A 72,089-nucleotide genomic window follows, 5' to 3' on the forward strand; every position below is an offset into this window, starting at 1 on the left:
CGAAAGGATCAACGTTCTACACTGTTCTAAAGCACACTTCGCTATTTTGCAGTTGATTAGTGTTGGTTACATTATTGATTTGGGCGAGACGATACAGCTCTAGTTGTTTAAATTATTAACCTACTTGGTTTACTGCACTGCTAGATTTCATAAGAGCAATAACCATCTTTCCTGTTTTACGGTGTAACTTTGAACCTTTATTTCTGGACTGACAAAGCCTTGATAGGTTAATCCTGGTAGTTTCGTATGCTTGTAGAGACTTTTGACGCAGGGCCAGTTACCGAGATTGACAGAGCGAAGTTTCCATAGTTGTTGAAGTCAGGGTACGGGATGGAATGGAAGACGTTTTTTCCATCTTCCATCCTGAGATTTTCTTCCATGCCACAAATAAACCTAAAAACCATAGGCTAAATGTAAGCTAAAAATTTAACAGCAGTATTTTCTTAAGGATTACGTACCCTTGGTGTTAGAACTAGAAGCGTAGATTGATTCAATAAAATAATACAGAAAGAAACAACACGTAGCAAAGTTAAAGAAACTGTAGTAGCCTAGTAGTAGTTTACTTTGGAGAAGATAAAAAAGTAACGAAAATACTTGAGAAGCAACACTACTTTTGTTCAGGTTGCAAATACTTTCAAACGTTTACTTTTGAGACATTTTTGTTTTGTTTCCTTCTGTTTTCTATCAACTTTTGCTTTGTAGTTGTTCGTTTCGAAATATACAAAAATCTATTTCGTTTAGCTGCCTTCTCGAAACAAAACCCACGAGAATCTCCAAACATAGAACACAAGTGTCGTATAATGGAATGCTGTCAAACGTCAAGAAGTTTCCTCCTCTTGGGAGAAGTGTGAATCGATTATTGCTTTCTGATTGGTCAATTCTACCTAACGACAGTAGGTTTGACAAATACGCGTCAGGCAACAGTCCCGTTGATGTAATACGAACCGAAAATCGAATTATTTCAGCAAGCAACGTCATATTTTGCATGTCTTGATAAAGCGTTAGAAAGTTAATGATGGAATGATGGAAGATTGTCTTCCATCCCATCATCAAGATCTTCCATTCCTTTCCATCCTTGACATTTTCCATCTTCCATCCCAAAGTTCGTATTCCATTCCATTCCATCTTCCATTCTATTTTCCATTCCATCTTCCATCCCATCCCATCACATCACATGACATCCCATCCCATCCCATCCCATCCAACCATCCATCCATCCATCCCATCCCATCCCATTCCTTGGTTGAAGTGCTGTTGCCGGGGAATTATTCCATCCATTAAGTGCCGCTGAATGGAGAGCAGTCTTTGAAATGCGTTGCTCAAGCGAGTACCCTGAGAGTCGAACCAGCGCCGTTTGATCTTGAAGCTTCTTTGTTCAAGAAGTCAAGCGCTATTCAACTGAGCTATAGGGGCGGACGATGCCTAAATGTTCTGCCTAAACTTCATATCTGTCCTCTCCTGATATTGAAATAATGTTCTATATTTCAAAATATTAGTTTACGTCATGCTTAGTCTAGAGAGAAACTACAAAGAAAATTTTAAGGGAGAACAGCTACTGTTGAGAGGCAAGATTTTAATACTGTATTTGATTTTTTGTTTGTTTTATTATCTTTATCCTGCATTTGCGGGAAAGCGGACTTGAGCGCTATGCATCGGTGTATACGCCTTCCGACGTACACCTGACCCACGCTGCAGCCGACTGCAATGTCTGTTTCCGGTTTACTCTACTTATGACTTAAGTTTGGTAGCCTACTACCCATTACTCGAAATCGATCACTGGGTAGAGGCAATTATCGTAAAGTTTCTTGCCCAGAGAAACAACAGCAAGTGCGGGTGGCTGGAGTCGAACATGCAAGCTCTCGACTGCGAGCCCAACACGCTAATCACTCGGCCACTGCTGCCACTTTAAAATAAAGAGTTTGTTTATAAATATATTTTCTGAATGCAGTCAAATATTTATGAAAAATAATTCAACATCTAATACACACTTACACAGTCATTAAAATTTTGTAATAGCATTATTTAATCCAATTTTTTGGGGGGCGAGATACAATTTCACGGGGACGATTGCTTCTCCAACCTCATTGTGGTTACGTTTCTGAACGAAACCTAAGGCATCAAGAGTTGTGTCCTCCACGATGAACGCTCTTAATAACGCACCATGGCCGACAAATCGAGCAATTGTATATCAATTTTTTTTATTGTTTTGTTATTTTGTACTGTAATATATTTTTATTTCAGATACGCTACCAAGTTTTGAAAGTTTTTTCACGTTTTCTTCAGTTTTTAAATTTCTCAAGGCCTTGTGACTGTGCCATATCCTTATATTTAGTAATAATTTCGGTTTCGAGAACGTTTTAACGCTTGCGTTTTGCAATGGCGTACATTCCAAGTGTTCACTAAACACTCGTTAAAATCAAAGCAACTTTTTATATTTTGATGATCCAGGTCGTTACTTGGAATTTCAAAGATCATTATGAATTTGTTTTTTACGTTTGACTAACCTCAAGCGTTTATTTCAAGAATTTACAGTGGAGTTTCTTTGTTTTTTTTTACTCTTTAATATTTTAATTTTTTTTCTGTTAGCCTACTATGGATTATGGACTACTAAGGAAACTGAACTGGTGTTTCCTAAACATGAAATTAATGAACAAGCCCATGTTAATTCAGGTAATACCTCCCTTTCAATTGTCTTGACCACTGACCAGTAAGGCGATTCGAAAATCAAATTTCAAGATTTAACCTATCGCTCATGGATTGTAGCAATATGTAGAGCATTCCTGTAAAATATTTTGTAATAAAACGCTCTAACTTTAAACATTGAAGCGTTTAAAGATTAGGTACGGTATTTACAACTTTTGATAAGGCGATTCACCAAACTAGATTGCGTAACGCCTGAATCACGTGATCCAAATAGCGCTGTGTGATTGCGCAGTTCCATGGAAACGTGGTCTGTGACGACACACGACACAAATATTAGAGTTTCTGCAGGTGATTGCTTGGATGTAGCCTAATTTCTGCTCGGTGCTAAAACATTACTGGTATGAATCACGATGACAAATTGTATAAAATGTAGAGTTTGTTACAGATTAATGAAGTACAAGGCCTAGGAATTTCAATATTTGAAAATCAGTGTTAGAAAAAGTTCTGTGTTCTATTGAGTTCTAGTCTACTTCACAGTTTGTATGTACCGTAGTCATAAAATCACAAAACTATAACGGTACCATACTCTTCAACTATCTTTTCAGTTAATAACGCTAAAATAATTGTAGACTGTTGTATCAGTAAGATAATGCCTAAAACTTGTACGAAGACTGTTAGAAGCGCTGAAAGCTCTGTCATTGGACCCTCGAAAGAACTCCCGACTGCAGATCTACCAACGCTACGAGTTGTCCTCGCATTCTGTGGTTTGTTGAAGGTAATATTGAAATTAAACAATTTAGTTCTGGTTTTATCTTTTAGTTCTGGTTTTATCTTTAAGTTCTGGTTTATCTTTTAGAAGTAACATAAATTGTGTACGTCATATACCACAAACAGATTCCTCCTTATTACAATAATTAATAAACCACATTTTTTCCAGGCCATCAAATGCGATTACCACTTCCAACAGTCGCAAGGGAAGTAATGCGATGGGGTACAAGTTAAAGAGAAGCTGCTGCTTTGGTAAATGCTACACTTATTGATGTCGGATTTATTTCACCAGACTACCCTTCAATGATAGTAGACCAAAGCAAGATCCGTAGAGAAGTGGAAAAGGTTTGCAAGAGAGAAACAGAAGTAGGAAAAAGGTGAGAGGAAAAGTTACAGGGTATCTTCTTCGATGGGAAGGAGATTAAAACTGTTCCGGTAGAAAAAGAGGATGGGGTTTTTAGGCAAAACCGAATAAAGCAAGAGCACATAATTTTAGTTGGAGAACCGGGAGGCCAATACATTGGACATGTCACACCTTTTGGGAAAGCTGCAGAGCCCACAGCTGTTGAAATAACAAAACTTTTTAAAGGAGGAATACCTCATCGACAACTGGTTGGTTGTAGGAGCAGACTCCACTGCTGTTAATACTGGGAAAAAATAATAGAATAATTGCCAGGTGTGAACGACACATTGGCCACCGTCTCCAATGGAATATATCCATGTTGCATACCAATGAGCTCCCATTGCGACATTAATTCCAAAATCTTGATAGAGCAACTTCTGGAAGTGCTTCCTTCAAAGGGCCGAACGGAAAAATTCTGCCGCATGTTGAAGACCTTGAATGGGATGCAAAATTTCAGCCAATTGAAGGCCCAAAATTGCAAGTACCACCTGAGATTATCTCTGATCTTTTCACAGATCAAAGATATCTTCTTCTTTCTGTAACATCAATTCAAGGTGGAAACATTTTAGACAGCTTGAAGCATTTGAAACCCGGTCCAATTTCTCATTCACGATGTCTTACACTCGCATGTCGGTTATGTCGTCTTTACATGTCAAAGCATGCTCTACAGGGGACGATTGTTGATGCTCTCCAGAAGTTGGTAGCATTTATTGCCACTAATTATGCTCCACTGTGGTTTGACATAAAAAGCAAGCCATACATTCACCATGCCCCATTTCATGTTCTTCGTGAGGTCCAGCTGCTACATCTTCTTCCTGCGGATAATCGGAAAGTTGTCGCTCCTTATATAAAGTCGTGGCATGCTCACAGTGAGAGCCTCCTTCCAGCAATGGTAAGCAATGACGACCCTGCTGTTCCATCTTTTGCTGTGGGAATTTTGGAAGACATTCGTAAGTGCAACAACACTGGTGATGCTTCCATCCGCACATTCATACCTCCAAAATTAAATTGGAATGCCGACTCACTGTGCTCGTTAATTATTTAGGAGGATATCACACCTACAGAGTCCGTATTAACTTCTCACTTGACCTTGGACGAATTAAGGAATACGAAGTTCGAATGCGCTCATTTCCTTTGTCATACTCAGGCTGTGGAGCGCCTTATCCGGGAAGTGACCAACGCCTGCGGAAGTGTGGCTGGCTACCAACGACGGGATGGCTATATTCGAACTAGACTAGCTTCAAGGAGAGTCACTCCAAAAGCAAATACAAAATCCGACTTTGTTGCAATGACCACGATTTAGTATTTGCTAGTGAGCACGGTTATATCGTTCTGATTGCTTTTTCTGTTGATGTGGTTCAATATTGTAATTTTCTTGGCACATATTTTATAGGTAAACGTTAAAGTCGTACATTTCGAAGTGATTTTTAATTTGTAGTTGTTACTACGTCCATATGCATAAGGTTGTTGTATGTTAGTGTTTACTGCAGTCCTACAGCAAAGCAGATGTTTGACGATTTAAGACGATCGAGATTATACTCTTGATATAGAGTTGAATAAGCCACATTTGTTGCTGACTGAACAACAGCAGGGTTGCCAGAGTGATCGTGAAGGATCGCGCAGAAGATGTTGAACCTGCTTTTGAAGAAAAAGTAACCATTACACTGGTTCTTATTGCAATTTAGCTCATTAGGGTAGCCAAATTTTTCTGTTTTTAGAATTTTGCACAGTTAAATTTTTAGAACAATTAGTTTCTGGCAACTCTGTCCTTGTTACAAACGCCTGATCATAAAATCGCCTCAATGTTTAAAGTTATGCAAAATACAAAAAAATTTGCTTTGAATTAGTGTTAGGAAAGGTTAAAGGTTGCTTGATTGATAGGTTAAATTTTGATTCTTCATAATTTTTGAAATTTCGAATCGCCTTACTGACCAGTGTATTGTCATGCAAGTCTGACAGCTTTAATGCTGTTAAACATATTTTAATCCAGTGTTTCTCAATCCGAGTCTGCGGTCTTAAATGAGTCTACCAAAGACCACCGTCATTCTGGCAGAATAATTTTTCCGCTTTCCGCCTAAAAAAGTTATCCGTGAATAAGTGCGAGGCACAAAATGCGACATGACATAAGTTCGAAAAATCTTAAATAAAACTCTAATCCACAACATGTGTGTTATAGTCGTCATTTTATTTACGTTGAATATATGTAACTCGTGACCAGCGTCACTACATAATCACAGTTCAGCGTTTTCTGGTACAGACGTTGGAATTGATTACCACCGCACTGCGCGTGTAATCAATTGAGCGTTCTGTACCACGTTCCTTAGTTGATTGTTTTTTCTTTCTTGATATATATTGAGTTGTTTTTGTGCACATAAGTCAGTAAGTAACAAGAGGTAAATGGTTTTCTCACTTGGTTGGCTATCGCTACAATTATTATTGTTTATATTATATTAAACGTCTGGAAATACAACAATGTGCCACTTAAATTTTATATGCATTAGATTCAGTATTAAATTACCTTTCCACGGATGTGCACCAATAGGATGGCATTTGGAAGGAACTCTCAGCAGAACGCTTCAAAAATAATAAGATTTTTGCAGAATCGACACCTCTTCAAACATCTTCGAATAAAACTATAATCCGCAATACGTGCCACTTAAATTTTACATGCATCGGATTTAGATGTTTGAAGAGGTGTTATCGTTTCTGCAAAAATCTTATTAATTTAATGTTTATCGTAAATATATCCTCCAGCATCTTTGAAGCGTTCTGCTGGGAGTTCCTTCCAAATGCTATCCTATTGGTGCACATCCCTGGAAAGGTAATTTAATACTGAATCCGATGCATGTAAAATTTAAGTGGCACGTATTGCGGATTATAGTTTTATTCGAAGATGTTTGAAGAGGTGTCATTTCTGCAAAAATCTTATTATTTTAATGTTTATCGTAAATATATCCTCCAGCATCTTTGAAGCGTTCTGCTGGGAGTTCCTTCCAAATGCCATCCTATTGGTGCACATCCGTGGAAAGGTAATTTAATACTGAATCTAATGCATATAAAATTTAAGTGGCACGTATTGGGGATTAGAGTTTTATTTAAGATTTTTCGAACTTATGTCATGTCGCATTTTGTGCCTCGCACTTATTCACGGATAACTTTTTCAGGCGGAAAGCGGAAAAATTTTTCTGCCAGAATGACGGTGGTTACCAAAGGTCTTAAGTGAGCCCACAAACATGTCAACTTTAGCAAATAAAATTTTTCAATCACTTTCTGCACTTTTGCGTAATATTTCTTTAGCTGGTGTTATAATTTCCAAAGCGTAACTTTACAAGCCTTTCAACCAAACGTGAATTCAATGACATCAATTATTATATAATTATTTTCTAAAAGCCGAAATTTTGAAATCTAGGGCGCTTGGCCAAGACAAAAGAAGGCTTTTGTTGCTTGCTTTCAGAGTTAATATCGCAAATAAGAACTTGCTAGGTAGGCTACAGACAATTTTGGCAACCTAATCTTTATTAAATGCGATTGTAGGCCTACTGTCTTTGATAAAATCAAACTATAAAAATCATTGCTACACCAATTATTCATCGTGTATTTAATTACGTTTGGAAGTAAGTCCAAAGTGTTTGAAATTTCAGAATTAAAAATTTTGATGGAGTAATTGTAATGTAATTGAACTTAATTAAAGTAACTTGCGTTCCTCTGGTTACTATAGGTTACTAGGCTACTAGGTCTATTTTTTCTTTTCTATTTTTCTCTCACCTCCTGGTACCTCTCATAACGGTGATCAAGAATTCAACATTGCTTTATAATCAGGAAGTTTTTTTTATGTGTAACAATGTCTTGAGCGCTATTGCGATAATTAATAAGGGAAATTCTATTGCACACGTCTGCCGGGATGCTGATTATCGTGGCAGTTGCTTTAAAGGACATGTCTGGATTTGTTCCAGCGCCCCATCGCCCGGATGTAAAGCTGGCTATATCTTTGGGGTTGTACAATGGGGCATAGTTGTTATTTGATGACCAGTTAGCCAGACATGCACCAGCTGGGATGGTGGTGCGGTAGCCCCAGCCGACGTGCAGACAATTAAAATCACCCGTGTAAATGCAGGAGTGAGGGGTACATTGAGATGGCTATTGGAGACAATGGCTTGAAGGTGGCTTGAAGGTGTTGACGATTTTGTAGCCGTTGAAGTCTGCGCTTAGCCATTCGATCTCTTAGTCTGAAGGGGTTTGTATGACCAGACTCCAGTTCAGCTTCTCGTGAAAAACTGTAGCTAGGCCGTGTGTCCTTCTAGGGATTGATCTACTTAGTGAGTAATTTGGAATCAGTAGCATGTTTGCACTGTAGCAGTGGATCTCCTGAAGAATAATGATGAGGGCCTTTTGTTATTGAGCTATTCATTATACAAGTCGATTTTTCCAGTCATAAGACTTCCAATGTTAAGCTGTAGGATGTTGGGGTATCTGGCTTCTTTCTTCACCGTTACCAGTTTGTGCAGATTGGTACTACAATTTCTAAATATGAAGAAATCAAATGTGGTGTACCCCCAACGCTCAGTTCTTGGTCCATTGTTGTTCATTATTTACATTAATGACCTTAATCACGCTTCAGAATTTGAGACTCGTTTGTTTGCTGATGGCACACTAGTATGCAGGATAAAAGCCCTACTAGATTGCAAAAAAAAAGTGAATTCTAACCTAATGCTACTGATTCAACCTAATGATGATGATGGCGTATGAGCGATCTTTCCAGGCTAGATTGGAGGGCAGGAAATCTTCAGCCACTCAGCAGTCTCGTCGTACAGGACCCTCAGACCATGCGCATCGTGTGGAGGCCGGTGGGTTAGGCAGTGGTGGATGACATGGTCTGCGGTCTGTTCCGTGGCACCACACTCGCATTTTGATGAAGGAGCCAGGCCCCACATGTGCATGTCCAAACGAAAGCGGCCAACGCCAGTTTGCAGGCGGTTAAGCCTGACCCACGCAAGCCTTGCGAGAGACATCCCTGGTGGATGGGGATCGGCGTCGGGTATGAAGCCACGGAGCGTGGAGGTGTGATTTTGCCACTCCGAGTTCCACATGTGGTTCGTCCAGTGTGCTGCACTCAACCCAAGTTCTTCTGCGTTCTTAAGTAGTTGTTGTGCGGCAGGCACAAAGGGGCGTCTTGATTTCAGCCGCTGCTTTATAGGTGGTGGTCGCTTGAATGTTGCATGGAGGAGATGGTCGGGGTCCAAAGCGCGGCGAGCGAGAGAAATCGTGGCTCCTTTACGGCGTAGCTCAGCGGTTTAGATGCCTGCTAGGATGGGTAGGCAGTCCGTTGGAGTGGGACGCAGGCATCCAGTCACAGTACGCAGTGCGACGTTGATGGCGGTATCAATCTGGTGGGTGTGAGAACTACGACACCAGACCGGCGCGCAGTACTCAGCGGTAGAATGAACAAGGGCTAGGGTAGCTGTACGAAGAGTTTTAGCACCAGCTCCCAAGCCGGAACCCGCCAATCGCCTCAAAAGTGCGACGCGTGTTGATAGTTCTTTGCGCAGTGACTTCAAGTGCCGGCGGTACGTGAGTGACCTGTCCAGGGTTATGCCGAGGTATGTAGGTTCGTCACAGTAGGGCAGGCGTTCCCCGTCAATGTTGATGTTTATCTCACGCTGTGCCTCCCGGTTGTTCAGGTGAAAGGCGCCGACACTGTCTTTGACTTGCTGAGCTGTAGCTTCCATTTCTGGAGGTATGCTGATAGTGTTTGCATGTCTTGGCTGAGGTTCCTCTCCACTGACTGCCAGTTTCCTGCTGAGTGCAGGAGTGCCAGGTCGTCTGCGTAAGCATATTTCCTGGAGATGGTTGGTGGGAAAGTCGTAGGTGTATATGTTGAACAGGAGAGGAGCCAAGACTGAGCCCTGTGGGACGCCGTTTTTAAGTCGGCGTAGTCTGCTTCGACGACCGCTACCGGTTGTGAGGGTAAAACTGCGTTTTCGCACAAGTTCCATCATCATATGGACCATGTGTTTGTCAGGGGAGCAGACGGAGTAACTTGCAGGTAAGGCCGCTATGCCATACGGTATCATAGGCAGCCGTGAGATCAACAAACACGGCGTTAGCCTTCTTCTTAGCCGAGAAGCTGTCCTCGATGTCTTGGATCATAAGTGTGACCTGATCTACGGTTGATCGTCCGTGTCGGAAACTAGCTTGTTCACGGGGGAGCTAAGGATCTATTATTGGTTCGACACGGGCGTAGGTGAGTCTCTCAAGGATCTTGAAGGGGATGCAGAACAGTGAGATTGGACGATAGCTCTTCGGGTCCCCTGGGGGCTTCTTCGGCTTAGGAACTGCAACCACAAGGGCTCTTCTCCAGATTCTGGGAATTCTCAGGTGGCGCAAAAAGCAGGAAAGGAAGTCTTTCAACCAGGACTTTAAGGAGGCAGCAGCATGGAGTATCAACTCCGGGCATAGGTGGTCAGGGCCCGGGGCTTTACCTGGCTTTATGTGCTGGAGGGCGGCAGAAAATTCTTCCGGGGTGAACTCACCCGAGATGTTGTCCCCGTCTGGCGTTGTTACCCTCCAGAGGTCCGTCATTTCTTGCAAGACGGATCTATCTGATTCACGGTCTCTCGATTTGTATTTCCCGTTCTCCACAAGTTGTGAGGCGATGGAATTTGCTGAAACGGGACATTGTTGACGAGAGGCACGTGATCTGCCAGTTAGGTTGTTCAGTGTACTCCATGCTATGCGGCTGGAGTGCGTGAAGTCGATTGATTCAAGGGCTTCTGTCCAGCGTTCCTTCCTCTTTGAGTCCAGCCTTGCCAGCAGAGCTGTGGCTGAGCTGTTGGTGTCGTTGCCCTGAAGGGCGTTGAGGAAGTCGGAGTAGAGGCTTTCGCACTCCTTATCCCAGCACGGTATGTAGGTCTTTCGTCGGCCGCGGGAAATGGATTGTTTTACCGCTGATGTTATTGCATCACAAAAGTCCTGGTAGGCTTCTTCCACGTTGTTGGTGTGATGGGATGGGAGATACTTTGTGGTTTCATTGGTGAGGAGGCTATAGTACTCCCAGTTAGCCATTCTGAAGTTCCATCGCTTAACCCTTTGAGGACCGCTGGGACATATGTGTCCCATGCACTTAAGCGATCACCCTGCAGTTAACTTTAAAAAAATTGCCACTGCTGATACCCTAACATAGTATTAGATGTTTATCTTTCAAAATAAATATAAAAATTGGAAACTCTGAATCATTTTTCTTATTTTAGTTTGAAAACAGTGAAAAGTTGAGGTTACAAGTGCATTTTTTTAGTGACTAAATTGAGAAATTTTCATATCATTTAAAAAAAAAATTTTGGTTGCAATGTGGTCTGTAAGACCTCTTTGTTGTTGTATGCCAGTTAGAATTAGGATAAGAGCGAATATTATGGCATGAAAGGATATTTTGTTTGCATGGGACATATGTGTCCCATCGGTCCTCAAGGGTAATTTTTTATGTTTCTTTAGAGACTGTGTATTCGCTATATTCCAGGATTGAAACACAATTGTTAGGCTAACTGAAAGTTCTGCAGACTGTTGAAGATGATAATTTTTTGATTAAAAAACATTAACAGCTAAATTAGGCCTATTCACTATTTTAAGCTGCTAAACTGCAAATAACTAGCATGCATTATCAATGCAAAAAAATATCTCTTACATCCACAAGTTCAATTCTCTGCACACCTTTAATCAGTGCATTTGCCCAAATAGCCCACTAAAGTTTGTACAGTTACATGCTAAAAGTTCTGCCCTTGCACACACTATGTTTTGTCAAAAATAGGCTATCTGTATATTCCAGGGTAGTCTGTTATTATGCAGTTTACAAAGCTGTTCTTATGCTGTTGGCCAATAATGTGCTTATCTTTCATATGATTTAGCCTATTTCAAGTATATTTCAGCTTCATTCAGTACCGTTTCTATATTTTGCGATTTATTTCAGCAATTTATTATACATAATTGCATACACAACAGCTAACTGCTAAAATGCTCGTACAAAAATGTTTCATTTGGATGAAGAATCGATTAGTCAACTTCAGTATTGCGATTGTCTGTGGTGACTTGTAGACGTTAACAACGCATACGCTCTCGATAGTAGTAGCGACCCACTCTATGTCTGAGTCACTATCATCAGAAGAGGACACATGTGACCAATTTGCAGCACTGTGCACAAACGTCGCAACTCCATGGATTTTACTAAGAGTGTAGGAGGCAAGTTGGAAGCCCGTTATCTTCAGGCGCGAAACATCCACACAGTGAGTTTCTTGGAGCAGGATGGCAGTCGGTTGCAAGGGTTCAATCAGGTGTTCTAAAACTGTAGACTTGGCTCTTGAAAAGCCTTCCACATTGAGCTGCAGCAAGGTTATTCCTTCCCTTACGACATTCGTTGATGTCCGCCCTAATAAGGGCGCTTGATCGGGGTCGGAATTAATCGGAGACTGCAACTCCATTTGCATGTTGTTTGCTTCAGATAAGCTTTGCTTTCTCTTTGCTACTTGTCGGTTTGTTGTCATTAGTCGAATCCAGGGCTCACCACGTGGAGGTTGACAACTTGATCCTTTACCATACACTGCAAACCCAACTTACCTTGGAGTAAAACTTGACCGGCAGTTGACCTACAGACCCCACATCGAGTCACTCCGTGCCAAGGTTACCTCGCGAAATAACCTCTTGAGAAGCCTAGCAGGAACAGGATGGGGAGCCCGAGCATCAACCTTGCGTACAAGTGCACTAGCCTTGGTCTACAGCTCAGCCGAATATGCCTCAGCTGTGTGGAACCGCAGCAGACACACAAAAAAGATGGATGTATGCATTAACGACACCTTGCGCATCATCACTGGCTGTCTCCGCCCCACACCTACTGCTTATCTGCCAACTTTGGCTGGCATTGCTCCTGCTCATGTCCGTAGGGAAGAAGCCTCTTACAAACTGGCTCTACATGCGAGACTCGATCCTCAACACCTTCTCCACAGTCACTCCCAAACAAATGGACCAGTCAGACCTCAACGCCTATCATCAAGGCGCCCATTCCATCGATACGCTATACAACTTGTGGATAAGAACTTCAGCTGCATGGAAACATGGGCCCAAGAATGGAACGAGCTGCCACATATCCCTCCCCAGTTTTCAGTTATGCCAGCACTCTCCATCCCTCCTGGAGCAGACCTCTCAAGAAAGGCATGGGTCACATTGAACAGGATCAGATGTGACGTTGGCTGTACTGGAGCTAATCTGTTTAGGTGGGGGTTGCATAATTCGCCGATATGTGTCTGCGGAGCGGTAGAACAAACAATGCAACACATACTCCACGAATGTTCCATCTTACGACCCCCAAGTGGAATCACTGGTATTCGACAACTGGACCCAACTACCGTATCTTGGCTGCACGAGGAGGCATTGCCAATCTAAGCTGCTACAAGTCAAACGAGAGAAGAAGAAGAAGAAGTATTGCGATGATGAAGATGTTTTGGTGCTTGATGAAGAAGATATTGCCTTCTTGGAAGATGATTTTAAAAATGTTGTCAACAATGGTGGTGATTGTCCAATTGAGGTTGTTATTGAACCTCTAGAACAAGTTCAGCTGGTCACACATCTCAAGCTGAACCTCATGTGGTAGACCATTCTTCAATGATGTCAATGAAAGCCAGTCACTGACAAGAGAATGTTCAAGATCCCAATTTGTTGACATGGAAGAAGTCTAGGCCTACTGGTACACCTGTAGGCCTAGACTGTCAATTGTCTAGTCTAGGCCTACTGTGCAAATGTAAAAAGTTGGAAAACAGGACAAACAATAAATGTGAAAAGTGCAATATTTTCCTTTGCAATGTGAATGGCAGGGACTGTTTCAGAATGTACCATCAAGTATAAGTGCATGTTACAATAGCTTTCAATGATACACTGTTAGACCCTAAATGTTCTTCATTACAATGTTCTGTTTTGTTGTTTTGTGAAATTACAAAAATTTGCATACATAGTAGTATGGTACGCATTCTAAAAGTTACTTCTTCTGCAGTAAATGCTGTAGGTGGTAGGCTACTTCAGGTTGGTAGTGGTGGACATCCACTGCAATACCATATAATACAAAGCCTGCATATGAAACAGAAGAATTTGTTTTGTAAAACTTCTGTCTATTGTGTTTTTAGCCATGTTTTTTAGTCACTGTAAGAGCAAAAATTAAAAAACCAATGTTTAAGTATTGCGGATAAAAAATTACCGTTGAGGACCGATGGGACATATATGTCCCATGCGATATCTCCGGCATGTGAAATATTTTTTTAATTTTTTTTTGATAGATGTTTTTTATATGACATATGAAGTGTAAACAAACAAATTCTACCTAAAAAATTTGTCTGGAAAATTAATGGTCCTCAAAGGGTTAACAGGCTTGCTCGGGACAGGCATTATGAGCGTTGGAGCCGTGATAATCGAGGGTCGATGTTGGGACCTGGGGAACTTCTCTAGCACACGTCTGTCCGGTTGGCATCGGGGTCATCACTTGCGAAAGCCAGATCGGGGTTTGTATCAGTGTTCGGAGAAGAAGATCGCTGCACCCTTGGGATCGTGCATTAGGGTGAGGTTATTATTGGCTGACCACGAGGCCAGGCTTTCTTCGTCGATGTTGGTGGTGTTGTAGCCCCAGTCAACGTGGTGGCAATTAAAATCGTCAGCATAGAGGCTGGGTTGGGGGAACACTGGGATGGCTGTTGGTGTTAAGTGTGAGGGTGGTGGCTTATAGATATTGATGATGTGATAACCTGATATGTCTATGCATAGCCACTCTATCTCCGATTGGGCACTGGACTGGTCTATTGGCGTCCAGCTCAGTTGCTCATGGACAAACGTGGCGAGGCCGTGTTTCCTGCTGATGGTTGCGCCTGCGAGTGTGAAGTTGGGTAATATCAACTTATCCACAGATGTGCAGTGGGTCTCCTGGAGGAGAATAACGAGGGCCTGATGTTTTGTGGCCAAATACTCGATGATCCTGAGCTTGCTGGCCGTAATGCTCTCGGTGTTCAGCTGCAGTACGGTGGGTCGTCGGTACTTTTCGACAGAGGATCTGCCGCGCCCTGAGAAGGGCGTTTCCTTATCCACCCTGCGTTGAACCTGGGCCTGGTTTGCTCGAGTGTGACAAGCTTCGCTTCGCATATCTTTTTTTCTTGAAGATATGGTACTGACGGGAGGGACCACGAGAAGGTGCTTGTTCTTCCCCCCGTTCAACCTACCTACCGTTCAACCTAATGATTCACTGGATGCATACAAAAAAGTTAACAATTAATGTAAGCAAAATCAAATACATGGTGTTCGGGTCAAAGTTTGTCGGAGAAAATTCAAATCTAGAAATAATTTTTTAAAATACCAGTTTGCAACGCACAAACACCTACAAATACTTAAGAATAACGTTTGATGAATCGTTACCATGGAAACAGCACATCAATATAATCTCAACAAAACTTTTTCAATGCTGTGGTGCTCTATATAGATCAAGAAAGTGCGTAAATTCCCTGACATTAAGAGCAGTTTACTATGCTCTAGTACAGTGCTACTCAAACGCCGGTACGCGTACCGGTGCCGGTACGCGAGCACTTGGCTGCTGGTACGCAGTCAGTTAGGAGAAATTGTAAATTGAGTAATTTGTTTTATGTTGATCAGAACGTCTATATAATAATTTTTAGGCAACGATAATGTTCAATCTGCTTTCCCAGCTATAGACTGTTTGGTGGCCCGCTACTACGACGACTTCCAGTTACGTCACAAAGAAATGTTATTTCGTAATTGTTATCCATTATCTCAACAAACTATCGTAATGTTCGATGCGAGATGATCAATGATCATCCTTTTTGTGTGTTTGTGCTGTGTCCACGTGCTTGACTATACCTGCAGCCAGGGATATCTAAAGAAAAAAGGCTTTTATTACGTCTTACAATAGAAGGGCTTTTGTTTATCGTAAATAATCTGTGTTTATCGTAAAACGACAATTGGCACTGATAGTAGTTTAATAAATCTTGTTATGATATCTTGCATTGCGCTATTAGCATCAGGCCTGGATGCTCACTGCATGCACATGGTTACTTGTTAATTCAACTACCCATATAGTTGCTTTACATCTAGCCTACTGCAAAGGCTTTGTTAAAAAAAACGTCTTACTGGTAACATTTCAACTGTCTTGGTAAACATGTATTCTTTAAATATGCTTTATGTAACATTTGCTAACTGTCTTTTGTAGCTCATTCTACCAGCTGCACTAAAAAATTTCTACGATTTAAAAAAAAACACATGTTTAAAGCATTACAAACTACCGCCCTGGTAGTGTCATGAGAATAAGGCAATTAAGGCATTGAGAATAAGGCAATTATTAATTAATAAAAGTGTTTTTTACTTGTTTTTTTTTGTGTATTTGATACAAAAGTAATACAGTAATAATAATAATAATTTATTTTCATCAGACAAAGCTGTCCATATCCAAAACAAAACAACAAAATAATACACAAACTGCAAATGCACAAATAACGAACAACAACAACGAAATAACATCAAAAAATAACAAAATAATACACAAACTGCAAATGCACAAAATCTCAATAAATAGGCTAGGCCTATCTACTGTTACAAGTTTACAGACAATGGTACGGTAGCGTTACAAGTTAGAAGAACTGAAAGTATTGAGAACGATAAAAACAATCAGATGACATGGCAGCCATCAAAACTAGATAATAGCATACATAGAATTATTATAATGAAGACGGTAATTTGATATACGATGGCAATCAGACCTCATCAGGGAGGCAACAATAGAGTTAGACGATACTTCGCATCTTCCAACAAAAGAAAAAACATATTTACGAAGTAATGCATCAAATGTTATGATGTTACACAAGACTTGATGTTCACGTACGCTATAGTGTTTAGGCAAATTGTGTATAATTCTAAACGCATTATTGAAGGCAACACGCAGACGATTAATGTCACGTTGATGATAATTTTCCCACAGATGACATGCATACATTGGAGTACAATAAGAACGGAATAGAACATTTTTAATATCACTGAAGCACTTGTAAAATTTTGATTTTAATTTGTTGGCAGAACAGTAGATTGATCGCACTTGTCGATTTATATCCTTGTCGTCACACATTGCCGTGTCAAGGAAAACACCCAAATATTTGACACTGTCTACGAATTTGATCTCACTTCCATTGAGCCGTACAATTGGATTCAAATTTAACTTTAAGCGTTTGGTTTGGAAGTACATAGCAAATGACTTTTTGCAGTTAAAAATGACATCGTTAGAAAGCGCATAATCTTCACACACATTCAAGATACTCTGCAGACCATGAACACTTGGAGAAATACAACAAATATCATCAGCAAACATGAGATGATTAACAAATGTATTACCTAATTTCAATATTTTAACAAAAATGGCAGAAAAGATTAATGCTTTTGAAATGTGGTGTTTCCGTAGAATGCAACGCATTTCATGGCTGGCAAAGAAAACAAATAAAGAAATTCTACACCAAGTGAACCAAACCAGAACTCTGTTAAAAAGTATGAAAACCAGACAATATAAATTTCTCGGCCATGTAATAAGAAAGCAAAAACTGGAGCATCTCTCTTTAACTGGTAAAATTTTTGGAAAGCGGGCACCTGGCAGACAAAGACAAACACATCTGGAACAATTTAACGACAAAACAGAAACAATTATCCATGCAACATATAATAGGAACATTTGGTCTAATTATTCATCTGAGGCCGTCGATGCCTGGTTCAGGCAAGGCAATTGAAGAAGAAGATTACCTATGTAACAGCCTGCCTTGGTTTTGCTTAACACAGTCGATAGATCATCCATATACACGGCAAATAAGTAAGGACTGAGAACACCACCCTGTTTGACACCATTGCTGACAGAAAAAGACTATGAGTAATGACAACCCTAGCGTATGTACATCCGCTGATGGGTATACCAATAAACTATTAGACGAACAAGGCACATCGGCACTCCTCGTTGAATTAGTTTCTTGAATAGGAGGTTGTGGTTTACCCTATCAAATGCTTTCGAAGCATCTAAGAATACAGAAAAAACTGGACTTCCACGTTTTCTGTAGTAAGACACAGCTTGCTTAAGTACAAAAATGCACATATCTGTGCTATGCTTAGGTTTAAAGCCAAATTGATTATTGTTTGTTGTGAGATAGTCGTTAATAAAAAAAAAGTACAACATGTTCAAATAGTTTAGAAATGACAGTAGCAAGAGCAATAGGTCTGTAGTTTGCGATGTCTCTAACGTCACCAGATTTGTTTTTAACAATGGGAACTAATTCAGTTTTAAGACAAGCATTTGGCACATACCCATGAACAAGGCACATATTAAAAAATGATGAAAGATATACACTGATACTGGAATCTGCATAAGCAATGTGCTCAGAAGATATTTTATCACAATAATGAGTTTGCTCTTGTATTTTTTTCGCAAATTGACCGGGACGCCAAGTGATGGAAGGTGCTCAGCCGGTACACGGCATAAAAAAGTTTGAGTAGCACTGCTCTAGTACACTCCCACCTAATGTGTAGTATTATCTGTTGGGGTCGTGCTTCTGAAACGGAACTGTATCCATTAAATCGGGTACACAATCGCATCATTCGCTGTTTAAGCTTCACCAAGGTTGAGGACAGAACTCCCTCTAATCTCTTTTCAATAAAAGTAACGTGCTACAAGTCGAAGATATGTTTTTAATGGAAGCATGCGAGTTTGTTTATAAAAGCAATAAAGGACATCTACCAGCAATTTTTTGAGTGCTTTCGTCCTAGCAAGGAAACTCATAACTATAATACCAGAGGTGCGAAGAAAGATATACTTTTTAAACCAAGAATGCGTATAAAGCTTGGCCAACGCTCAATTAAATTTATTGGAACAAACTCATAAAACAAATTACCAGAACAGCTAAGAAAAGTTCAAACAATTAGTATGCTTTCCAAAAAATTAAAACTGCACTTAATGCCTGGGTATAAGTAACTGGTATATTATAATCAAATTGTTTTTACTTATGCTTACCGTATCTCTACAATTACTGTATTTTTGCTTTTGTCTTACCAGTATGCTGTGTTGTGCATTGTATCTATATGCCATTTTGTATTACTGCATCTTTTCTTGTATTCCTGTTTTATAATATTGTACTGTTTAATTTCGTATGTGTAATGTTTTTTTTTATGTTGTAGCCTAATATATATTTGCGTTCAACTCTGACACCGTTCTATGTCAAATAGGCTATGACACCACACGGGTGTGGCAAACTTGGTGACCAGTTCGGTCCTTCTGCCACGCCCATCATCTTCAGCAAACAACTTAGCTCGCATTGTAATCTTGTACTGTTTTTTTCACATGTGCTGATAATGCGAAATAAAAGAACAATCTCTTTCCTCGTACTTTGGAGTTGATGGTTTAACAACTAACAATCCACCATAAAGCATGAAGTTCAAAACTGTGACCTAGTCCAAGATGAAGGAGAAACAGTTCAGTTTAGTAAGAAAAAACATTGCTGACAACTCAAGGAGACATCTATTTTGCTTAAAAATAAAATAAAGCCCATTGAAAAGATTTAAACTTTTGTGAAAATCTTCCCGATGAGTTACTTTTGCTGTAAAAAACTATTGTTGCGTCATTACCTCACAAAAACCAAACCTGATACGGTGTTTTTTTGCAAAAGAAGCTTGGAGTTCAGTAGTGGAGTTCATCCGCTACTGAACTCCACTACGTGCAAGTCAATCAGCCATGAGTAGCTAATATTTACAATAATTGGAAATGATGTATACAAAAGAAAAAGGCTCGGATAAATAAAAATTATTCGGTGTATATCAGATTTAAGCATTAAATATATGTCACAAATAGAAAAAAATTAAATTGTCAATGGCTTAAAAACAAGAGCATGCAGAAAGAAACTGATTGCAGACTTGGAATCCGCATTCCAAACTCATTCAGAATTCGTTAAAATTTTCATACACGAAAAACATTGTTCACTGCTATCATTGCGCTACAGAAAATAGATCGAAAAACTCTGGTCCAACAGCGTAACTGAAGAGAAGAATTATAGCATGGTATTTCAACCTGCAATACGGGATATGAATCATCCTAAAAACGAAGCTTTACTCCTGTACTTTACTACTTCAGGCATTTTGCTTACTTTACTACAGGGGAGAAATGAAAGTTTTACAGTCAGAGATGGGAAAAATGGCTCGGGTTCCAAATAGCGACTGTCAGAACAGCGACTGTCAATAGAGCGACTACACGACAGCGATTCATTTAAAACAGCGACTGTCAATAGAGCGACTACACGACAGCGATTCATTTAAAACAGCGACTGTCAATAGAGCGACTACACGACAGCGATTCATCAAAAACAGCGACTGCCACAACAGCGACCTCACTTCTTTTATTAAATCCAAGGCTTACGCGCACACGCACTCTTTCACCCCCTCCACACATACCTTCCATCCCCCACACTTCTCTACACACGTATGCACGCACAAATAGGCAAACACTGCGTAGTGAAAGATTGAAACCAAGAGGGACTTTAAAACAACATTTTATTTGGACTATCCATAGAAGTCACATGATTTAAAAAGAAATAGGCTAGTCAAGCCAAACAACAGAAAGTCGTCAAGCCTTGCAATAAAATTCAGGGTCTAAAAAAAGATTGAAACCAAATAGGACTTTAAAACAACCAAAAGTCTTGCAATAAAAATCAAGCCACGTTTATTTCTAAATTGTGAGCAAGGGCTCGAAGGAACTGCCGCAGATCATACTGGCCTCGATTTTGCTGTACAACAGTGATTCGTGTGTTCATTGTCACGTATCTTTTCATTCGCTGAGTCAGGTCTCTGCCTTGTAGTAGCTGGGTTCGGTTTGGTTCGGTTTAAAGTGTTAAGTCGCTATCATAACAGTCGCTGTTTTAATGCAGTCGGCATTTATACAATCGCTGTTTGGAATGTCGCTCACTTCATTACGTCGCTATTATGAAGTCGCCATTATGACAGTCGCTGTTTTGACAGTCGCTATCTGGCCTGGATGCCGGGAAAAATGCATCGATAATAATTGGGAACCACTGCTTCAAACGTTCTTCATGTGACACAACGCTACATAAGTTGATAATTATAAAGCAGTTACTGGCATTACAAGGTATCATTCCAACAATTCAATATTAAAAGTAAAACATGCGATAGCACTATTATCTAACGTTGTACTTACTATTCAAATTGATGACAGTTCAGACAATAACTACACATGTTTCACGTAACGATCAATATTACATTCACCTTGAGACTTCTATGAAGTTCGTTGATAAGTGTTTAATTTCATTCTTTCTCGCATAAGGCAAAGCGAAAAGCACTGCAAGAAGCGTCATAACTGTTGAAAAGGTGTATATATGCGCAACTCAACGCTGCATCATTATATGGTCGTTCACTACCCCACAAAGCCTCATCATCAGTTGCAAGATCTCCATTGATCCATCTCCACTCTCCCTCTTTGTCGATATAATTCATTCCTATCCATATGTAGTAATGGCGTAGCCGTAAAAGATTCATAGCATCAATGAGAGTTCTGAAAAAGCATTGAACAAAGTATGAAAGCGGTGAGGCAGATTGCTGCACTGCTTTGAGGGTTGTATGCTGTTCAACTGCATGTTGTTACTTCCCTCGCAAAGTCTTAGTGTTCGTTGAAAGAAAAAGCTTAATAATACATATTTATTACATAATCTATTATACATTTAATTGTGGAGTCCATCAATGCCATTAAATATGATGTAGCCTAAATGGTATTGGCGACACTTTTTTTTGAACTATTCACAGAAATTAAAATCGTTTGATTTTGAATGTGATCATAATTAGATTTTGATGGTACTGACTGATTTTGAAAAACTTTATAATTTTGATTTGAAATCAGTTTACTCAATTTGTCGTTTTTACGAAATGGCTCTTTATTTTGATGCAAAGACACCGAATGATGTTGCCGAAGGAAGCGGTTTTATCACACTCTTCTAAATAAAAAAAAACTTCGTGCTGAGACGAGGAAAATTTTGTAGACTTTGAAGGGTGATGTATATGGATCGTCCACACACTGGAATTTGACTCATATTAACTTTGTCATGTTCGTGAGCGTCGTCTGGATCTGGATGTTTCTCTGGACTAGTGACGTTGAATTCATTAAATAGAAAAATGAACACAAGAACAAATTATCATACAAAAAGGAAAAGCAACGATATTTAAATATTGCTTGATATCATTGGTGAAATTTCAGGTTTAAATCTTTTCAACAATCAGTTTCATTTTATAATAAGTTTTATTCAGGGCCGTGTGAGCATCATTTTGCTCCCCACCCCAAAAATTCAATAATGGGCCCTTATGTTTATTATACTTCAGCAATGGGTTAATATCGAACGAATACTAACAAATAAACGATCGATAGAAATCACTTCCCAAAGTTTATAAAAACTTTAACTTGTTTAACCCTTTACAGGCGGCGAAGACTACCTCTCGTTATTTGTTCGTGATTTTTCTGTATATTGTCGTTTTTAGTCTAACTAAGAATATTTTATAAAAAAATTTTAAAATTTTTAATTCTTTGTTTGTTTTTTATTATGTTCCCAAAATGGGAACGTTGGCATGGAAAGGTACCAAAAGTATCGTATCGTGTTGTTTATTTGAATAAGACGTAAACTTGGCTAGCCTACTTTTTTCGATACAATACCATTGAAAAAGACAATAAACAAAAGTCCACACGTTTCAAAGATCCACAAACAACAAATATAGGCTACTTTCTACCCAAGTGTCACTAACTTTATTTTTGGTGGTATGCGTCACTGCATAACTTATGCATCCGTTTTTCGCATTTTGTGCATTGCAATCTTGTATTTTTCATACACACTACACATCTTCCTTGTGAAGAAGATACAAGAAAATGATTCAACGAGTCGAATCGCACGGTTGCAGACGGAGATGCAGTAGGTCCCCCAAGTCGACGCCTAGGTTTCTCCACTTTCACCAATGACCGAGCAATCTCGCGCCTGAACTGAAGGTGGTTTTCAGAACATTGATTTACGTGATTATAAAAACGGAAGGCAGCTACAATTGAAAGGTTGACAATATGGGCAAAAAGATTCCACCACCATTTTTTCGATCGAAGTCGTGGCCGGTAAGAAGATAGCAACCTGTCACATACATCTACACCCCCCATTCCCTGATTGTACATTGCAATCAGAAATGGTTGTGTCACTGATTTTTTCTTTTCATGTTTTACTCTTCGTTGAACTGTTTGAGTTGGTGCTACACCGTAGTAATTGCTTGCAACAGTGACAGCACAATTATCGTTCCATCTGGCACAAATTACAGTGCCGTCAGATCGGTAATCAAATTCTCCTCTAGGCTTTTTCTGGAAGGTTTTCTTACTGGAGAGAGGACAGGATCCGGTCCTGTTCTCTCTAATGGTACCACATGCTCTGATATTTTCTCCAGCAAGATCAGTAAGTAGTTGATGGCTTGTGAAAAAATTGTCAAAAAATACAATATGTTGATCTTTGTTGGCAACACATGACAGCATTGTCTCAACTACGTGTGCTCCCAAAGGTTTAGTTCTTCTTTCATCTTTACCACAGTAGATTTCGAAGTTGTAAGGATAACCATCGGAGCTACACAACATCCATAACTTGTAACCAAACTTTACTGGCTTTCCTTTTATGTATTGTTTTGCGCTGTGCAGTCCTCGATAAGGAACCATCGATTCGTCAATGCTAAGTAACTGATGAAATGTACCAAATTGTTGACAATTGGATCTTAGCAGATCTAACAGCGGCAGTACCTTGGCCATTTTAGACTGAGCTAGATTATGATTATCAGCAAGGTGCAAGTACGTTTTTATATTGCGGAAACGGTCTCTGCACATGGTCTTAGAAAATATTGGTGCCTCCATGTCATCTGCTGTGCACCAATAGTCATTTTCTGATGGAAGACTGTGGTAACCACTGATAATTAGTAAACCAATAAATTTTCTCATATCAGCCTCATCAACTTTGAAGTTTGTCCTATTCTTGTCTCTTCTTGCGTATAAGTTTGTTTGTTCTACAAGTAAAGAGAACATGTCATCAGTAAAGAACAGAGAAAATATCTCAAACATGCTTTTCCTTCCATGCGCTTGAACCTCGTCGGATGGTTGCAGTTCTTTCGGGTCGCTCAATGATGCTTTGTCCTTTTTTCGCCATCTGCAAGCTCTTTCCGTTCCTTCGATAGACTCTAAATCATCAGTGAACTCGCCTCGGTGTATTTCGATCTCACCTGTAATATCAAGTAGGTTTTATTAGTATTACTTTCCTGCAGTAACAAGATTAACGTTACCGTATGATTACATGTTTATCCTCGGGAGTACAGAGCCACTTGCGGTTATGACATGGTCTGAACCCGACTCCTGAGTGCCATCGAGTTTCCAGGTGATTAAGTAAGCGTTAAGTGTCTTGCTCAGAGACATAAAGAATGGCCTGGTAAGACATCGAACCCACAACCTCTCGATTGTGAGTTGCGCGCCATCATCCCGCTTACATAAATTTTATATTTTGAAAATATCGCTTACCTGCAACTTCATCAGGAATTGTATCTTCGTCAAGAATGTCGTCATTTATCTCTTCATCGCTGTCTATTCCTTTATCACCTGAGTCGGGTGGAAGTACCACGAGCTCTAAATCATCAGCAGCCTCCGCAGTCTCGATAATATCTGCTGCCGATTCCAAAAATCTCAGTCGCGGCCTTGGCCTTGATGCCCCATAAAATATTCTACCATTCATTACTGCTCTTGCAAAAACTAACCACTGTACCTATACTTGACTTATCTAAATTGAAATGATTACTAGTTTCTAGCCTACTGTTGCAGCTAGTGCCTAGTGATAGCAATTACTTTTATCACGTCATAGAAGTGTTTTTTGCTAAGATTAAGCTGTGAAAACATCAAGCTGTGACAGCATCAAGCAGTGAAAATGTTCTCGTGGTAAAAGTGGTGAGAACTTTTTTGAGATAAACTCCGTTATTTGTGTACCACATGTTGCCAACGTTCCCATTTTGGGAACAACGTATAAATTCAATTATGTGAAGAAAAATGTTAAATATAACGAAACAAATGGTAGGGGAAACAAGTTATTAGTACTAATCTCAAATAAAAAACGCAAATATTTCGAAAAATTTTTTAATTTGTATTTACGAGAAGCACTTTTTCTCGAAGGGTGAAAAACATGATTTTTGGTTAAATCTATCGCTTTCATAAAGGAAGAATTTTGCAGATAATATTTTTTCAACAAATGCATCTGAAACAATAATCATTCAACAACATTATCCAAAACAGAAAATTTTTCAATGAAGTCTGTGCAAAGCTGTGCGCGACTTCAAACCCATGTTCCCATTTTGGGAACGTTGGCGTGTAAAGGGTTAATCTAGGAAATTTATTTCATTTTGAGTGTGACAAAACAGTGTCGACAACATAGTTTTCACTCAGCGACAGCACGTAGTTTCAAAATATCAAAATAATGAAAAATCAACAACCGTGATGCATTTTTTGTTCATTCATCAACAGAAGACTTATACAGAAAACTGGCTCTATCAGGAATTTCTGAAAACAGCACTCTTAATTCAATTTCGCCGTTAGCTCAGTGGTTACGCGCCCGGCTCAAGATCATGCGGCGTTGGTTCGACTCTCGGGGTGTGCACTTGAACAACGCATTTCAGGACTGCTCTCCATTCAGTGGCACCTAGTGAATGGAATAATTTCCGGCAATAACACTTCAACAATCAGAAAACTTCACTCTGTCAATCTCGGTAACCGGCCCTGCGTCAAGAGCCTCTACAAGTAATCAAGGCTTTGTCAGTCCGACGATAAAAATTTAAAAACCAACCATACCAAGAAGTAGATCTTAGAAATTTGGATAAACTGTCATCCATTCTTAAATTACAAATTATTTCAAGATGAGCCAGAACCGAAAAAACTTAACCATTAAGGGGGCAGTTCAAGCCTACTTCGAAAAAAAAAATGTTTACCTATTTGCCCTCATTAGGCTTCAAACCGAAGGTTTTCTGAACGCACCTCAGTTTAAAATGTGAATAAAAAAAATTGTGAGAATGTAAGTTGCAAGATGTTTTGTATTTTCCCTTACAAAATCTAATATTAAATAAGCTAAATAGCGCCACCTTTTCAAAAGGTTAACCAAGTTTATTGAGAATACAAAGAATTCCTTTGAAATGCAACATTGTGGAAAAGCCAAAGGTGCCCAAAAGAAAAATATTTTAGAACTGCTGTAGTGAATCGTGCTCTAGTTCTTTCTTGGAACAATGGACGTCATGGTTTGACGTCATATCCTTGATGAACTAGCATTGGATGCTAATGTGTATACCAAAAAAGGAATTATTGTAAAAGATAAAAAAAGACTTTCACATGTAGAAAAGCCGCCCGCAGCCAAAAGATTAAAGTCTTCGAAAACACCAATTTCTGGTGATTATGTACCTAGTGGCCACTGATATATTTAATTTGTGCATGTGTAAACTCAGTATTTTGTTCATTATGTATATTTTAGTTGTTGTGAATGGACGTAGAAGAAAAAAAGTCACATTTAAAGTCAAAGGCATAAATTTACCTAATTATATTTTTCAAATGCGATTTACTCAAAATCATGTTTTTGTGCACTTAAAATGTTTCTTCTAGAAAACTGCTTGTCAGAATTGGCTAAAATTTTTAACAGATGTACAGTAGGCCATTACAGACGTAATGCTTGAGTTTTGTTTCAATATTCAAAGTAATAAATATTTTATTACCAAATCTTGAAGTCAAATTTGCTCTCGATGCATAACAATTATAAAAATTTTTATATTTAAAAAAATAAAAGAGTTAAAAGAAATCCCCTCTACCAATTTATGGCTAGGATACCCTACTAGATCACCATGCAGTTTGAAGTTCCTACCTCTAGCCATTTTTGAGTTTTTAGGGCTGTAATGGAGACAATCGGTTAATTTTATGTACAAATTCAAAATGGTATAAACCCTTAATGGATTGCCCAAGCCTAACAAAATAACTATTTTTGGATAGCTTGTTTCCTCCTTTTTCCAGCAATATATGGTTTGTTGGGGTTTGTGGGTGAACTTTTGTGTGTAGGCCTAGATTGTTATTTATGACAAGTACAAAAAATGCGATTCTAAGTAGAACTGCTCCCTTAACAACTTATTTCATAACCAGGGCAGGTTGAAACGAATTTTTTTATCATGCATTTATATCGAAATAAACTCGACAGAATTTTGCATCAAAAAGAAGAAGACTTAATATCAATATTTTAATAAACATGAAACATTTTTTTTGTTACATAGAAGTAAGCCTGAATAATTGGCAATTGTTTTAAACTCGCAAAAAAAAAACGAATTTTATTTTAAAACGAAACAAAGAAGGAAACTTTTGTGTTGTTAGAAATAGTTTTTCTTGCAAGAGAGAGGGACTGAGAAGAGAGAGAAAGCTTTTATTTCGTCCGCTGCAATTATAGTACGATACAATTATAAAAAACACAAATGAAATAGCACCATAACAATGTAGATTCTACAACGAACAGGAAGCAGCAGAAGACCATCGCCTAACAGTCATCAAGTCAGCTCCTTCCCTGTTCTTAATGTGACAAATGTCAAGCATCGGCAAATGACGTTGAGACAAGTTAGACTGATGTTCAGTAAAAATGAAAGGAAAACAAAGAAGTTATTTTCCAATGCGATACCGGTGCGATACTCAAGTAAAATCTTGTGGTTTTATTTAAAAATTCTAATATCAAAATAAACAAGCTGTTCCTTAGGCAGTTCAGTGGTTTAGTGGAAAAAACGTATTTCTAAATTTCAATGGGTAAATTGTTTTTTTAATAAGGTAACAAACCTTACAAGGACTGCTTGTAAACTTACGTTCTATTTTCCAAAGTTCGGATACCGTAAACTGCTAAATCAGCTCCCATTCCTTGGCAAACTTGTCTGCTTGCTGTAAAATTTTGAAATGTACTTGATATTTTATATTGATAGCCATTAGACAATCCAATCCATCCGCCATCTAATTTTGCAAATCCGTTTTGGAGTGCTAAAAAGTAAGTTGTAAAATAATTAATATTTAACATCAAGGTGAAAGCTGTAGTCTAAAATAATCGGCTTGCGTCTTGGTCTTTTGTCATATTTTTAACTTTGTACTAACAAGCGTACAGTAGGCTAGTGTTGTAATGTAGCCTAATACTTTGTGCTGATAGACAGTGGCGTAGCAACTCAATATGCCGCCCTTGGATTTTTGCACAAAATGCTGCCCACCCCGCATTAACACCGTCGTAAAAGCTGATTAAAATTCCACACAACAGAAGAATTAAAACTGTGTTTGTTAGTCGATTAAACCTAGAGATTTCTAGTCTTAACTCGGTAAAATTTACTTCATCAGCATAGATTTTCTCAAATTTGTCCATATCTATTTCGATATTGTCACTTCGCAACAAGGAGTAGAGATTTAAAAATTCGAATACTTCATTTAGCAAGCACAGATTGCTGAAACGCTTTTCCGCTTCACTCCGAAACCGGTCCATAGATTCTAACATGCATCTCTTGATTTTTTCAACAGCCGAGAGATCTACGTCTTCTGTATTCGCCAGGCATCCTTTTCTTCATTCTGATCCGTCTTTCTTCGATCGGTATTTCTTGCTTTTCGAAGATCTTCATGTTCATGTTGTTAAAAAAAAAAACAATAAATGCCTTCATCTTGTGAGTTCATTCTCCTTGAGACAGACCTGTAAATATTTTGGAGTGTCATAAGATTCTCTTAGGACTTCCAACCAAAATTGTAAAAAAAAACAAAGGAAAACTCCTGAATCGCATCCAAGATTCCAAGCGCTTGTCCTCGTGTGTCAATATTTTCATTTTGATCACAAAGTTTGTTTAATGCATCCACCACGTCAATGAAATAATGCTGAAGCGCTTTCACAGCTTCATAGTGCGCATTGCATCGTGTGTCAGTCACTCGTTTTACCACATTTGGCACATACTTAAACAACATATCCTATCTGTAAGTAGAAGCACAAAAAAAGGAATAAATCCTTTCCACAATAGCAAAAAATATTTCTGAAACTTCCGACGATTTCACTGCGTGAACTCTTGCAAGATTGAATGAGCGGTTTCTACATGAGATAAACAAGGCCTTAGAATTGACATATTTTATTCTGCATTGTACTCCAGGATACGGACTCCTGTCATGGTGGAAGAATTGTAGTATGCTTGGCATGTACACACCATTATACATAAGCCATTTTATTGAAACTCATTGAGAATAGATTTAGTAATTTCTTCAGCATTTTTTCCGTGCAGTGGAAAAAAATTCAGAAAGGATTCCTTTATTTGTTCCGTACCTTGTTATTGCTGTCGATTTTGACGTATCTAACAATCAAAGCCATTTGATCGACATGAAAGATGTCAGGAGTACTGCCAAGTAAAATTGAGAAATACTTTGCTGCTTTTATCTCCTTCAGAATGAGATTTTTACCTTTTACCAAGAAGCTTGGTTAATTCATTTTGGATAGCTGGTAAAAGGTGCGTTGTCATGCTCTTTTTGGAGAGTTTGGTACCAAAAATGTGTCCGTAAATGACTGTAGGCCAACTTTAATTTGCAAGGAGTTTTAAACTTTCAAAAAAATTTCCCTGGTTGCTTGAATTAGAATCTTCTCAATGACCACGAAAAGGAAGATTTTGTATACTGAGAAACTTTATGACTGAGATTACGCTCTGCAGGATTTCTCTCCATCTATTTTTTCCTTATTCAACAGAATTTGCATTTCTTTGTCAATTGTTTGATGAATCTGAAGCCTCAATGCGAGCTCATCTCATTTATCAAAGCACTGTTTGTGAACTTTTGAATTTTCATGACTAGAAATGCACGGATTAATATTGCAAAAATTTGCAAAAGGTTTTTAAGAACAAATGGAAAATTTGTATTTCTCGATTGAAATAACCTACAAAAGAAACAATATAATCCTGAGTGGCTATTCGAATACAGCAACCATGATCTGAGAACTTCATCACCATTCTTTGGCGTCTTATAAAACCACTTCTTACTCAGATAGTATTATTATTAATTAATCTAATTGCTGGCTTGAATGGTCCTTCTTTATTCTGAAACCTTTCGGTTCCTAATTTGATCATCTCAGCTCTCACAATATGAGTTAATGTTTCTGGTCAAGTAGCCACATGTTATGAGAATAATAGATATGATCTGTTTTATCTTTATCTGAAAGTGTTTCATTCATAGGCTGACTTCTTTCAACGATCACTTCGTTAATGTTTTGCTTGAGGTACACTTTTTCTTCCTTCTCAGCTTGAGGAAGAGACTTACTGTGGCTGCTAACCTCTTCTGTTTCTTTAGGGGCTCAAGTTGTCAACCTCCTAGTGGTAAGCCCTGGTAATTGATTCTTGCAATCAAGCGAATGACAACAAATCGAGACAGCAATTGCTCATAAGCAAGAAGAAGAAAAAGAGGCAATTTTTACGAAATTCAAAATGGCTCCTTCATTCTTTTTTAGTTGCTCTTCTCTAGCTTTCTTTTTCATTCTAAAAAAAGCTGCACTTTTCCAATGCACTCAGTGGGTCCGTGAGTGCACTGGAAAATGACAGAATTAAATAACAATATTCAATTAGTTTCACGTGGATGTAGGCTAAGGCAACAACTTGTAGATACGAAAATAATGTAGCGCCGTCATTGTTTCCATATTTGGTTAAGAGATGTGATTTTGTTTTCTTTTTTTGTTAATTGTAACGTTTATCAAACTCAGAGATTGAAATTACATATGGAGCCATAGTCTTTTTGATGTCACAATTTCTCCTGGTTCAAAATGCCAAGCATTAGCAGCTGATCAGACATTAGCAATAGGACGAGATGTTTAGAAAAAGGACAGTTTGCAATAAAGTTTAGCAAAAGGACAGATTGCAATGGCGGCTAAAAAAGAAAATATAATGAAAAATACAAGAAAATATAATGAATCATACAGATTTACCGTTACTTTGGATCGCGATAGTAGGCTACAGAAAAACCTCAATGCTTCCTTTGTGGAAAATCATTGATTAGTTAGGGTCAGTCTTAAAAATTTAGGGGTCCGTAAGCTTGATAATTTTTCCAAGGGGTCCGTGACTAAAAAAGATTGGGAACCACTGGCTTAGAGACATAACTTGTGTATTTTTTTGGCTTCTCTTAGATCAGTGTTAACTTAGGTCGTTTAAGTCTGAGTCTCTCTGAGAATAAATTAATGTAACTCTCTTTGTTGGTTTAAAACGTTATCACATTTCGCCTCCCTATAGCAACGTGCCGCCACTGTGTCAAGAATGTAATTCATGTCGGCTACTGTTGTTAGTTTAGCTTGCACTTCCAATGACATGTTACAAAATATTCAAAAAATACAAACGATACCACGGTTTTTAAAACTTGATGTGAAATTTGCTGAAAGAGTTTGGGATTATGAAGATTTAAACAGCATTGTAAAGCGACTGAAAACATTTTTTGCCAAGTTTTCATTATCTTAACTTGGACAATGGACATTCTGTCCAAGTGTCAGCAATTAATACTAAATTTATCAGCAAATGACTGCGAGTGGCTTATAAAAGTTCAGTTCAGTATTTTTTCTGCTGGCTAATAAACAAAAATATACAAAACACAATAAACACAAATAATTCGCACAGCAAGGATGGCAGCTAAAGACCGAAAGGTCACCAAAGTCAACTGCCATTTAAACATATAAGCAAAACACCAAACTTATGAAACATGATACCGGTACGCGTATTTATAATTTGCAGGTCGCTGCGGCAGACCAGTTTTTTTGACCAATTAGAAGACAGAATTTTATACAGCTGAGGAAACTTTAGAGCGGAAAAGCTTAGTAGACCACGTTTTTCACAAATCGGAACATTTTGGAGTGAAAATATTTTAGATTTGTCAGAAATGAAATTGGGAAGAATCAGAAGGCGAGTTTTGGAAGGATTTTGCAACAAAAGTTTAGTTAGGCTAATAACGTTTGTATGCAGTTTTCGAATGTAAACTTTTCAAGAAAGCTACTCGTCAGATTTATTAAATAGGTTGCTGGCATGCTTATCAAAAATTGCCCAAGAGTAAATGTACTTTCTGTCATTAGTGTCTCAGAACTTTGCATTTGTTCAAATAAGCTATTGAAGTGAACTAAATTGATTCTTCTATCGAGTCTTCTAAAGTTTGTTGATACACCACAGATTGACACATTCTTCCGCAACGGAGTTGTACACTGACAGGTCCCACCTGCTGCACCGGGTGGCAAGCCGAGGGCAAACAAAAAGGTGGTCCGCTGTTTGGGGCTCGGTGCCACAGATACATACAGCAGGGCCCGTGTCGTAGCCCCACTCCACCATTGCAGACTTAATTGATTGATATTTACTAACTCAAAAAACTCTCAGGGTGTGCGCTTGAGCAATGCCTTTCAAGGACTTTCAGGGTTTTCTCAGTTCGAGCGTAAAATTCCCACAATCGTTTCTCCTAGATTGTTCCTTTCAATACGTTGGCCACTGATTGACAAACTGAAATTTTCTCCTGTACCTTGTTTATTGTAATAAATGCTAAAATGCTTAATAGGCTACATTAAAATTACTGTCCCAAACAATCAAGAAAATAAGATATCTTCTGACAGGTGTCAAACCCACAACAATTCTTGACATGAACGACTCGGTTACATGTCAGTTCTATCATAAACAACTAAAAGTCCATTTCGATCAGCTAACAGCTAGATCATCTTCAGTTAAACTTATTCAAATAGCTATTTGAATAGCTGTTTATAATTGAACTGACTCGAGTGAAAATGGATTCGTTTGTACTGTATTATGTTTTATTTCATCAAAGCTGCATTATTCATTTTATCTTATTGTAACACCAAACTTTACCATAAGCATTATTGAGCAAGCAATATTTAAGATTTTATTGTTTCAAACAAGTCTTTGCTTTTGTCTTCAAACCATAGCCTATCGTTATCACAAATCAATTTTTTCAAACCCTTACTTCGACAAATAGGTAGTTTTGGTAACCATACCGCATCTCCATCATTCCCAGTAAGCCTACATATAGAAAACCTTGGACCAATGAGTGTGAAACCATCGTCACAGGTATGGCTGCATGTGACACCAGCTATCACACCACTAGCATTTCGGCAATCGCTATCACCATTCCGGATGGGTATGGCACGGCAGTACATAACTGTAAATATTAACTGGTTACAGTAGGCCTTTGATTGATCATCTTAACAAGGTCAGTCTTCATCAAATTCATTTCGTTAACATGGCCAATAAGGTGATATATTAAACATATAATATTAAATAAAAGTTTTGCATTGGTTTTGGCAGATTTATCCCATTTATTATTGATCACGTTTTTGTTGCTTGTTTTGTTTAGTATGTTTTTTTATCAAAATAACAATTAATTGAAAACATTTCATGTTTGAAAATAATAATTTGTTTGTTCTTTGTATTGACTTTTATTTATCAAAATATGAATGAATCGTACTGAGGTTTGGTAAGCAAGAGAGTGTGCATCAAAATTAATAAGTTATAATTGCAATGTTTGGCCACATGTGATCATCATTATTACTTATGTTTTTAGTTTTGACGCCAATTCCTATCATTATAATTATTAATTTCTCTGATATAATAAACCTAAGTAAACTTTGCCACCATTTCAACATAATTTCTTTAGGAATAAAACGTAACATTGTTAGGTTTTCACCATAATAAACGTTTACAAAAAAAACGTTATACTACGTTTAATAAACGTAGTATAACGTTTACGATGTTATTAGGCCTACTTCAACAGTATTTTGAATTCAGGGTTGCGGAATTGAGAGAAAAATATAAGAGTCCGACCTCCCAGCAGCTCGGTATACAATTGGCCGTCTACTCCAGCTTCAGTGTTGCCAGATATTGGAAAGATGCTAAATTTTGTTAATTTATTATTTTTTTATTTAATTTCTTGTGATTTGTGATAGAAATTGAAACGGCAAATTTAACGAAAACTGACCAGAACACACACTTTGTTTCTGCTGAAGTTTTAGAGCGCAAACGGAAAACAAAAAACAATATTTTGAAAAAACGATTGCAAACACAAATTTCTTTGTAAGGTTTTGTACCAAACTAGAGTCGGAGTCAGCCTTTTTTAACAACTCCGACTTCGGACACGCCATAATATTTACGATTCCATAGCCCTGAGTTATTTTTGATGTGACTAGAAATTTTTCTTGTATAGATTTCTAATGCTTCCATTCCTTACTTTTTGAAGTCAAAGCAGCTGTTGTTGCTGTGGATGTTTCTTGGCTAGTCAGAGTTTGTTCTGAAAGAATTAAGATTCAAATTTATCCTTACAGTTTCGTTTGGTTTCTTGCATAGACAATAATGTGAAGAGAAAAACACTTCAATATAATTAACGACTTATCAAAATTGTCATTATCATACATTGCTTAACTTTTATTTGTTAAGTTTTTCACATTATAAACTATCGTTGGAAAGGGAAGTATCCGGGCTTTACCGGTGTTGGCTACAGCAAGCTTACCTGCTGTGGTCTGAACAGCTGTTGTTGCACTGGATGTCTCTTGTGCAGTCGAAAGTGGAGCTGAGATAATGTGCTACATAATGTTACATGCTCAGTTACAGAAAATGTTCGTGTTTGAGCTACTGGCTACTCCTAAGTTACAAGTTCAATATCCAGTTGGAACAAATCCGAAACTTTTCAAATATCAATTTTTTGTTTCTTATCACTAAGTATTGAAACAACATGGTTTTGATAAATGAAGAGAAGGAACTTAAATAAAGACATGGTTGAAAATAAATGAGCAGTGACAACTTTTTTAACAAAATAGTTTGATTCTTGGTGGACAAAAAAGAATGTTTCCAGAACGTCTGCTGTAAATATTGTTTATCAAACAATGCTCCACCACACTCCGTATATTCGATAACATGCGATCAAAGCCATTGTTTTGTTCTAAGGCTAATCTTTGTTGCCACTAGTATTATTTCCATTGATATTAAAGTATAGCTATATTTTTAAAACGACTTGTTTCTATACAATTTATAGTTCAATTTAATTTATTATTTCAATAAAATTCGATCTGTTTCTATTCAATTTATCTAATCAATTAACAAGAAATGTAGATAAGAGCCTCTACAAATATGCGAAACTACCAGGAATAACCAATCAAGGCTTTGTCAGTCCGAAGATAAACATTCAAAAACCAAACCAACCGGTATCAGTCAATCTTTTGACGTCACGAGCAATTTTGTTTGTATAGATTTCTAATGCTTCATTTCTTACTTTTTGAAGTCAAAGCAGCTGTTGTTGCTTTAGATGTTCCTTGGGTAGTTAGAGTTTGTCCTGAAAAGATTTTTTGTCAAAAAAAAAGCACTTTAACAATTAGTGACTTATCAAATGTCGCTACCATGCATTGTTTAACTTTTATTTAATAATTTCCTCACAATTCAAACTATCGTTGCGAAGGTAAATTTCCTGAAATGACGTCTGTAGTCTTCAAGCTTACGTTTTGTGGTCAGAGCAGCTGGTGCTACCGTAGATGCTACTTGTGTAGTTGGAAGGGAAGCTGCAACAATTTTGATAGACTTTAATGTAACAAATTGTTACATGCTCAGTTGTTGGAAATGGTGTTCGTGTTTGAGTTACTGGATGCAAGTTTAATATCCAGTTGGATCAAGTCAGAGGTTACTTAACTGTCAATATTTCGTTTCTTACAAGTAGGCTAAGCATTAAAAGAACAGGTCTTAATAAATTGAGAGAAGGAACTTAAATAAAAACACGGTTGAATATAAATGAGCAGTGACAACTATCCAACAAAATAATGTGATTCTTGGTTCACAAAAAAAATGTTTCAAGAACCACAGTTGTAAATATTGTTCTTCAAACAATGTTTAGCTGTCACACTTCGTGTTCGATAACTTACGATCAAGGCCGTTATTTACTGTTTGGTTCCAATGCTAATCTTTATCGCTACAAAGATTATTCTTTGATTTGGACTACATTATACAGAGCCATACTCCAAAAACGGCTTGTTTTCGTTCATTTTTCATTTTTTCAATTATTCATATCGACTAATTTTAATTCAATTTCATCAATTAATCGAAAATATTATTTCAGTGGTTGTTTGATGTCATTAATTTTGTTTGTATAGACTTCTAATATTTCTATATTCCTTACGTTTTGTAGTCAAAGCAGCTGTTGTTGCTTTGGATGTTTCTTGGGTAGTTAGAGTTTCTTCTGAAAAGATTAAGATTGTCGTGAGAGAAACACATCCTGATGCGTTTAGTTTGTATCAACGAAGACCAAGATAGACAAACAAATCCCTGCAAGGAAATTCTACCATCGGCGAATCCATTTCCAACCGCAACGCACCAGGCCTTGCACGACTTATACATTAAAATTTGATATGGAATAAAGTACCGGTAGTTACCAATAAGTGAAAAACATCTTTCGCAAGTAAAAAAAATAAGTAAAGTGCAACGATCGCTTGCGGAAATACGATTAAATTCTTAAAAGTTGCTCCCCGCGTTTTTTTGAAAATCGCGAATATGTATCGCCGTTAGCGGAAGTCGTCATAACAGCCACAAACGCGCAATGACTTTCTCCATACTTTATAGATGATGTAGGCCTACCTAATCACAGTAAGTTAGCGGAATTTTATAAAAATAGGAGACCTGAACAGCGAAAAAGTTGTTGTTTAGCTCGAATTGAAATTAAGCACTTAATTCAGTGATAGACTGTAGGCCTTGTGCTTGTTATAAGCCTGACGTGTCTCTATGTACTTAGGCTATTCATTAGATTGAGTAGCCTAATCAGCTTATCATTACAGCATTGGAGATGTGCTTCTTATGAATATAATAGATCGTTTTGAGCAATGATTCGACAAGCCAATGAATCAGTTGATCTAAATAAAGTTTTTTTTAAATCTTATTTAATTTCAGCTAGTATGCAATAAACTTTCTTGTTTACAAACTCTTATTGAAACATGCCAAAAGAAAATCCGCGTTTAACACGACGAAGTGAACAGCATCATGGAGGAGGCCCTTGCGAACTTGCCAAAACGGAACCTAGCACTTATAAACAACTAATTCAATATTATTACCACCTTAAAAATGCTAAAATTAAATGAAATATTTGGGGTATTGTTTTGCGCATCAGCGAGGCGCATCGCATTAATTAGTATCTGGCTAAATCATCCTCGCCTACGTTTGATTTCTGACAAAGCCATCAACAGAAAAATTAAAGATTTATTGAAATTGGTTAAGAATATAAACTGCATACGCGCAAAAGGTCGAGCAAGAGTGTCACAATCAATGTGCAAGGCCTCGCGTCGGGCTGCTTTGCGTCTTGACAGAATGTGCTGTTTTCATTGTGGAATTTTGAGCGATGTGTTATTATCGAGTATTGACCTGAAGTAACCTTGGATTGCGAATCTTTGTTATGTAACGTAGTTCTGGACCATTCTGTAAGATGCGAACCTCGTACATTCTGTTGTTTTCTCAATCACCAATTATCGTTTGTCATGATGTCATAAGGATGTTTTCAGTAAATGTCCGATTGCGAAATATTTATTATGTAAGAATCTTTTACCCTACGTGACATTCTTTAAACTTCTTTAAGCTTCTGCTTGTTTACATTAGTGCAACTTGACAGAACAATGTGACATTACGTAACCTTCTCGAAGTTACTAGACCGAAACAACCTTCTATAAATAGTGGTGTAATTTGTGTAATCATATTATTATTATGGAAGTTGTATTATGAGTTGATTATGAGAGTTGTGTTATGGGTTGTGGATTGGTAGTTGGTGCAGAAATTATTGTTGATTGAGAGTTGAAGTAATCGAATACAAGTAGATGAGAATTGGTGCTGATATAAATTGTGTTCGAAATTAGAGTTATTTGAGAAGCCGTTCGTTAAAGTCCTTCAAGAAGTTAGATTATCATTTCACTAGTAGAACCATTCGACATTTAATTGACTGCTTTTCGGTTTGACCCATTAAACTACGTCATTGAACCTTTCCAAGTCTTTTTCCTGGTAAGAGAAAGAAAGAAATCGTGACAAAGAGCTAATCTGGGCATGTATTTGTTTGCTGGAAGTAATTGTGGCATGCAGAGATACTCGAGTCAACTGCAAGCTCCTGAATTGCAAGAAAGAGCACATTCTCTGTGTATTCGCTGCAAATGCCAAAATTCCATTGGAAGAAAGAGCTTATCTGATTAATCAAACCCGGGATCAAACGCTAAAAATTGGTCCTAAAGGTATCTTTCAGATGTTATTGGTTGATCGATCAGCAGTTTCAAAGGCACAAAATAATGAAAAACGGCTTCAAAAACTTCCCCATGACTTCCACGAGGAGGAAGGCGACATACCTGGACCATCAGAATTACCCGAATGGATAAGTAGTGCAAGCACGTCAAGTTCGGCGTCAGACAAGGTAAGCACGATTTATTTAGTCGATTGAAAGTGATAGGCTACATATGAATTGGTACTACAATGAAAAAATCAACACGTGCATCATATTGATGTTATTTAATAAGCTCAGTGCAGAAAGAGTAGGCTATAAGTAAACTAAAAATTTAAAATTTATATTCCGAAACTATTTTACCTTTGTTTGCCATAAATCCCTGATGTTTGAATGTTTATAATTTAGGCCAGTAACATTTGATTTGTATCACAAATTTATTATTACCGTAAGTTACTTTTTTTTAATGTCATCATGTTTTATTTTAGCACAAGCAAGAGTGCCGGCCTGCGAATACAGCACCGTAAAATTTCCTTTTTTTCCGTTTAGAGCTTGTGAGGAGTGACTGTATCATCGCTTGGCAATGCAATATTAGGCTACATGACATAAAACATCTTTGAGACCGGAAATTGATCTCCGTCACATTATTATGAATAATTCCTAACTGGATCGAGCCAAAGCAAAGACCAAAGTTATCGGCGATAAATTACAGACAGCAGCAAAATCTGAACTGTTTTTTTCTTGGCGTCGATAGTAAAAATTTTAGCAGTCGCTAACTTATTTTTGTATTTTTCTAGCAAGCACAGGGCAGAAAAAATATTCCTTTAGTCAACAGGAATGCAAACGAGTGGCAAGAGTTAGTGGATATTTGCGATCATGAAAGCGCAAACCCACCACTGACACAGGAAGTTTCAAATTAGGACCTTCAATCATTCGTTGACAACGATCGGAAACTGAACATTTCTGATGTACCTTCACATTCGCAAAGTGTGGAGAAATGTGTAAAACTGGTTTCGGAAGCTTTGCAAGTTTCCTACGGTTTCGAAAATCGTCACAAAACAATTGTTGCCAAAGCTCTCAGTAGAAATATGCGCCAGCCGTTTCCGTCTTAAGGTCATTATCGTCACTCTTACGACGAATTGCAGTCCGAGCTGTAGCTCAGCTAACCAACTTTCACTTACTATAGTTCGCGCATACTGAATATTTGTTTCATTTTTATTAATTTTTTACTTCGAAGAGTACGCCTGAACATAAAAGTTTTCATTTTGAGTTCCCGAAGGATTGAGTCAAAGCAGTTTAAACGAAAAATAAGCAGCCATTTTCAAAGTTAGTTTTGCGCCATCTAGCGGTAATGCAATTTTCTTTCAAAAATCGAAAAAAAATTCAAATCAATTTCCGCAAGCCGTTTCTCATCCAGTAAGGCTGATATTTCACAGAAGTGAGTTTTTCAGCTAAATCTAACTACCGGTACATTATTCACTTTAATGTTCCAAAAAAAGTATAAAATCGACCTGCCCTATTATACAATTGAAATAGTTTGACGATATGAAACAAGCAATAGGAAAAACAAGAAAAAATTGCAAGGAAACAAAAACTTTAACAATATTTTACACTTAACTTTAGATATTCGCTTAAAAAACAAATTGCGACAAAATTTATTAACTAATGATTAGATTGAATTATCTTAAGTCTAATGTTAGGTAGGTATTTTGTTTGCTTAGATAACACTGGTCAACAGAAAATTTTAATCAGAGATCATAATTATATGTACCTAAACGTATTTGTGACGCTAATTTAAATATATTTTTACTTTTTTTCTGGCACAACACGTTTTTGAAATATTTACATGTTTTTTTTTAAAGCTTGATTTATGGCAATCTTTGGCTTTATATTACCTTGACAATAATAATATGTTTTCGTTTGTTTGTTTGTTTATCTTTATCCTGCATTGCGGGAAAGCGGACTTGAGCGCTATGCATCGGTGTACGCCTTCCGACATACACCTGACCCACGCTGCAGCCGACGGCAATGTCTGTTTCCGGTTGTCTACTCTACTTATGACTTAAATTTGGTACTACCCATTACTCGAAATCGATCACTAGGTAGAGGCAATTATCGTAAAGTTTCTTGCCCAGAGAAACAACAGCAAGTGCCGGTGGCTGGAGTCGAACATGCAGGCTCTCGACTGCGAGCCCAACGCGCTAACCACTCGGCCACAGCTGCCGACTTAAAACCCGATATAAAACCCTCAGCTCCTGTGTCGCATTATGTGCATTTAAAGGACTGTTATAAAAGTATTAAAATCCTCCTCAATGCGATTCAGTACAGTGAATATAAATGGAACATTTGTGGAGATCTTAAGGTCATCTGCATTTTAATGGGAATGCAAGGAGTGTTCACCAAACACTGCTGGTTTCTCTGTATGAAATAGTCGTACTACTGCAGAACACTTTGTCAGAAAAGATTGGCCAGCAAGAGAGTCATATATTCCAGGAAATGCAAATATCAAAAGTGTTCCTTTACTCCAACGATGTATTGTTGCCACCACTTCATATGCAATTGCGCTAAATGAAGAATTTTGTTAAACTGCTGAGGAGACCAATTCCAATTTGATTCGCTTTTTTCTGCAACAAGTTTTCGAAAATAAGCAAAGCTAAAAGAAAGAAAGCTTTTTTGTTCTCCCACAATTTCGAGAAGCTTTGAGAGATCCAGATTTTTTTTTGAAAGCGCTAATTGCAGTCACTGGAACTGTGTGCTTGGAAAGCATTTGAATGGTTGTGTGCATACGTTTTGGACAATAGAATGTCATTAAACTTGCTTGAAGGTTACAAAGAGATGGGCGGTGTGATGTCTTTTAAAGATACATTTTCTTCACTCACACCTAGATTTTTCCCTGCTAACCTTGGTGCAGTCAGTGATAAGCAATGTAAACGATTTCATCAGGATATACAAGCAACAATGGGGCGAAGCTACCAAGGTTTTTGGAACGAAAGAATGATGAGTGATTATTGCTGGATGCTGTATCGTGATGACCCGAGCCATTCTTACAAACAAAAATCTTATTTTAACCATTTTGGGGTGTTTATAGTAATGTTTATTAATAAAGAAACCATACATGCAATTCTATGTGTGGTTAGGGTCAAAGTGCTCAAAACGTTTCTTTAAAACAACCAGTATATTTGTTGCGTAAGCGTATTCAATATATGTAAATTTCCACCTTAAGATAAACGAATTGCATGCAATTGGTTATTGTTTATTTGTAATATTTTTTTTGATTAGAACTGCTGTTTTTTGTTTCAAAACATTGCTACAGTACAAGAAAGTATAATGAAGCATTGAAATAATAAATAATTTATAAGGTATTTTGAAAAAATTAATATGAATCAAAGTTTGGTTTAATTAATAAATATCACTACTGTTAAATTATTGAAATGCAAATATTTTGAAACCTGATGTATTAGGAAAAAAACGAACGCTGATTAGAAAATTAGCGCAAAAAGTCATTTAGAAAAGTTTAATTGTATCTCGGATTAAAAAATTTAGTAAAAATTTGTTGACCAGTGAAATTATCATGGAATGTAATCAGTTACCTGCTATGGGCTGAGCAGTTGTAGTTGATTTACACTTTTCTTCTGCTGAAAGAAGTTGAACTGCAATAATAATAATTGGTAATTAAAAGACCTAAATTAAATAGCTAAAGATACCGTCTTAATGATTCAGATATCTGGTTTTTGAGTACGTTGTTGTAAGATCAATGCTTTTGTCTTGTCACTTTAAAAACTTAGCTAAATGTCGATATTTGGCCTCTTGGCACTCAACATTGACCTTTGACCTCGGGGTCAGGTTACTTGCTCTATTAATTGGTCGATTCAATGTTTTCGGCTAATGAGTCTTCGTTTGTTACTTATACTGTAGCTTACGAGTTATCCTCAAAATACGACGTTTTCCATTTGTTTGTCTATATCACCTATATAAACCCAAACTTAACAACCAAAAGTGCAATTAAAGAGCACATCGCCTCTTGTATAACCATAACGTGTATTGACAATGTCTTGATCGACCAATTTAAATCATCTCTCGAGGCAAATCTAAATTTCAGACTAAGATCATGGAAGCCAAGAGTAGTATAGAAAGTATGTCTCATCAAGTAAATGTAATAACCCAAAGTATTAACCTGCAATAGGACGATATTGTGAGCACATTTTTCTGCCTATTTGAGCGGGCAATAACGGTTGATGCATATTTTTTGAAGTCCTCACACATTGGACATTTGAACTTCCTGCGCATTGTGATCGCATATTTTTCGGCTGATGACGCTATATCAAAGGTAACACATATGCATAACGGTTGATTTGAACCAGGAAGTTGCAAAAAGAAGCTTTGATTGTATGAAGAATACCGATTTGAGAGGGCAAGTAACGGTTTATTTAAACCAGGAAGTTTTTATGTGATAGTTTGGAAAACATGGAGAAACAAATCTCACCAATCTATGTGCCACAACCGTATGATTATAAACCATTCTATGGGGCTGAACAAGGCTTAGCTAAAGAATCAAAACTTAAACGTGCTACAGCAAAAGTTGTTGACATCGCCAGGACTTTCAATGTGAAGCATGAAATTGGATTTAATCCTCACTTAAGACGAGCTTCATTATCTGTTCGCGTCGGAAGAAAAGCGTTTCATCCTGAACAAATTTGCAAAGTTGCGAAAAAGCTAATTGTGAAACAACCGTTTTTTGCTTTCCCTTCCACGAAAAATATCTTACAAATTTTATACTGGAGCAAAGAAGAAGATTCAAATTCTTATCATAGCCAGCATATCCAGCGTGTGAAAGAGGAGCTCCTACCTCAACAAATTGATTTGAATTTTACCAGTGGGAAAGTTTACGCGCCAGCTGCCTATCTCTCTTATATTATCGATGGTAAAGTGAATGTGAAGGTTTATCATGAAGCGTATCCCTTACCAACTCCAGAAGACCAACACCAATTGCAAGAAATCCTCAAATATTTGAAAGTCCTAAAGGATCAATCACCAAACACTTTTCGACCTCAAAAACGTATTAAATTAGATTCTATTCTGTGATTGTTTTGTACAATTTGTCAATAAAATATGATTGAAACTACACTGTCTTGTTTCTTTTGTTTATTGATATAATAAAAAACAATATAAAAAAGGTGTTCTTCTGAATTTTGGAGCGTTAATAAATCGTGTAAATAAATATTATACCGTCGGTGTTGTTTTCTGTATTATCGAAATATACCACACACAAATTATAAACAGTTTGTTTTATTGGACTGCACAAGCGAAGAAGTTGTAAACAGAGTTACACAGCAATTTAATCTTTTTCGTTGATCCAAGTGTTGAATTCAGGCGGATAACCTAACCAATTCACTTGTTCTTGTTCATTCCTTCCTCGTTTTCGTCAATAGCATCAAATAGATACTCATCATCATTCTTTGTGAATTTTTGAAGTTCTTGAGGATAAAAACGACCTTGGAGTTCTTCGTTGTCGTGGTCTTTTAGTTTGTAAAGAGTAGGGCTTCCAGTGAACCCTTTGAAACGGTAAAATATTTCTTCAGTAAAGTTAGGCATATAACCTTTCTCAAACAGTTGCTTCACCTTGTTGATGCGAACCTTATCGCCAACCTGGAATTCAGAACCTTTAAGGGGTCGTTGCTTTCCATCTTCGTTTCGGTTTATATTAGTTTCGAATATTATTCTAAAATATGTACCAAATATGTAAAAATGAAGAAAATCCAAGAGGCGGTGGTGTAAAATTTCTTCAAAAGTTGTTGAATTATAATGGAATGACTCAAATATAACTTACCTGGAAATTAAATTTTGGTTGTATGATGTCATTTAAAGCTTATAAGAATAATATATTGTTCAGTTTAGATCTGTGTAGCTTGTCAGGTTCATAATTTAGCTAAGCATTTGTTTGTTAAGGATCATTGAAACAGTGGTTTTAGGTAATCATTGATAGTAATTTTGATAAATATAACTTAACTGGAAATTAAATCTGTTGGTATGATGTCGTTTAAAGCTTATAAGAATAATAGATTTTTCAAAACAACGTTACTCTAAGTTTGTTATTGTTTGTTTGCACGAATACATTTTACATTTTTATTTTAGATGATGCTAATACCAGCTAAACAATCATCATTCCCTTTATGCAATGAGAACACCCTAATTAACTGCTGTAGAACAATTTGTTACAACATATACTTCTACATTCTGACAACTAGAAAAAAATCAACAAATCTAATGCAAACTACATCACAAGTTGTTACCTAAACTTAAGACAAGCATGAAAAAATACAAACTCTCGCAGAATACGAGCACAAATTTTGCAACAAGCAATGACACCTGATGAACACACAAACAAATCTCCGAACACAGATTTTAACATTACAAATTATGCAACAGAAACTTGTGCTATTTTGTTGTAGTTTCTTAAGCTTGTAAAAATAAAATTGTAATTTGCTGAAAATATTTTTAAGTTTGTAAAAGAAAATTTAAGTTTGTGACTTAAAATAATTTTGCATGTGCATGTTTTTCAGAGATAAACTTTCAGATTACAATTTGTTGAACTATTTTTTTTATCTTCAGTTTGTAAGTTATGAAACTTATCAGTTTGTTGTTTGTTAAAACTATTTTTTCAGTTGTAAATTATGGAACTTAAGAGTTTGCACCTTCTCAGTTTATTTTTTTGTTCTAATTTGTCAATCATACAACTTAAAAGTTTGTAGTTTGTTAAAAAATATTTTCAGTTGTTGCTGGTTTTTACAATGAAAGCTTTGTGATTTATTAAAATTATTTTTCATTTTTGCAAGTAACAGAACTAACATTTTCAATTTCTTAAAATATTTTTTTTTTTATCAATAATTTTAGAGCAAAAACTTTCAGTTTACAGTTTGTTGAAATAATTCTTTTATTTCTCTCAAGGATAATACATCTGCTTGTTTATTCATTTGTTTATTTTTTATGCTACACAATTCAGTTTGTAACGTAAGTTTGTTGCTTGATAAAACTATTTTTTCAGTTGTAAATTATGGAACTTAAAAGTTTACACCTAGTGTCAATCATACAACTTAAAAAGTTTGTAGTTTGTTAAAAAACATTTTTAGTTGTTTATTTTTACAATGAAAGCTTTGTGATTTATTAAAATTATTTTTCAATTTTGCAAGTAACAGAACTAACATTTTCAATTTCTTAAAATAATTTTTTCGTGTCAATAATTTTAGAGCGAAAACTTTCAGTTTACAGTTTGTTGAAATAATTCTTTTATTTTTCTCAAGGATAATACATCTGCTTGTTTATTTATTTGCTTATATTTTATATGCTACCCAATTCAGTTTGTAACGTTTTTGCATAAAAAATCAAGATGAGGTATTTCCAACAACTTAAAGCACACTTATGATTTGCAAACCCCTAAATTGTTTTTATAATCTTTATCTAAAAATAATAAAACACTTTGAATGTGTCACATGAGACTTTTAAACGCCAACATCGTTTACTTAATGTTTCACCTCCATTCTGTTCTGAAAGTTTTATTGTTGAGCTGTTGGATGTGTGATCGATCCCACGCTTACATTTGTAAAAAGGATTAGTGTGAATTTTTTTTTTTCACATTTTCAACCCCTGTTATTTTTGTTAAACACACGCATGGTTTACTTTGTAGATGCTAAAATTTTTATACTTGTAGTTTTATGAAGCATAATACTTAAAGTGATTTATAGTTTCTACCTGCTGCAATTTAATTTCACATTCATTCTTAGCCATTCAGAGATTACTTAAAACAATGAAAGATATTAATACTACAAAAAGTGCTCAATACCAAGCAAAAAAGCAAAGCAGAGCGAATTAAATCAAATATAGTTATTACTATCTAAACCCTTGACAGCCTGTTTCACCTAAACGTATCATCAGAAGGTTCTTATTCAAATAGAATGATTACTTTTGTATATTCTTCCTATTCCATCAGCACAATTCATCTGTAAAGATAATGATTACCTATAACTTACTGTTTTGAAATAACAACACAACATTTTTAAATCGTGGTAGGTTGTATTGCATAAATCAGTTTTAAAGCTGTTTTATTAAAAAAACATCTTTGGTAGGCTACATATGCGTTGCATCTTGCAAACTCCAGAACCAGATTGTGTAAGAAACAGAGGAAGTCACGAAGTTGCATTGTTTTGATTAAATGCTTTGAAGGGTAACATTTTTGTAGCATTGACGTAAATTTACCATTCAAGGGTTGGTAGCTTATAAGTTTATAACACAAGATTCACTTTCTCACATAAAAGCATAAAAATCTAAATATTTACAATAAGTCCCCTTTCCTTTGCTCAGAGTCCAACATCAATGGAAAGAAAATATCTTTACCTTTGATCTATTTGACTATTTTCTGGCAAGCATTCAGGTTTTGGCAATACTTTTACAACAACTTATTAGGTTTTTACGTGTGTTCTAGCTACAATCTACTTATCACGAGTTTACTTATAATAACAATGGCGGATAAAAATGAAGAAACTCAACTTAGAATGGTATAACCTTCGTGATTTGCAATAAATTTGTGCATACAACATGTCAATTTTGAAACTGAACCAAAGTTAAGCACATATAACAATCACATTTTACTTGTTTTTATACAACAATACCAAAATTATTATTTCCAACCATATAACACCATCCATTCTGTTAGAATCGACATAAATCCATTATTCTTTGACAAGACTAAACACGATTTATATGAAATTAGCGGTTTATTTTAAATCGAGCACAGCAGCGTTTCAAATTTATTTTGTGGCAATTAAGTTTTTTTTTTTTTAGTTTTTGGTAAATGTTCATTTATTTACATCACGTAAAGGTACGTTTTTTTTTCATTTCACTGTGTTATTGTTTGGTAATTTTTTTTTGTAAATATCTCCGTCTTTTGTGTAACTTTAAGTGTTTTGTAAGATCTAAACAAAAAGATGATACTTTCATGGTAGCTTTTGAACATATCTAAACCAATTTTGACGAAAATATGCTTAAAAACACATTATAATGCTTTATTAAATGACCCACATATGTCAACCACGAACCAAACCAATTACAATAATTTTGTTTCACAACCTCAGAAAACTTTGTGTTTGTAGATTTCAATAATTGTTTGGTCTGTAATCGACTTAACCGGTCTGTTTACCATCAACTTACGTTTAAACATAAGAAAATTACTTGAACACTCTTGGTTACATAGTACCATACCATTTGCGCCTGATGATTTCTTGTAGTTATAATATGTTTTTCTGCAAATGCGTTTTTACATTGTCTTAGATTTTGTCTGATAGCTTGCAGTTAGCATAACGCAATCATATTAAATAGGCTACAAGTACGTCACCACAAACATCTCGAGCAAGTGTTGTGGAAGGAGCACCACTTTAGTAGACAATCACTGTGGAAAGGTGTGTACAGATATGTGACTTATCTAAAAGAAAAAAACGTTTACTCAAGCAAAAGACAGATTGTTTTTGTAAAACAGACAGTGATCATCAAAACTGAGTGATTTAACAAATTTGCATATCTGCTTAGTGAAAAGTATGACATTGATATGCATTTTTTTTCTTGTTTTTAGGTTCAAACACAATTTTATGATATTTTGTACATGTCTTAAAAATTCGTTTGAAGTTATTTTGAAAATGTTAAACAAAATTAAAGCTTTACCTTTGGATTAATATCTGTGAAAAAAAACATACGAGTGGTCGTAAAATACCATGGATATGTAAAAACAGAAAGACTAGTTGGTAAACTTATTAAGTTTTGATCCAATAAGATCAGAGAAAGACCAAAGAAGAGGTGTTTGGAAGTGAAGATAAAGAGGATGAATCTACTGTATGGAAGTAAAAACCAGTACAAAGTGTACTGTATACGCCAGTATTACATAGACTAACCACAAACCAGTGTATCCTAAGTGAGATATAAAGATGAAGCACCAGGAACATGTGACCAAAATATAGTTCAAGAGAAACCAAACAATAAGTTTAGATGTAGGAGCAAGATAAAAGAGTTAAATGAAACATGGAAATCTTCACTAAAATATAGAAACTATTAAAATATAGGTCTTCACAGGCAATCTATTTGAGATGAGGATAAACATAAAAGCGGAAAATTGTTCAAATAACATATTTTTAAGAATTAAACATCACATAACACATGACAAAAGAAAGTCTGAGGAACGGATTCAATGGTGAAAAGACAATAGAAATAGTTGCGGGTAACGATAAACAAATCTTCACTTAATGGTTCTGTTGAATAAATTGGTGTCATTGGTTTGTAGTTGTTACAAGAAATCATCAGGCGCAAATGGTATGGTACTATGTAACCAAGAGTGTTCAAGTAATTTTCTTATGTTTAAACGTAATTGATGGTAAACAGACCGGTTAAGTCGATTACAGACCAAACAATTATTGAAATCTACAAACACAAAGTTTTCTGAGGTTGTGAAACAAAATTATTGTAATTGGTTTGGTTCGTGGTTGACATATGTGGGTCATTTAATAAAGCATTATAATGTGTTTTTAAGCATATTTTCGTCAAAATTGGTTTAGATATGTTCAAAAGCTACCATGAAAGTATCATCTTTTTGTTTAGATCTTACAAAACACTTAAAGTTACACAAAAGACGGAGATATTTACAAAAAAAAATTACCAAACAATAACACAGTGAAATGAAAAAAAAACGTACCTTTACGTGATGTAAATAAATGAACATTTACCAAAAACTAAAAAAAAAAAACTTAATTGCCACAAAATAAATTTGAAACGCTGCTGTGCTCGATTTAAAATAAACCGCTAATTTCATATAAATCGTGTTTAGTCTTGTCAAAGAATAATGGATTTATGTCGATTCTAACAGAATGGATGGTGTTATATGGTTGGAAATAATAATTTTGGTATTGTTGTATAAAAACAAGTAAAATGTGATTGTTATATGTGCTTAACTTTGGTTCAGTTTCAAAATTGACATGTTGTATGCACAAATTTATTGCAAATCACGAAGATTATACCATTCTAAGTTGAGTTTCTTCATTTTTATCCGCCATTGTTATTATAAGTAAACTCGTGATAAGTAGATTGTAGCTAGAACACACGTAAAAACCTAATAAGTTGTTGTAAAAGTATTGCCAAAACCTGAATGCTTGCCAGAAAATAGTCAAATAGATCAAAGGTAAAGATATTTTCTTTCCATTGATGTTGGACTCTGAGCAAAGGAAAGGGGACTTATTGTAAATATTTAGATTTTTATGCTTTTATGTGAGAAAGTGAATCTTGTGTTATAAACTTATAAGCTACCAACCCTTGAATGGTAAATTTACGTCAATGCTACAAAAATGTTACCCTTCAAAGCATTTAATCAAAACAATGCAACTTCGTGACTTCCTCTGTTTCTTACACAATCTGGTTCTGGAGTTTGCAAGATGCAACGCATATGTAGCCTACCAAAGATGTTTTTTTAATAAAACAGCTTTAAAACTGATTTATGCAATACAACCTACCACGATTTAAAAATGTTGTGTTGTTATTTCAAAACAGTAAGTTATAGGTAATCATTATCTTTACAGATGAATTGTGCTGATGGAATAGGAAGAATATACAAAAGTAATCATTCTATTTGAATAAGAACCTTCTGATGATACGTTTAGGTGAAACAGGCTGTCAAGGGTTTAGATAGTAATAACTATATTTGATTTAATTCGCTCTGCTTTGCTTTTTTGCTTGGTATTGAGCACTTTTTGTAGTATTAATATCTTTCATTGTTTTAAGTAATCTCTGAATGGCTAAGAATGAATGTGAAATTAAATTGCAGCAGGTAGAAACTATAAATCACTTTAAGTATTATGCTTCATAAAACTACAAGTATAAAAATTTTAGCATCTACAAAGTAAACCATGCGTGTGTTTAACAAAAATAACAGGGGTTGAAAATGTGAAAAAAAAAAATTCACACTAATCCTTTTTACAAATGTAAGCGTGGGATCGATCACACATCCAACAGCTCAACAATAAAACTTTCAGAACAGAATGGAGGTGAAACATTAAGTAAACGATGTTGGCGTTTAAAAGTCTCATGTGACACATTCAAAGTGTTTTATTATTTTTAGATAAAGATTATAAAAACAATTTAGGGGTTTGCAAATCATAAGTGTGCTTTAAGTTGTTGGAAATACCTCATCTTGATTTTTTATGCAAAAACGTTACAAACTGAATTGGGTAGCATATAAAAAATAAGCAAATAAATAAACAAGCAGATGTATTATCCTTGAGAAAAATAAAAGAATTATTTCAACAAACTGTAAACTGAAAGTTTTCGCTCTAAAATTATTGACACGAAAAAATTATTTTAAGAAATTGAAAATGTTAGTTCTGTTACTTGCAAAATTGAAAAATAATTTTAATAAATCACAAAGCTTTCATTGTAAAAATAAACAACTAAAAATGTTTTTTAACAAACTACAAACTTTTTAAGTTGTATGATTGACACTAGGTGTAAACTTTTAAGTTCCATAATTTACAACTGAAAAAATAGTTTTATCAAGCAACAAACTTACGTTACAAACTGAATTGTGTAGCATAAAAAATAAACAAATGAATAAACAAGCAGATGTATTATCCTTGAGAGAAATAAAAGAATTATTTCAACAAACTGTAAACTGAAAGTTTTTGCTCTAAAATTATTGATAAAAAAAAAAATATTTTAAGAAATTGAAAATGTTAGTTCTGTTACTTGCAAAAATGAAAAATAATTTTAATAAATCACAAAGCTTTCATTGTAAAAACCAGCAACAACTGAAAATATTTTTTAACAAACTACAAACTTTTAAGTTGTATGATTGACAAATTAGAACAAAAAAATAAACTGAGAAGGTGCAAACTCTTAAGTTCCATAATTTACAACTGAAAAAATAGTTTTAACAAACAACAAACTGATAAGTTTCATAACTTACAAACTGAAGATAAAAAAAATAGTTCAACAAATTGTAATCTGAAAGTTTATCTCTGAAAAACATGCACATGCAAAATTATTTTAAGTCACAAACTTAAATTTTCTTTTACAAACTTAAAAATATTTTCAGCAAATTACAATTTTATTTTTACAAGCTTAAGAAACTACAACAAAATAGCACAAGTTTCTGTTGCATAATTTGTAATGTTAAAATCTGTGTTCGGAGATTTGTTTGTGTGTTCATCAGGTGTCATTGCTTGTTGCAAAATTTGTGCTCGTATTCTGCGAGAGTTTGTATTTTTTCATGCTTGTCTTAAGCTTAGGTAACAACTTGTGATGTAGTTTGCATTAGATTTGTTGATTTTTTTCTAGTTGTCAGAATGTAGAAGTATATGTTGTAACAAATTGTTCTACAGCAGTTAATTAGGGTGTTCTCATTGCATAAAGGGAATGATGATTGTTTAGCTGGTATTAGCATCATCTAAAATAAAAATGTAAAATGTATTCGTGCAAACAAACAATAACAAACTTAGAGTAACGTTGTTTTGAAAAATCTATTATTCTTATAAGCTTTAAACGACATCATACCAACAGATTTAATTTCCAGTTAAGTTATATTTATCAAAATTACTATCAATGATTACCTAAAACCACTGTTTCAATGATCCTTAACAAACAAATGCTTAGCTAAATTATGAACCTGACAAGCTACACAGATCTAAACTGAACAATATATTATTCTTATAAGCTTTAAATGACATCATACAACCAAAATTTAATTTCCAGGTAAGTTATATTTGAGTCATTCCATTATAATTCAACAACTTTTGAAGAAATTTTACACCACCGCCTCTTGGATTTTCTTCATTTTTACATATTTGGTACATATTTTAGAATAATATTCGAAACTAATATAAACCGAAACGAAGATGGAAAGCAACGACCCCTTAAAGGTTCTGAATTCCAGGTTGGCGATAAGGTTCGCATCAACAAGGTGAAGCAACTGTTTGAGAAAGGTTATATGCCTAACTTTACTGAAGAAATATTTTACCGTTTCAAAGGGTTCACTGGAAGCCCTACTCTTTACAAACTAAAAGACCACGACAACGAAGAACTCCAAGGTCGTTTTTATCCTCAAGAACTTCAAAAATTCACAAAGAATGATGATGAGTATCTATTTGATGCTATTGACGAAAACGAGGAAGGAATGAACAAGAACAAGTGAATTGGTTAGGTTATCCGCCTGAATTCAACACTTGGATCAACGAAAAAGATTAAATTGCTGTGTAACTCTGTTTACAACTTCTTCGCTTGTGCAGTCCAATAAAACAAACTGTTTATAATTTGTGTGTGGTATATTTCGATAATACAGAAAACAACACCGACGGTATAATATTTATTTACACGATTTATTAACGCTCCAAAATTCAGAAGAACACCTTTTTTATATTGTTTTTTATTATATCAATAAACAAAAGAAACAAGACAGTGTAGTTTCAATCATATTTTATTGACAAATTGTACAAAACAATCACAGAATAGAATCTAATTTAATACGTTTTTGAGGTCGAAAAGTGTTTGGTGATTGATCCTTTAGGACTTTCAAATATTTGAGGATTTCTTGCAATTGGTGTTGGTCTTCTGGAGTTGGTAAGGGATACGCTTCATGATAAACCTTCACATTCACTTTACCATCGATAATATAAGAGAGATAGGCAGCTGGCGCGTAAACTTTCCCACTGGTAAAATTCAAATCAATTTGTTGAGGTAGGAGCTCCTCTTTCACACGCTGGATATGCTGGCTATGATAAGAATTTGAATCTTCTTCTTTGCTCCAGTATAAAATTTGTAAGATATTTTTCGTGGAAGGGAAAGCAAAAAACGGTTGTTTCACAATTAGCTTTTTCGCAACTTTGCAAATTTGTTCAGGATGAAACGCTTTTCTTCCGACGCGAACAGATAATGAAGCTCGTCTTAAGTGAGGATTAAATCCAATTTCATGCTTCACATTGAAAGTCCTGGCGATGTCAACAACTTTTGCTGTAGCACGTTTAAGTTTTGATTCTTTAGCTAAGCCTTGTTCAGCCCCATAGAATGGTTTATAATCATACGGTTGTGGCACATAGATTGGTGAGATTTGTTTCTCCATGTTTTCCAAACTATCACATAAAAACTTCCTGGTTTAAATAAACCGTTACTTGCCCTCTCAAATCGGTATTCTTCATACAATCAAAGCTTCTTTTTGCAACTTCCTGGTTCAAATCAACCGTTATGCATATGTGTTACCTTTGATATAGCGTCATCAGCCGAAAAATATGCGATCACAATGCGCAGGAAGTTCAAATGTCCAATGTGTGAGGACTTCAAAAAATATGCATCAACCGTTATTGCCCGCTCAAATAGGCAGAAAAATGTGCTCACAATATCGTCCTATTGCAGGTTAATACTTTGGGTTATTACATTTACTTGATGAGACATACTTTCTATACTACTGCCAAGAATCAAATGTAACAATCCATCTCTCAACCGGCAGTTATTCGCCTGTGGCTCATCGTTCCTTTTTTGTGTGTTTTAATTGTTTGTCACATGTCTGTAGTTTACACCTCATGTGATCTGTTTCCTGCCGTATAATTTACTCGTAATCATTCTTGTATCACTTGTTCAGTTTGTGCTTTTCAGTCCGGAGTGTTGGTTTATATATAGGCTATATTTGATAGCTACAGGAAAAGTTGACTTCTCAGATAGCAAAATCTGTCATGTTTACATTGATTTAACGCCTGCAGACGTTATGAAATGATGGAGTTTGTTGTCTGGGTTGTGAAATTGAGGTCAGAATAAGTTCAATTTAAGTTGCAGTCAGCCAAGATATAAGCTAAATCTGAATTCTACTTTGATGTTCATTTTTGTTTACTGCCCAAAACGTTACGAAGTAGGTTTGTAACTAACAAAATGTTTTATTTTTTTTGTAGCAGTTTGCACTTGTCTATTCTCTATGCTACAGAGTTCTTCAATTACTTGTGGTTTCAAACATTTTTCCTTTCCTGACTTGAAATGAATGTGCAAACATTCACCGTTTGTCACCCTTGTCTATCTATACGATTTATACTGTAATAAAAAAATTTCATGTTTCTTGAGATCTTTTCTTCCCCGAGCTTTTTTTTCTCGGGTTTTATTCCTTTTTTTGTATTAGTGCTATCCTCTACGTCTACATCACTCTGTCAGCAACGTCTCCTTTTTTGCTCTTCTGTTTCAAGAGCTACTGCAACACACTTTTCCATTGTTTTTGGTCTTTTTTGAATTTGTGTTTCAACTTCCAATCATCTCATTGTTCTTGCGAAATAATCTTTATCAATGTTTATCTTCATGCTTCCTCAGACTGGTTTGTTCAATATCATGTTCCATAAACTTCAATCCTCAAATGCTTAAGTGTAATACTCGATCGAATACTTAAATACAAACAACGATTTGAACTTCTCGTGTAAATGACGTGCTGATATGCTTAGCCGGATGGTCGTGGACATTAGAGCTGTTTCAGTTCGCACAAGTGCTCTTATCGCTCACCGCCGAATATGCTGCTCCTGCCCGGTGATGTAATTTACAATACCTCATGATTAGGTTACGAAGAAAGCATATTACTGTAAATATGGTTTGTAAAAAAAACTGAAACTTTGACTATACATTAGTATGAGGCTGTCAATACCTGGTTTCAACAAAACAGGCGAAGAACCAAACCGCTTGAGTAAAATCGTGTTAATAACACATTCTGCAAATTAGTAACTAAAATGTAGGACAACGCAGCTCATTTATTTTTTAATGAAGGCTCATTCTTGTAGTTTATTTTGAATGATAAAACTTTATAGCCTACGAATAGTTAGCAGCATGAGGAATACTGTATTTTATTTCTCAAGCCTACAAACACACCAGCTATACTCCGAAGTTGTTCCAGGGTTTCTTTTCCTTTCTGGCTATCTTTTGAAATTGTTCCATCAGTGATACCAGCAACGTTAGAAAAAAGTTCTCCCAAATTTGGTGCAGGTAAGATGAAAATTGTCAATACCACCGTATAAATCAATACCAAAATGTTTGCCATTTTGCCGAACACGACAACAAAAAGGTCTGTAAATTGCCAAATCAAAACAATTGATAAAACTTAAAACATTTTATTACGATATCTCAAAATGAATACAAATGGCCAACGCGTACATGAAAAATATATTTTGCTCAGTAAACGTAACTTACGTAAACACTTCTTATGACAACAATAATATTCTAAGTAGTTTGCTGTAAATAATGTAGCCTGCCTTAAGCCGAGTTGAGGATTAAGCGAACATTTTGCAAAATTATGATTCTAAACGTTTTACTTCCAAGAACAAACACTTTCATTTAGTTTCTGTAATCAATGGTTTTTTTGTCGGTAACAAAAGAAAAAAATAAAGCTAGTTGTTGCCATAAACTGAATGCTAGGTGTTGACATCACCTGAAATCATAGCCACCTCATTTTGCAACAGATGTGGGAGACTAATAGTGTGGGAGGCTAACAGACAAGCAACTGACTGGCCTTGGAGTTGGGTACAAAGTTCTCTTGGTTGGTCTTAATTTTTGTTGGATGTTCGGGCAGAATCTTTCACTTTACTAAACAATTGGTCGCCTTTGTTCTGTTACAACCAGGTTGCTCACAGATGTGAACAATTCAGTGCTGTTCAGGTTGGTCTTGTCTTACCAGGAGCAAAACCAATGCTTGAGTGACGAGGACTTTTTATAAAGTTCATCAAAGTAGAGTTTGTAGACTGGCTACACTGTAGGACTCAAAACTTTTAACTGACTTATAACGAAGAGCTTTTTGAAAAACGACGTATTTTTTTGAAAGAAATCTTTTGCCATGTTGCTTATAGAACGCCCACAGAGGCTTTCTTTCTTTCTCTAACGATGGAAGAAATCCATTCAGTCAACCATCAAAACAGCCAGCAATACAAGAACGTGAAGCAACAAAGAAACCGCAACCAGGACAAACGTAATGCGTAGGCGACACTTCTACACCACGGAAGTTGGTGTGTACGCATGTGTGGGAGACCATCTAATATAATTTTATGAGATGTATAGACATTAATAGAAATATGCCCACATGCAGACATACATCAATCAAAGCAAACTAAGGATGTAACACAGGCCTGTTATCGATTGGATCTCAGCAAACCTGCTCGTTTAGTAACTTACCATTATAGCCTAAACATCACATCACTATTATCTGCGCTTTATCAATGCTTTGTAGTTGGTTTGTTATTTGACTCTGCTGCTCTGGCAAAAATTGTTTCTTCTTCGATTTTCTCAACATGTGTGAACCAACTGTGAGTAAATGGCGTGCCGCACAAATTTTACGTGCGTAGCACTCCCTGCCGGAAAATCACTCATTTTTTACAGTAACTCAACGTCTACATACTTTAAATCAACGTAAAAAGGACTGAATTTGTGGACAGGGTTAATTTTACTTACACTATATTATGCTTGTATATCACTTCAAATTTCAGAATTTTAGTTTTGAACTCTTCAAAGTGCCAGTGAACTAACTGGTCGTATTGTGATTTTACTTTTTGCAGCAACAACCTCGGAAGGATTGAGTGAAGCTCAATTGCTTGCAAATTGGGTTGGGCCGTTTCAATTGCAACGTGTTCCAAAGGGGCCTCGCCGACTCACCATCTTGTGCATGTGGCTCAGATTCTCAGACTCCATACCACATTATCAACCATTGTCTTGTATATCGACCTCAGGACAGATATGTGGACCAAAAAACTCTCAATGAACACACAACCCATTGGCTGCTGTGCCTGGTGTAATAACGTGACTGGCGGCGGCCTTAAACACAATAAAAAGAAGCAACAAACGTTTCAAAGACAGTGCACTGCTGCGTTTCAAATGATGCATTGATAACATGGGCTGGATCTCTGACAGCAAAATTGGTTATTTTTACATTGGTTCAACGTCTGCATCGTTGAATCAATGTAAAAGTGACGGACTTTTCTGTCTGGGGGAGCGTACTGGGCGAGCGATAAACGTTTGCATAAATGCAGAAAATTTACGTCCTTTTTTTTGATTTTCTTTTGAGAGACACGTGACCAAGTGTCCCCTCCTTGGATCCGCTACTGCTTTGAGAGATATACAGCAAGCTATAGATAAGATTCATACATACAAATGCATGGTTGTAATGCTTTCACTGTAATCAATTTATTTTATGACTGAAAACATACAGTTTTTGTGGGCTTATTTTCAACCAATTCGCATTCTTAACGGCCATTTTGATCAGGTTTTCTTCCGACCCGAACCTGAAAAACTCGATGAATTGATCCTTGAATTATTCATAAAATTAATATCAATTCTAATGTAATAACCTAGACCAGAAGATCGCAACGATTGGGTCACGACTGATTTTTACCAACATCCAAGCGGCGCTGCTACGCCATTGCATCGGAGGGACACCGCTTGCTGGATGAGTTCATTGCTGTATTTGAGTAGTTACACACACGTAGTTTTTTCTATCATTTTACAAAATTTAAATTCTGAGAACAATTAATTGCAAAAGTGCAATGGGCTTTGTTTTTTCTAGTATCGAACAGTGGCGGTGACACGGTTGAACCGTACCCAAGCCTTAGTTAAATACGAGTAGAATACGGGCTTAAGGCTTGCTGAAAAAGTGAACAAAATGGTCACGTAAGCCATTGGCGTTTCGCCGCTTCTATCTTATTCTAGACCAGCGGTTCTCAACCACTGGGCCATGAATCACTGGTGGGCCATGGCAACATTTTGAGGTTTGCCACAGACCCTTTTAAAAAATTGCTAGATTTATTTGTGTCACTCATAGCTATAGTTAATTTTACACTTGTGTGTTTGTTTAGTAGTTTTGATTTAAGTATCAATGAATAACGTTGTTTTTTGCCACAAAATGGTGATTTTCATTCTAAATATTAAGATAATAATTTTGGTGGCGTGATGCAATCAATGCCTTCTGTTGCATCTTGTAGCGCCTGCAGCTCTTCTTATGTTTCCTTGCGTCTTATTGCTGTGGTGAAACCTGTTTTTGTTCAGAATTGGAAACGCTGGCTAGAGTTTGGGCGTGTTCTTAAGAATTTGTACCGTTTATTAGGGTTTGATTCACATATTCGTAGTTTTGCGTTGTTTTAGCCTTGTGCATCTGCCTCATGCGGCATTGCTTGGAGCACTGAGCTTCCCTTAAATCAACCGTCTAGCGTTAAACTAACTCAGTATGGTTTTTCTCTTTTACCACAAACTTCGTCAGTGACGTAAATTAAAAGAAAATACGTCACTTTTTCCTACCAAATTAGACAAATTTCATTAAAAAATGACGCAACAGCTCAGGGCAGGTCTATAAAGAGAAATGCAATGACGTTTAATAGTTGGCAAAATGTCTAACGCAACTATGTATTGTGTGACCACAAACAAAAATGCGAAATTTTCAGCAAAATGGAAATTTTCAAAAGCTGTGAGGAAGCTGAAAAAATAGCTTAAACAACTCCAATTTTTTTAGGTTAATTAGATATGTCTAAACAATATTGTATCTACCCAAACTAAAAATATTTTTGAAAAAATTGCGTTTTTGACCCTATTTTTGATTTTTTAGCCCCATGAGGAGGCTGAAGACAATTTGTTACGAATCACAAATTTTGTCATGAGTTTTTTCTCACTCATTGGCACCATTTCCCCACTACCCCGAGAGAATTTAAAAAAAAGTTCAAAAACGAGCCACCCTACTCTACAAGTATGCGAAACTGCAGGATTTAGCTCTGCAAGAAGCTTTCCCAGTCCGAGGATAAAGATTCAATCAATCAATACAACATGTCAATAAAATATGTCTTTCTCGAGAAAGCTTTCCAATTTTTGTGGGGCACTAACCCTAACCCACAAAACCTCAGAATGACCGCATTGGCTCTGTGCTACTCCGCGGCAGAATATGCATGCCTATAGCGCACCCAGCATGGGGCTAAGGGGGCTCAAGCGCTCTCCCAAACCCGCCACTAAAAATAAAGTTTTTGCATGTTCCCCATTTATATATTTTGCTTAGGCTACAGGTTAGGTATGAATAAGACACAACAGGGCTGAGCATTATAACAATATAGTTTACATATTTACAAATACTGTAGTTTTAACAGTTGAACGTTTTCGGTTTAACTTAAGCCCTCATTAGGAATCTGAAAATATTTATAAAAATGCAATAAATTTCAACTTCTTGAAAATTACATTTAATTACAATTACAATTACTTCTTGAAAATTACATTAGGAAAATGCAACTAGGCTTATATAAATAACTACAAAAAATTTTGCACCCCAGGGAACGCGATACATCAAGTAAATGTTGAAGAGAATGGACTCGCCTCCAGCAAATAATTTTGTTTAAATTTGGGTTGTAGCGTTTGATTAAAAGTGCTTTCTAAATTTTGGTGTCAAATTGAGATTTGCTTTTGCGTAAAATTTTAAATGAGTCGGCAGAGAATTTTCGATCAGAGCAAAAAGAACATTCCATGATATGGTCTTTGATGACGCCTTTCTTTAACTCCCTAAAGTTCGGATTCTCCTGTAGCCTCGTGGTCAAAATTATGTCTGGTGGACATACGTACCGATGTACCGTACGTCAATGCCGAATCACACGGACATGTAAAACTGTATACGATATTTGAGCAGAGAGACGAAGGCGTCTGGGACTTTAATTGAAAATACGAACTCAATTTGAATGTTTTGTAAGTAGGAAAAACGTCCACATCAAATTTATTGCTTTTAAAATTAGTGTTTTGTTTCAAACTGTTTTCGCGCTAGTTGTTGTTTTCGCACTTATTTGTGTTGGCAAACGGAAAGCTAATTCTATGTTGTCATACTGTAGCCTACATGACGAAAATGTCGAAATCTATAGAAGATTGCAAGAGTGGACGTAGGTATAAAACAGTGGCGTAGCCAAGGGGGAGGTTGGGGGTTTCAACCCCCCTTTGGCACGCGTGTGACGTCACCGTATTGAGAATGATGCTTTCAGTCTCTTTATGCCTCTAAAACAAAGCTTGCCTAAATTTAAACGAAACTGCATTAAAAGAGTGAGTTTTGCCAATACCAAACATTCAAATCTCAGCCAGGAATTAGCAACAAGAAAACATAGAGACTTAGCTTTATTTCCGAAAAATGCGAACATGATCTTATCCTTTTGCTATGCCACCAGACAGCACCATTTTACAGGAATATTCATACCCAGATTTTTGTTGAAAATGCTCAGAATGCTTCAAATTCCAAGTAATTTTTCAAAAATTTCTGGAGGAGACCCTCCAGACCCCCCGCCGCTGGGTGTCGTCTTGGGTAAACACGCCGTCGGGCTACGCCCGCCCGCCGTCAACCCCTCCCCTTTTTTTTAAATTCCTGGCTACGCCACTGGATGAGGATGCTAATAGTGCTAGTAGCATGGGGTTCACTAGGCCAACTTCTAATCTGATTGAGAGAAGGAATCCTGATGTATCGGCAACCGGTGGGTTGTGTTGTGAGTGCCTTTAAATATTAATCAAAGGGATGGACATTGGCCTAATAATGGCCTATTGTCACTGTCACTATTGTCGCAAATCACTCGGCCGACATTTATGAATTAGCCCCCCCCCCCTAACTTTTTTCCTGGGTGCGCTACTGATGCATGCACTGTTTGGAACAGGTCCTGTCACTCAACAAAACTCAACTCTGCACTCAACCATTCTTGTTGCCTTATTACTGGATATCTGAAGTCTCACTGTCTCTGAGGACAAACTGCTGCATAGACCCGGTTGACATCAAGAAATAACTTCTTAACTCAAGTTCAGCCACTAATCTCAACAAAAAAAGAAAAAGGGCTTGGTGGAATCTCCATTACACGCGGAAATAAAGGTTGGTTTGGTTTTGAATCTTTATCCTCGGACTGACAAAGCCTTGATTGGTTATTCCTGGTAGTTTCGAATACTTGTAGAGGCTCTTGACGCAGGGCCAGTTACCGAGATTGGCAGAAGGAAGTTTTCTGATTGTTGAAGTGTTTTTTCTGGGAAATTATTCCATTCACTAGGTTCCACTTAATGAAGAGCAGTCCTGAAATGCGTTGCTCATGCGTACACCCCGAGAGTCAAACCAGCGCCGCGTGATCTTGAGCCCGGCGCGTAACCACTGAGCTTACGGGGAGAGACTAACGATTCCACCATCAGAGTCCTTTCTCCAGAACCAAACTCCCCCTGGGTAAAGTGTAAAACCTTGAATCAACTCGGAACCTGTGTTGACCTACTAAATATGCAATGGTAAAGTGGGGGTACAACACGGGCCCAATTACATGTATCTGTCGTACCAAACCCCAAACAGCGGACCATCTTTTTGTGTTTCCCCAGCTTACCACCCAGTACAGCAAGTGGATCTTTCAAGGTATAACTCCGTGGCACAAGAATGTGTCGATCTGTGGTGTATCAACTAAATTTAGACTCGATACAAGAATTGGATTGTCCACTTCACAAAAAAAATTTGACAAAAATAAAAAAAGGATTGATAATGTAGCTTACTCGACCATCTTGTAGTCCTTACCTTCACCATTCACACAACGACAGCCCTACGTTTTGTGATCTGTCATAAGCTTACTTTCGTTTCTACCGTGAATTAAATGTTGGTTACCATAGTTTAAATACGTATTTGTTTTCAACCACGAAGCATAGCATCTTTTCACAAATTGGGACTAGGTGGGCAAATTTTCAAAAAAGAGCACTTTTAGCACAAGAGTTATGTTAAAAAGGGCACTTTTCGCGCGTAAATTGTGGGAAAACGGGCATTTTTTCCCGAGCGTAAAACATGTAAGCTTAAAAATGTAGATTTGTCAGGCAAATTGTGGATAAAAAGGCATTCAACTAGACTAAACTTTTGAGACCCATAATTGATTCCTATATTCATCCCAGCCCACAATATTTTGTAAATAATAATGTAATAAAATTTAATCTAACAACATTTAATTGCAGAGGTCTCTTGTACTAAAGTAAAAAGAAACAACTATGATAATAGCCTATATGAAACACAACTGCTAAGATATTATAATGAGTTGAATCTTTGCAGAATTAAATGATTCTATAGAGCTGGTATTTTATTTTGATAAAAATCAGGAAACAAACTTCGGTAATTCAGACATCTAGAATCTCACACAAAATTTGAGGTACTCACAACACAAATTGATAATTAATCTGCTTGAATGGAACATTAAGGATATTATAAGCAAGGTCAAAGGTAGGCTCATAAGTTCTAAATCAGTGGTTCCCAACCTGGGGGTGAATTACCCCGGGGGGGTTAATTTCCATATTTTTGGGGGGTAACGAGACCCGATTTAGAAACAATGAAGCAAGTGAAGGTTGTGAGCTTTATAAAAGCGAAGAAATTGAACAGCCGTTTTTTCAAGGAACTGCGCAAGAAGATTGGAGAAAGATACGAAGCATTACTGTACCACACAGAAGTGCAATGGCTGTCTCGTGGCAAGGTGATAACCCGCTTGGTCGAAGTTCGTGAGGCTGTCCATATTTTTCTGATAGAAAAGAAGTCCAACTTGGCTGAATATTTCCTTATCCAACAGTGGATTTCCCAGCTGAGCTAATACCTGGCTAATATCTTTGGTGAATTGAACAAAGACAATCTTTTAATTCAAGGCAAGAATGTAACTGTGATCGACACCAAAGTACCCGTAGCTGCATTTATCGCGAAGTGGAACAACCGAGTTGGAAGAGGCACAGTAGTGCAGTTTCAGACGCTTGACATGTACTTCGAAGGCAATGGACTTGAGTTGACAGCGGCGTTAAAGGAGGACATATAGCTGACCACTTAGGCCAGCAAGCCAAGAAGATGGACATTGGCCAACTACTTTCCGAATTTGGACACGGCTATAGTCTCCAATGTTGCGCTGAGCCCTCACATGTGTTGACAGCCAAGTGGATGATGACGACTTTCCGGCCAAAAAAGAGTTTATCACTCTCGAATGAACAAAGCGTTGAAACTTAATTTCAAGGGGAAAGGCTTGGATTGGAACCCTTCTGGTTTGGCAGACTCCAGGACTCACCAACATTAGCGACACTGCATTAAATATCCTGATATCTTTTTCAACAACGTATCGCTGTGAACAAAGGTTTTCAACTGTCTTGGGAATGAAGACAAAGAAGCGCAATCGCCTGTATGTCGAAAGCGACACAAGAATCGCCCTCAGTACCACAAAGCCCAGGATCACAAAGCTGGCGGCTGAAGTCCAGGCCCAACCTGCGCATTGAATGTTTACCGGTAGGCTATTCAGCATTGTATTGCATTTTGATTGTCATAGTTAGCCCTTTGAAATACATAGCAATAAACAGTATAAACACTTTTGTTTTTGAAAATTGGTCTTGGGGGTAATTGGCTCACTTCAGGGCTGAGATTAGGGTAACAGCCAAAAAAGGTTGAGAACCACTGAATTTAGCTGCTCATTCTTTAACTTGGATCTAATTTAAACAAAAATTAAGTCTTAAAAATTGCCCACCTAGTTTCAAACTAGGGGGGCAAAGAAAGGGCTAGGGGGCAAGCAAAGGGACTAGGTGGGCAAGTGCCCACCTAGTTTATATGTGAAAAGATGCTATGCCACGAAGAAAATGTTTTACGTTCTCCATTGGGCTTACGTCTAACATACTAGTTTCAAAATCACACTTGCCGTTTTTGTTTCTTGTTTATTAAATTAAATTCGTTCAAATGCATTTCTAAAACCAAGAACAAAAGTTGAACGAAAACGCTCACAAATTATTTAAAATCGTTCAATCATTCATAGATATTAAAGAGTTTTTGTTTGAAAACTGAGTAATTAATCCTTCTTGGAATAACCACTTACCAACCAACTATCTTCACCAATAAATTCACAATAGACTTGTATTTTTGTTCTATTTATTGCGATTTCATGTGTTCCATTATTTCTTTGGTTTTCAGGCTCCACTTCACAACAAAGTCTGGTTGTGCCGTTTTTAAAGTCATCGGTTTGACCACCTGATCTAAAATCGATCTAAGATCTGCCAGCACCACAGTCGAAAAAGGTAACCTCTCGGCCATTGAGCTGATTAAAAATAAAAAAGTTTTATTCTTATTTTTTATGATGAAGATTCGTGCTCAACTTTATCTCTCTACCAAAGCCAGATTATGTTAAGTGTTGTGTTAAATTATTGTTTTCTTTGCTTAAACTTCTAGCAAGGAATTTGATCATATTATTCATAATTATCACTAGGCCTACTGTATTTACGCAAAATATTAAAATACAAATATTTTGAAATCTGATGTGTTAGAGAAAAAAACGAGCGTAGATTAGGAATCCGCGCAAAAACGTCATCTAGAAAAGTTTACTTGTATCTCGCAATAAAAAATTTAATAAAAATTTGTTGACCAGTGTAGCCTAATTATCATGGAATTTAATCAGTTACCTTCTTTAAGCAGTTGTAGGCTGAGCAGCTGTGGGCTGAGCAGTTGTAGGCTGAGCAGTTGTAGGCTGAGGAGTTGTAGGCTGAGCAGTTTTTAGCTGAGCAGTTGTAGGCTGAGCAGTTGTAGGCTGAGCAGTTGTGGGCTGAGCAGTTGTAGGCTGAGCAGTTGTAGGCTGAGGAGTTGTAGGCTGAGCAGTTGTAGGCTGAGCAGTTGTAGGTTGAGCAGTTGTAAGCTGAGCAGTTGTAGGCTGAGCAGTTGCAGGCTGAGCAGTTGGGGGCTGAGGAGTTGTAGGCTGAGCAGTTGTAGGCTGAGCAGTTGTAGGCTGAGCAGTTGTAGCCTGAGGAGTTGTAGGCTGAGCAGTTGTAGGTTGAGCAGTTGTGGGCTGAGCAGTTGTAGGCTGAGCAGTTGTAGGCTGAGAAGTTGTAGGCTGAGGAGTTGTGGGCTGAGCAGTTGTTAGCTGAGCAGTTGTAGGCTGAGCAGTTGTAAGCTGAGCAGTTGTAGGCTGAGCAGTTGTAGGCTGAGCAGTTGTGGGCTGAGCAGTTGTAGGCTGAGCAGTTGTGGGCTGAGCAGTTGTAGGCTGAGGAGTTGTAGGCTGAGCAGTTGTTAGCTGAGCAGTTGAAGGCTGAGCAGTTGTAAGCTGAGCAGTTGTAGGCTGAGCAGTTGCAGACTGGGCAGTTGGGGGCTGAGGAGTTGTAGGCTGAGCAGTTGTGGACTGAGCAGTTGTAGGCTGAGCAGTTGTAGGCTGAGCAGTTGTAGGCTGAGCAGTTGTAGGTTGAGCAGTTGTGGGCTGAGCAGTTGTAGGCTGAGCAGTTGTAGGCTGAGCAGTTGTGGACTGAGCAGTTGTAGGCTGAGGAGTTGTGGACTGAGCAGTTGTAGGCTGAGCAGTTGTAGGCTGAGCAGTTGTAGGCTGAGCAGTTGTAGCCTGAGGAGTTGTAGGCTGAGCAGTTGTAGGTTGAGCAGTTGTGGGCTGAGCAGTTGTAGGCTGAGCAGTTGTAGGCTGAGCAGTTGTGGACTGAGCAGTTGTAGGCTGAAGAGTTGTAGGCTGAGCAGTTGCAGGCTGAGCAGTTGTAGGCTGAGCAGTTGTAGGTTGAGCAGTTGTGGACTGAGTAGTTGTAGGCTGAGGAGTTGTAGGCTGAGCAGTTGTAGGCTGAGCAGTTGTGGGCTGAGCAGTTGTGGACTGAGCAGTTGTGGGCTGAGAAGTTGTGGGCTGAGCAGTTGTGGACTGAGCAGTTGTAGATTGAGCAGTTGTGGGCTGAACAGTTGTGGGCTGAGCAGTTGTGGACTGAGCAGTTGTACGCTGAGGAGTTGTAGGCTGGAATTGTAGGCTGAGGAGTGGTGGGCTTAGCAGTGGTTGTTGATTTGCATTTTTCTTCTGCTGAAAGAAGTTGAGCTGCAATCATTAAAAAAATAATTAAACATTTATTACACAACATGCCTAATTTAAGATAACTTAAATAGAATTTAAATAAACTAACTGAAGATATTTACAATGTTTGAGGTACCGTACTGGTTTTAGGTAGATTGCTTTTATCTCAATGCTTTGTTTTTATCTCATGGTGAAAACTTAGCTAAAGATGGCACTCAACATCAACATTTGACACGAAAATTAAGGATACTTGTAATGTCAATGGGTCAATTTGTTATTTTCGATTCATAAGGTCACTGATTACTGTATGCTGGATGACTAGCCTACATGCTGTAGCTTACGTGTTGGACTGGTATCATCTACATATGATTTTGTCCCTCTTTGTTTGACAATCTACCCACATTAACTAATAATAGCCTAGGCTACTATTCTTTTGTATAATAATTTTGCATTTTGGAATTTCTAAATTCTTTGTTACATTTTATATTTATTTGATTAGTACAGAAAACGTTTAGTTTTGAAATTGGAGTCAAACAAAATTTCAAGATATACGCTATTTGAAAGATGGTCAAAATATAATCCAAGTCTGAATTATGTTGGAATGTTTATTTCCCTTCATCACCCAAAAAGTCACAAATTTCAAAATCGGTTAGAAATTAATAAGAATTTTGTCAACAGCTCTGTCAACAGCGTCGTGTAGGCTACTGTTTGTTTCAGGGACTTTCGCAACAACAAAGATTATGCTGAAAGAATAATGAGGCAATTAGAAATTGAAAAACAAAAGCAAAGCGAAGAATACCAAAACAATTATTGGGGAGATTGCTCAGTTCAGTAGTTTCAAAAACAACTGAAACAACTAAATTGAACAATCTCCTTCATTTTTTTGGTCTTCTTTGCTTTTGTTTTTCAACTACTTCTTTGCTTTTGTTATTTTAACTTCTAGTTGCTTCATTGTTATTTTGGCATAATCTTTAACAATCCTTATCTTCACCCTTCTGCAGACCAGTCCATCAACTCATCATTCATTACAGCCCTAGCAACCGACTTTTTTTACCTTTACTTTCTCAGATGGCAGAAGAAATATCACTTGATACAGAGGGTTACAAAATATAGTACATTGATATCTAATGTTGATCATGGCTTCTGCAAAGGGAAATATTTTGACAGAGGGTGGTGGGCTGAAACTAAATTCATTAGAATAAGCCTTCCCATATCAACTTGCTTTTATCGTATTCGGGCCAAACAATCTCCTTCTCTGTAGGAAGGATCAAGAAACTCTGATCCAATGTCTACGAGTTATATGAATTCAATTGAATTGAAAATATGGTAGGCTACCAACAATGCCCTGTGTACTAAAATTATAGCTCAAAATGTTTCAAAAATCTTTGGCTATGATAAATCATCTATTGTTTATAATTTGTATAAATCGGCAATTTGGACATGTCAGCAGTAAATTGAAAAAAGCAATAACACTTGCCTTACCAATTATTTTAGAGATAGTGGTAAATAACAGACAGACAGACAGACAGACAGACAGACAGACAGACAGACAGACAGACAGACAGACAGACAGACAGACAGACAGACAGACAGACAGACAGACAGACAGACAGACAGACAGACAGACAGACAGACAGACAGACAGACAGACAGACAGACAGACAGACAGACAGACAGACAGACAGACAGACAGACAGACAGACAGACAGACAGACAGACAGACAGACAGACAGACAGACAGACAGACAGACAGACAGACAGACAGACAGACAGACAGACAGACAGACAGACAGACAGACAGACAGACAGATAGTTGTTTATTGGCCGCTGCGAAAAAGATGTACAATAAATCAAAACACAATGTATAGTAAAACTGTTGAAAAGATTACAATAAAAAAAACAAATAAAAATGATGATAGCATCACAACAGCGGGAGGCTGCGAAGTGACCGTTCAAGGTCTTCAAGTCAAGCAGCCACCTTTAACTTATCAATGATAATTATAATTGGATAATTGAGACAAAGAAATAATAAATAAATAACGGTGAAGCTGTCCAAGATGATAAGAAATTAAAAAAAAAAAAAACAGTTTAGGTAAGCCAACCTAGTCTTTGTTACAATTGCAAGTCTGATTAGTAGGTTAATTTAGCATTTGCCTAATACGAGTCAAAAATTTTCTTTTTGCACATTCTTTTAAAAGATGTGAAGGAGGATTTGCGAATTTCAATTGATACATTATTCCAAATTTTTGCACCAGAGTATTTTATTGAGCGTTGTAGTTTAGTGGTTGTGTATCGATAATAGTAGTAATCTAGGTTGTTCGAGTTCCGAGTAGTAAAGTTGTGGATTTCGTAGCATTTCTTAAAGTAGTTTTGAAAAGTGCCGGGCAATAAATTAAAACTAACTGGTACATAAATTTAGCAATTTCAAAGTTGTACAGATCTTTTAACTTTAGGATATTCATTTGTTTATAAACGGGTGTGACATGGTCGCCATTTGCCTTTCGCAACAGCATTGACTGCCTTATTTTGCAAAATACCAAGCTTTCCAATATGTGTTTTGTATGACGACCCCCTAATAGTCAGTCCGTATATTAGGTAAGGATGCACCAGAGAATAATACAGCTGAAACATAGCTTTAGTTGGTAAACAATGTTTCAATTTAGAGAGTATGCCAACAGATTTGGAGAGTTTGGAAGATAGAGCATCAATATGAGAAAGAAAAGAGAGATTCTTGTCAATGAAGATACCAAGGTATTTAGCAGTTTCAACGTTTTTTAGTTGGGTATTGCCGTAAAACACTCCTACATTAGTTGATATTTGCTTGGTCTTGGTTGCAATTTTTAAAAAGTTAGATTTAGAAGCAGTGATCCAACGTTGGATTTCTTTCAGTTCAAGATTAATTAAACTTTGAAGACTTAATAAATTATCGGCTTTAATGACAAAACAAGTGTCATCAGCAAATAATCTAGGAACACAAGAAACACAGTTAGGTAGATCATTTATGTATAGTAAAAAGAGAAGTGGTCCTAATATGGACCCTTGAAGGACACCAAATTTTATTTCTTTTAATGTAGAATTTTCTTGTCCTATAGACACAAATTTTTTACGGTTTTTCAAGTAGGAAGCAAGTAAGGCATTGACAACTCCTCGAATGCCATAATGATCGAGTTTATGCAAGAGTTTTTCATGATGAACTGTGTCAAAAGCTTTTTTAAGATCTAGTTTACGTCACTTAAACCGTAGCTTATGATTGGTTGGCGGTTTCATTCTAGTCAAGTTTAGTGGCAGAATTTCGACTTGTTAAAGTGGCTACCTATTTATGATGTCAATCGTTTGAACATTAACTTTTCTAGAATCTTTGAAAAGCATGAGAGTAGAGAAATTGGTCTATAATCGCGAAAAGGAGCAAGGTATTGTTCTCAAGATCATCCCCATTATAGGCCTACGCTAGTACCCGGGATGTTGCTGTAGCAGCTACAGCTAGGTATGGGCGGATGTTCAGATCACTCGACGTCCGCTACATAAACTGCGTTGTATCCAGCAGAACCTTTCACTAAACCAAACAAGCGGTCGCCTTTGTTCTGTTACAACCAGGTTGCTAACAGATGTGAACAATTCAATGCGGTAATAACATACCAGCTATACTTCGTAGTTGCTCCAGGGTTTCTTTTCCTTCGGTGCTATTTATTGAAATCGTTCCATTAGTGATGCCAGCTACGTTAGAAAAAAGTTCTCCAAAGCTTGATGCGGAAAAGATGAAAACTGTCAATACCAACGCGCACAAAATACGTGCCATTTTGCAAAACACAATAGGCTATCAGGAAGGCCAGATCTGTAAATTTCAATAGTTAAACCTAACTGGTTAAATTTCTGGGATTATTAGGAAAAAACAAAAAATCTTTAAAAAAGCCTATATTTTGCCCAGCTAATATAGGCTAACTTATTCCTAATTCCATGTTTCGTCATTAATGTAACGTGTATGGATGTCTGGTTAGCAATTTTGATGAACACTACGACCAGAACTGAGCAAGCATCAAAATTTTATTTGATTTCTTATGCTTACGATACCGAAGGTCACGGTAAAAGATCAAAATTCCGAAAAATTTCTTACAATTTTGCTAACAACCTGTAAGCTGAAAGGGAGATGTTACACCAAAAATTTTTTGTAACAAACTTTCTCTGTAAAACCACTTTTCAAAAGGACATTATCATAAACAGATGCGGTCGTATCAAATTCATTTTGGCCAAATGATGTGGCGAACAATTGTCTTGCTATCCTGGTCGGGAATTGTTTCTTAATGTTAGGTTGGTGATTAGACTGTGCATGGATATAAATTGGATCATTGTTGAGTTTTCGGTAAGGCCAGAATGTACCAGATAATAAATTCAATGTTACATCAAGCAAATCAGTTTCAATTAGGCCAGTTTCAACAGTAATACTTAACTTAAGCTATGTTGTTTGAATGATTGAATAACATTTTTTCTCAAACGATCAACTTTGGGCCAGATAAATTACGCAAAATAGCCAGAGCATCATCACGATACAACCCATGCATCTTTCTGTCAACAAAAGCAGAATGGTCGTTCAAAAGAAACCAACCAACTTGCAAATTTTGGCACCATCAAATGAGCCCATGGTGACATCAAACAACCCATCTTTCTTAAGCTAAGTATCATCACCATCAAAAAGCAATGAATTCCTAGCATGGAAAATTGTTTGTATAATATAATCATCTATATTTGTAGTCTACATGATTTGGCAAAATCGATTGCTTGGCATAAGAGTTCCTCGAAAGAATCAGCGTTCTACACCGTTCTAGAGCATACTTGCAGTTGATCAGCGCTATCTTGCAGTTGATCAGCATTAGTTGCATGACCAATGAGTCTCCTACATGTTAGCAGTTGTGAACTGAGCAAGTGACAAGTGAGCTAGCAACATTTGAGCAAGTGACTGAAGTTGGTAAATGATGAAACTAAGCAAGCCATAACTTATAATGCCACAAGTCTGCAAATTCAGTTCAGCAAGCAATGACCAAGCACGTCCGACGTGAGCAAGTAAATCTCATATTCTGACTTGGCAGTAGCTGAAATGTAATTGTTGAGTTACTGTAAAGCACTTGCTGAGTTGTCGCATGCCGAGTGCTGGTCTGATGACCATTACTGATTCGGACGAGTTCGGACTGCTAATACCTCATGAAAATAATAAAAATATTTCCCTTTTTATTCTGCTTAAACTTTAAATCTATCCTGCCCCGGTATTTCAATGACGTCACCTGTTTCGAAATATTGATTCAAGGAATGCTTATATAGCATACGTTTCTTACACACTGCTACAGGGATAAACATATTCGTGCACTGGTACAATCTTTATCGTTACATTTTACATATCTTGCCAAGTCTGTTGCGTATTGAAGTGGCTTTGCCTGTGGTAGGATACGTTTTTGTTGGATTTTCTTTGCCTACTTTGCTCTTCCTGAAGAGCTAAACCTAACACATCAAGAACAAGCACCCTTTTTTCAGACACCATTTCTTGAGACTGTATTCACATTTTCTTTACTGTGTACATTTTGTAAAGTGTTGCGACCGTGCCAAATCCTTCTAATGCTTTAACGTTGTGTTATGTCGCTTTTACTGTTTTTAGACCCTGTTGTGTCATGGCAAGTAATAAACAGGAAACTGAAAGTGAAACTGTTAGACTTCAAACAAACTTTCACGTCGGATGAACATCTAAGTTTTGCACAGCATTGATTCTACTGTACGTGTAAATAACTGACTACAATCTTGTCTAGATTTAAATTTTACGCTTTTATAATACGTGTGAATGATTTCACAATATACTGAAGAACACGATTTCGATTGGACTTTGATTTTGTTTTCTTTTTGTTCTTTATTGTTTTCATCGCTTAATTACATCATTTTGTATACAGTGCGGTAAAAAAAATCTTCACACTGACTGAATATTTGACCCTTTTAATTGAAAAGTTGCCTCTTTTGAGACCTCGATATCACTGGCTACAGCAATCACAGAATCTCCCTTCTCTAACAAAGTCAAGGCACGAGACTTTTTTTAACCTTTGTCAGACTGCATATTTTTACATCGCTAACAGGCGGCATGGGT

General features: G+C 36.9%; 1 long non-coding RNA gene across 1 annotated transcript; it reads right to left on the bottom strand.

Moving 5' to 3' along the window:
- Positions 1-36,102: 36,102 nt before the first annotated feature.
- Positions 36,103-55,176, bottom strand: LOC145775230 (uncharacterized). The gene is made up of 3 exons (XR_014290136.1): positions 55,077-55,176; positions 41,759-41,818; positions 36,103-36,161 (listed from the first exon to the last, which is right to left on the bottom strand). It is a non-coding gene; the product is annotated as an uncharacterized LOC145775230 (long non-coding RNA).
- Positions 55,177-72,089: the final 16,913 nt, after the last annotated feature.

This window comes from Aplidium turbinatum, chromosome 8 (genome assembly GCF_918807975.1).
Source record: "Aplidium turbinatum chromosome 8, kaAplTurb1.1, whole genome shotgun sequence".
NCBI lineage: Eukaryota > Metazoa > Chordata > Ascidiacea > Aplousobranchia > Polyclinidae > Aplidium > Aplidium turbinatum.